Source organism: Mytilus trossulus, chromosome 9 (assembly GCF_036588685.1).
Source record: "Mytilus trossulus isolate FHL-02 chromosome 9, PNRI_Mtr1.1.1.hap1, whole genome shotgun sequence".
Lineage (NCBI taxonomy): Eukaryota > Metazoa > Mollusca > Bivalvia > Mytilida > Mytilidae > Mytilus > Mytilus trossulus.
The window spans coordinates 17,043,464-17,115,552 of NC_086381.1; the positions used below are offsets into that span (position 1 = coordinate 17,043,464).

The 72,089-nt window shown below is 31.8% G+C and overlaps 2 protein-coding genes and 2 long non-coding RNA genes across 4 annotated transcripts; all 4 read right to left on the reverse strand.

Moving 5' to 3' along the window:
* Nucleotides 1-268: 268 nt before the first annotated feature.
* Nucleotides 269-21,861, reverse strand: LOC134684338 (thrombospondin-4-like). The gene is made up of 12 exons (XM_063543627.1): nucleotides 21,854-21,861; nucleotides 20,932-21,017; nucleotides 18,131-18,226; nucleotides 17,287-17,511; nucleotides 16,755-16,945; nucleotides 12,994-13,166; nucleotides 11,859-12,083; nucleotides 10,938-11,137; nucleotides 4,002-4,072; nucleotides 2,159-2,239; nucleotides 1,421-1,621; nucleotides 269-465 (listed from the first exon to the last, which is right to left on the reverse strand). The coding sequence occupies exons 1-12, from the start codon at nucleotides 21,859-21,861 to the stop codon at nucleotides 418-420; spliced, it is 1,605 nt and encodes a 534-aa protein (XP_063399697.1). The 3' UTR covers nucleotides 269-417.
* A 1,073-nt stretch (nucleotides 21,862-22,934) lies between these two features.
* On the reverse strand, nucleotides 22,935-25,361 carry LOC134683642 (uncharacterized). The gene is made up of 3 exons (XR_010101068.1): nucleotides 25,265-25,361; nucleotides 24,110-24,269; nucleotides 22,935-23,106 (listed from the first exon to the last, which is right to left on the reverse strand). It is a non-coding gene; the product is annotated as an uncharacterized LOC134683642 (long non-coding RNA).
* Nucleotides 25,362-26,080: 719 nt separating this feature from the next.
* Nucleotides 26,081-39,912, reverse strand: LOC134684339 (uncharacterized). The gene is made up of 12 exons (XM_063543628.1): nucleotides 39,736-39,912; nucleotides 39,114-39,283; nucleotides 37,893-38,146; nucleotides 37,185-37,307; nucleotides 34,175-34,386; nucleotides 33,681-33,837; nucleotides 33,093-33,256; nucleotides 30,016-30,181; nucleotides 29,085-29,410; nucleotides 28,285-28,536; nucleotides 27,053-27,202; nucleotides 26,081-26,206 (listed from the first exon to the last, which is right to left on the reverse strand). The coding sequence occupies exons 1-12, from the start codon at nucleotides 39,901-39,903 to the stop codon at nucleotides 26,081-26,083; spliced, it is 2,268 nt and encodes a 755-aa protein (XP_063399698.1). The 5' UTR covers nucleotides 39,904-39,912.
* A 1,029-nt stretch (nucleotides 39,913-40,941) lies between these two features.
* Nucleotides 40,942-42,899, reverse strand: LOC134685217 (uncharacterized). The gene is made up of 4 exons (XR_010101273.1): nucleotides 42,812-42,899; nucleotides 42,020-42,192; nucleotides 41,463-41,560; nucleotides 40,942-41,065 (listed from the first exon to the last, which is right to left on the reverse strand). It is a non-coding gene; the product is annotated as an uncharacterized LOC134685217 (long non-coding RNA).
* Nucleotides 42,900-72,089: the final 29,190 nt, after the last annotated feature.

The window sequence follows — 72,089 nt, forward strand, 5'->3', positions numbered from 1 at the left end:
TGCAAGGTATCTTTTTGGTGGTCTGTGCGTTTCCTAAATCCAGCCACTTCTACATAAAACACCTCATTAATCAGTAATTTAATCATATTAGATCCCTTTGAAATGAATTAAAAAGGTCAAGTTATAATAAGAGATAAAGTCATAATTTCATAAAGACGATTTTTATTATAAAATAAATTGCATTTTTATAACATGTTTGTTCTAAATAAAAATGTATAACGATCAACATTATAAAAAACAACCTTAAAAATATAACATCTATCACAGTTTTATTATTATTTTATTCAATATATATATATAATAACAGTTCATCAAACAATGTCAATTGCTGTGGCCCATAGTATCATCTCTCTCAAATATGTTGATATTTTCTTCTGGAACTTCTATCCTTTATATTCATATAAACCAATTTCCTTGCTAATTATCAGGATATTCCAAATTAAATCTGCTATAATCCTGGAGGCTCTGCATGAAGATAAAAAAATACAAGTTGGGTTACACCAGTTATTTATCAGGTTTGTCCCATTGTACATTTCAAAGCAACATACATACTAACATTTGGTGTCCTCAATTCTCTTAAACTTACTTTTTTTTTGCCTTTTGAGCATGTTTTATTCAAGTGTCACAGATGAGTCGTTTGTAGACAAATTTAGGTCTGTTGAAACGTTTTTTTAGCCTTGTATATATGATGAGTTTATGGACCTTGCAGGCCGAGGAGTCATAGTAGTTCTACTACTGTAATCACAAACCAGTCCCAACTGAAATTGTGAGTTTTAATCCCACTCATGAAAGTGCACTTGACTCTTTGACTAGTATTGTCAGTTATCCTTTTGAAGGTCGGTGGTTTCCTTCATTAACAAAAACTGGCTGCTACGAAATAGACCAAAGGTTGCGCTAATAAGTGTACTTAAAACACCAACAATCAATATGATGAGTTTATTCACTACCACTGCTAGTGTATGTTCTCTCCCCCAGAGTGCATCACAGACCCAGAAGTCAGGACTTTTGTACAGCTGAGCATTAAGTAGTGAATGATACTTGCCAGTACAGTAATAGTAGCAAATCCTACAAATACACATTTTATTGCACAACTTCCAATTATACATTGGTTCAGAGTTGTTAGGTTCTTCTATAACAATTGAATGGCAAACTTGTGTCAATCATCCAGACAACTGATGTAGAAAATGCTGTGTAAATAAAAGTGTTTTTTTAACTCAACATGGTTAATCGAGACCAAAATGTTTAAAGATATGTTTTACACAAGAAAATGCCTGTACCAAGTCAAGAGTATGACAGTTGTTATCCATTGGTTTGGTGTTTTTGCCCTTTTGATTTTTTCATTTGATAAGGGTCTTTTCGTTTTTAATTTTCCTCAGAGTATGGTATTTTTGTGATTTTTCTGTTTTCACTTATAACTTACATCTTCAAAAATAGGACTGTCATGTATTTGACCTGGTACCTCAAGTAGTCCCTCATCTTTCAGATACAGGGTACCAGTAGTCTGGTCCATTTTATAGTATAGTTGCCCATATCTGTGGAATGTTGGATATTTTGTGATTGAAGGTAAATGGATGTGATCATTAATCTCTGTTCCCAACAGTGCCACATTATAAAACACAAACTGAAATAAACAAAATTACCTAATAGAATAACAAATCTTATTTTCCCTATCAAAAGTCTTTAAATATTTCCATTCTCCATTTATACTGTGTACCTTAAAACAAAATTTTCTTTTACCAGTGTACATTTTTTATTTGGGGGCAAGGTTATTTGTTCAAGATAATAGTGAGCTTTATGCAATTATTTAACATCTCTCAGCGGTATACTACTATTGCCTTTATTTATTCATCACTATTAATGATTTTGTTTTTGCATTGTGTCTTACATCCAATTTATTTGTTCAGTGTATGTTCACTTGTGGTAATATGTCCTTGATTGAGTTAAGCCATTTCAATCCATATTTTATAGTGTCTTTCTATGTTATGTTGTTACACTATTTTTTCAAGTAAGGAAGAAGGTGGGTAGTTATCAAAATGTTTAAACCCACTGCATTTGTTTGCACCTGTCCTAAGTTAAGAACCTGTTGTTCATTAGATGGGGTCTGTTGATTTCAATAGCTCAGTGAAATTATAATGCAGTTATCTATTCTTTGTCTCACCTCATCAACATAACCTTTATAGAAATTATTTGTGTCTTTCCCGAGGTAAAATAAAGTGTCTTCATCTGTGGTATATTGTGTCTAAAATAAAATTATTTTTAATGTTAAATTCAAGATGGCTACCATAACTTGTTGGTATATGTAATTTTAATAGGGTCATCAAGAAAAAGTATTAAACAAGATATGCCCTTGAAATGAAAATTAAAACTATGACAGCAACTTTATTGATCTATCTTGAATTTGAAAGATGATAATTAATAATAAGTATTATAAATCTATCAAATAGTATTCACCACAGAGGAATTATTTTCTTCTTTAAAGGAGCAGGGCTTCACTTGTGTTTTCTTAAACTAAATTCTTAACATTATTCAAACTTATCTGTACTAATTATTCATTAGATTTTCTAATATCATGCTCATTAGGAAATAAGCGGCAGTTACACAGAGAAGAAATGGATGGCATTACATGTGAATTTTTTTTAAAACTTATTATTTACTGTTCTGAATGTTTGTATTAATTTATTATCATTTTGTTCTTTTTAGTTGTGTGTCTTGTAATCTGCTAAGATGATATCTCAATATTATCAAATTGAGATAATCAAATATTTGGTATTGTTCCAGTCAAACTAAGATTTAACCTCAAACTAATTGCAACAGAAAATGTTTAAGTTCTAATCTATAGTATTATGTCCTTTATATACACAGTCCTAAGTCCAATAAAATCGATCTTGAGAAAGACTCACAATCCGCATTTTAAATTTCCTATGGAAATCAACATTGGGAGGGGAGATAACTTTTGCAAAAATTAGTCTTTTTTGGTCTGTTTTGGGTTGTTTTTCTTGAAATTTATGTATAGTATGATACTTTGATGGGGTTATAAGTTTGTATATGACTAAATTATATAATCTTCTGCTCATGAAATGTACAAAACTGAAGTGTTATGGGTAGTTTTTTTTCGTACATTTTTCATTAAAGAAATTGCAAATTTGAAGCTTTATAACCATTTTGAAAAAATAATGTGAAAATTTGGTATTGTTTATATCTGGATCTTATATTTTTTCAGCAACTTACTTATCTTAAGAAACTTTAAACCACAAAAAGAAGAATACATGCTTAATTCTTTTTATTAAATTTGAGATTCTTAACCTTGACATGTAGAAAAATTCAATAAATGGTCAACTAGTAAATTACGAAATCTAGATTATAGCTTGATCAAATATATGAAAACACCTTTAGAGTTGTTTGTTATACTCTAAAGACCTCTAAAAAATCAAGAATCAATACATTCTGATAAATAGAAGCAGTAAAGTTATAATTATGTATCAATTCTTATTGATATTTCAGCCTTTTTTTCAAGAGTTTTTTCCCATTTCAATGCAATTCTCCATAGGAATTTTAAATGGTGATTTTTTAAGTTTTTCTCAAGTTAGATTTTATGGGACGTTTTTCTGTGTATATTTGGGGTATAATACTAAAGATTAAAACTTAAAAATCTTCTGTTGCAATTGCTTTCAGGTTAGGGTCAAATTTATGCTTGATTGACTGGACTATATCTATTACTTTTGTGAAAGTATCGTTTGATTAGTACCTTTCCTTTCTTTATATGTGTTTAAGAATTAATTTACACATTTTTAAGGTACTTGCGATAAAAAAATCCTTGAAGTTTCTTATCTTTGTAATTTTATTTTTTGTTAGCCCTGATTTATTGTCAAGTTTTGTTGTTAATGTTGGTCTTCTTATATATTTGTGTTAATAGGTTAAGAATTTTAAAATATTTTTGACTTAGTATTCTGCAAACTTATAAACTGAAAACACATGTAAATGTTTAAATTCATTATACATACGAGATCAATAGGTATAACATCACTAGTTACACCAGCTGAGATTCCATTCACATACAAAGTCATTGAGTATTCTACAAACAATCAAAACAATATGTCAATATTAAAATTGTATCATCAAATCATTAGTAGTAAAATAAGCCTGATTTATTCAATTTGAAAAAGGACATTATTGTTTAATATTCTTTTGAAAGTTTTGTTGCATTTAAAAAAACCAAAAACAATATTGATAAGTCTCCTTTTAAATAAAAGGAGATTTGTTATTTACCTTTAAAACTAGAGGCTCCAAAGAGCCTGTGTCGCTCACCTTGGTCTATGTGAATATTAAACAAAGGAAGCAGATGGATTCATGACAAAATTGTGTTTTGGTGATGGTGATGTGTTTGTAAATCTTACTTTACTAGTCTTGCTGCTTACATTTATCTCTATCTATAATGAACTTGGCCTAGTAGTTTCAGTGGAAAATGTTAATAAAAATTTACAAATTTTATGAAAATTGTTAAAAATTGACTATAAAGGACAATAACTCCTTAGGGGGTCAATTGACAATTTCGGTCATGTTGACTTATTTGTAAATCTTACTTTGCTGAACATAATTGCTGTTTACAGTTTATCTCTATCTATAATAAAATTTAAGATAATAACCAAAAACAGCAAAATTTCCTTAAAATTACCGATTCAGGGGCAGCAACCCAACAATGGGTTGTCAGATTCATCTGAAAATTATAAGGCAGATAGATCTTGATCTGATTAATAATTTTATCCCGTGTTGGATTTGCTCTAAATGCTTTGGTTTTTGAGTTATAAGCCAAAAACTGCATTTTACCCCTATGTTCTATTTTTAGCTGTGGCGGCCATCTTGATTTGATAGTCGGGTCACCGGACACATTTTTAAAACAAGATACCCCAAAGATGATGATTGCCAAGTCTGGATTAATTTGGCCCAGTAGTTTCAGAGGAGAAGATTTTTGTAAAAGATAATTAAGATTTACAACTAGAGGCTCTAAAGAGCCTGTGTCGCTCACCTTGGTATATGTGAATTAAACAAAGGAAGCAGACAGTTCATGACAAAATTGTGTTTAGGTGATTGTGATGTGTTTGTACATCTTACTTTACTGAACATTCTTGCTGCTTACAATTATCTCTATCTATAAATGAACTTGTCCATGTAGTTTCAGTGGAAAATGTTAGTAAAATTTACAAATTTTATGAATATTGTTAAAAATTGATTATAAAGGACAATAACTTCTTAGGGGGTCAATTGACCATTTTGGTCATTTTGACTTATTTTTGAGTCTTAAATTGCTGTACATTATTGCTGTTTACAGTTTATCTCTGTCTATAATAATATTCAAGATAATAACCAAAAACAGCAAAATTTCCTTAAAATTACCAATTTAGGGGCAGCAACCTAACAACAGTTGTCTGATTCATCTAAAAATTTCAGGGCAGATAGAAATTGACCTGATTAACAATTTTTCCCCTGTCAGATTTGCTCTAAATGCTTTGGTTTTTGAGTTATAAGCCAAAAACTGCATTTTACCCCTATGTTCTATTTTTAGCCATGGTGGTCACCTTGGTTGGTTGGCTGGGTAAAAAAAAAGCCAGGATTCTTACACAAGGTGTAATTATTATTATAACGTCCCTACATACCCCAGGTATCCACTTTAGGGACTCTATCGTACTACAGATTCACAAGGCGTTGTTTCACTTTCGTTTGTAAATAAAGCCTTGTATAATAACATATGAAAATTGTTAAAAATGCACTATAAAGGACAATAACTCCTTAAGGGGTCAATTGACCATTTTGGTCATGTTAACTTATTTTTGGGTCTTACTTTGCTGTACATTGTTGCTGTTTCAAGTTTATCTCTATCTATAATAATATTCAAGATAATAACAAAAAACGGCGAAATTTCCTTAAAATTACTAATTCAGGGGCAGCAACCTAACAGCAGGTTGTCCGATCCATCTGCAAATTTCATGGCAGATTGATCTTGACCTGATTAACAATTTTACTCCCTGTCAGATTTGCTCTAAATGCTTTGGTTTTTGAGTTTTAGCCAAAAACTGCAATTTACCCCTATGTTCTATTTTTAGCCATGGCGGCCATGTTGGTTGGTTGGCCAGGTCATGCCACACATTTTTTAAACTAGGTACCCCAATAATGATTGCGGCCAAGTTTGTTTTAATTTATCCTGGTAGTTTTAGAGGAGAAGATTTTTGTAAAATATTACTAAGATTTACGTCAAATGGTTAAAAATTGACTGTAAAGAGCAATAACTCATAAAGGGGTCAACTGACCATTTTTATCATGTTGACTTATTTGTAGATCTTACTTTGATGAACATTATTTCTGTTTACAGTTTATCTCTATCTATAATAATATTCAAGATAATAACGAAAAACAGTAAAATTTCCCTAAAATTACCAATTCAGGGGCAGCAACCCAACAACGTGTTGTCCAATTCATCTGAAAATTTCAGGGCAGATAGATCTTGAACTGATAAACAATTTTACTCCCCGTCAGATTTGCTCTAAATGCTTTGGTTTTTGAGTTATAAGCCAAAAACTGCATTTTACCCCTATGTTCTATTTTTAGCCATGGCGGCCATCTTGGTTCATTGGCTGGGTCACGCCACACATTTTTTAAACAAGATACCCCAATGATGATTGTGGCCAAGTTTGTTTTAATTTGGCTTGGTAGTTTCAGAGGAGAAGATTTTTGTAAAAGATTACTAAGATTTACAAACTAGAGGCTCTAAAGAGCCTGTGTCACTCACCTTGGTCTATGTGCATATTAAACAAAGGACACAAATGGATTCATGACAAAATTGTATTTTGGTGATGGTGATGTGTTTGAAGTTCTTACTTTACTGAACGATTTTGCTTCTTATAATTATATCTATCATGAACTTTGCCCATTAGTAACAGAGAACTATATTTGGTAAAAATTTACATAAATTTACCAAATTAATGAAAATTGTTAAAAATTGACTATAAAGGGCAATAACTCCTTAAGGGGTCAATTGAACATTTAGGTCATGTTGACTTATTTGTAGATCTTACTTTGCTGAACATTATTGCTGTTTACAGTTTATCGCTATCTATAATAGTATTCAAGATAACCCAAAACGGCAAAATTTCTTTAAAAATTACCAATTGGAGGGCAGCAACCCAACAACCAGTTGTCCAATTCATCTGAAAAATTCAGGGCAGATAGATATTGACTTGATTAACAATTTAACTTCTTGTCAGATTTGCTCTAGATGCTTTGGTTTCATAGTTATAAGCAAAAAACTGCATTTTACCCCTATGTTCTATTTTTAGCCGTGGCGGCCACCTTGGTTGAATGGCCAGGTCATCGGACACATTTTTCAAACTAGATACCCCAAAGATGATTGTGGCCTAGTAGTTTCAGTGGAGATTTTGTAAAAGATTACTTAGATTTATGAAAAATGGTTAAAGATTGACTATAAAGGACAATAACTCCTAAAGGGGTCAACTGACCATTTTGGTCATGTTGACTTATTTGTAGATCTTACTTTGCTGAACATTATTGCTGTTTACAATTTATCTCTATCTATAATAATATTCAAGATAATAACCAAAAACAGCAAAATTTCCTCAAAATTACCAATTCAGGGGCAGCAACCCAACAACCGATTGACCAATTCATCTGAAAATTTCAGGGCAGATAGATCTTGACCTGATAAACATTTTTATCCCATGTCAGATTTCCTCAAAATGCTTTGGTTTTTGAGTTATAAGCCAAAAACTGCATTTTACCCCTTTGTTCTATTTTTAGCCGTGGCGGCCATCATGGTTGGTTGACAAGGTCACGCCACACATTTTTTAAACTAGATACCCCAAAGATGATTGTGGCCAAGTTTGGATTAATTTGGCCCAGTAGTTTCAGAGGAGAAGATTTTTGTAAAAGATTACTTTAATTAACGAAAAATGGTTAAAAATTGACTATAAAGGGCAATAACTCCTAAACGGGTCAACTGACCTTTTTGGTCATGTTGACTTATTTGTAGATCTTACTTTGCTGAACATTATTGCTGTTTACAGTTTATCTCTAACTATAATAATATTCAAGATAATAACCAAAAACAGCAAAACTTCTTCAAAATTACCAATTCAAGGGCAGCAACCCAACAACCGATTGACCGATTCATCTGAAAATTTCAGGGCAGATAGATCTTGACCTGATAAACATTTTTACCCCATGTCAGATTTGCTCTAAATGCTTTGGTTTTTGAGTTATAAGCCAAAAACTGCATTTTACCCCTATGTTCTATTTTTAGCCATGGCGGCCATCTTGGTTGGTTGACCGGGTCACGCCACACATTTTTTAAACTAGATACCCCAATGATGATTGTGGCCAAGTTTGGTTTGATTTGGCCCAGTAGTTTCAGAGGAGAAGATTTTTGTAAAAGCTAACGCCGGACGACGACGGACGACAGACGACGGACGACGGAAGCCGGACGCAAAGTGATTAGAAAAGCTCACTTGGCCCTTTGGGCCAGGTGAGCTAAAAATGGTTAAAAATTGACTATAAAGGGCAATAACTCCTAAACGGGTCAACTGACCATTTCGGTCATGTTGACTTATTTGTAAATCCTACTTTACTAAACATTATTGCTGTTTACAGTTTATCTCTATCTATAATAATATTCAAGATAATAACCAAAAACTGCAACATTTCCACAAAATTACCAATTCAGGGGCAGCAACCCAACAACGGGTTGACCGATTCATCTCAAAATTTCAGGGCAGATAGATCTTGACCTGATAAACATTTTTACCCCATGTCAGATTTCCTCTAAATGCTTTGGTTTTTGAGTTATAAGCCAAAAACTGCATTTTACCCCTATGTTCTATTTTTTGCCGTGGCGGCCATCTTGGTTGGAAATGGGTCACGCCACACATTTTTTAAACTAGATACCCCAATGATGATTGTGGCCAAGTTTGGTTCAATTTGGCCCAGTAGTTTCAGAGGAGAAGATTTTTGTAAAAGATAACTAAGATTTACGAAAAATGGTTAAAAATTGACTATAAAGGGCAATAACTCCTAAAGGGGTCAACTGACCATTTCGGTCATGTTGACTTATTTGTAAATCCTACTTTACTTAACATTATTGCTGTTTACAGTTTATCTCTATCTATAATAATATTCAAGATAATAACCAAAAACTGCAAAATTTCGACAAAATTACCAATTCAGGGGCAGCAACCCAACAACGGGTTGATCGATTCATCTGAAAATTTCAGGGCAGATAGATCTTGACCTGATAAACATTTTTACCCCATGTCAGATTTCCTCTAAATGCTTTGGTTTTTGAGTTATAAGCCAAAAACTGCAGTTTACCCCTATGTTCTATTTTTAGCCGTGGCGGCCATCTTGGTTGGTTGACCGAGTCACGCCACATATTTTTTAAACTATATACCCCAATGATGATTGTGGCCAAGTTTGGTTCAATTTGGCCCAGTAGTTTCAGAGGAGAAGATTTTTGTAAAAGATAACTAATAAGATTTACGAAAAATGGTTAAAAATTGACTATAAAGGGCAATAACTCCTAAACGGGTCAACTGACCATTTCGGTCATGTTGACTTATTTGTAAATCCTACTTTACTAAACATTATTGCTGTTTACAGTTTATCTATTTCTATAATAATATTCAAGATAATAACCAAAAACTGCAAAATTTCGACAAAATTACCAATTCAGGGGCAGCAACCCAACAACGGGTTGACCGATTCATCTGAAAATTTCAGGGCAGATAGATCTTGACCTAATAAACATTTTTACCCCCTGTCAGATTTCCTCTAAATGCTTTGGTTTTTGAGTTATAAGCCAAAAACTGCAGTTTACCCCTATGTTCTATTTTTAGCCGTGGCGGCCATCTTGGTTGGTTGACCGGGTCACGCCACACATTTTTTAAACTATACACCCCAATGATGATTGTGGCCAAGTTTGGTTCAATTTGGCACAGTAGTTTCAGAGGAGAAGATTTTTGTAAAAGATAACTAAGATTTACGAAAAATGGTTAAAAATTGACTATAAAGGGCAATAACTCCTAAACGGGTCAACTGACCATTTCGGTCATGTTGACTTATTTGTAAATCCTACTTTACTGAACATTATTGCTGTTTACAGTTTATCTCTATCTATAATAATATTCAAGATAATAACCAAAAACTGCAAAATTTCGACAAAATTACCAATTCAGGGGCAGCAACCCAACAACGGGTTGACCGATTCATCTGAAAATTTCAGGGCAGATAGATCTTGACCTGATAAACATTTTTACCCCATGTCAGATTTCCTCTAAATGCTTTGGTTTTTGAGTTATAAGCCAAAAACTGCATTTTATCCCTATGTTCTATTTTTAGCCGTGGCGGCCATCTTGGTTGGTTGACCGGGTCACGCCACACATTTTTTAAACTAGATACCCCAATGATGATTGTGGCCAAGTTTGGTTCAATTTGGCCCAGTAGTTTCAGAGGAGAAGATTTTTGTAAAAGTTAACAACGCCGACGGACGACGGACGCCGGACGCAAAGTGATGGGAAAAGCTCACTTGGCCCTTCGGGCCAGGTGAGCTAAAAAAGCATTTTCCTGTCCCCAATAACCTATAACTTATGATACTTTTGCTGAAATTCTCCAGTCATTCAATATTTTACAAAATTCTTCCAACATCACTTTACATACGTTAAAGTACGCTCTGAATGCCCGCGATTTCGCGGGTGTGTTCTAGTTAGTAAATAAAACAAGGTAGTTAGTCAAGTCTCAAGGTAAAGTGACACAGCTAGCTCAATCAGTTAGTACTAAAATGAAATTATAAAGCATGGGGAACAGGGTGTTTTTACCAGAAACAATCTTCCCTGAAAGTCCTTACTTAATCTCACCTGAAAGTTCTAGTATAATCTCACCTGATTCATCATATATGTATAACAAACTGATCCATTGGTTTGTATTGATAGTGGATGTTGATGTTACTGTGTTATTTCCATAAGATCCCTGTATAAAACCTCCATCTAACCATAGACATATAGTTCTTGTGTCTGTACAAAATAATGGCATATCACCCCCTGCCATGGAGGCTATCTTTATCCACAGTCCAATAGAAAAACTGTTGATAGCAATACAGGTTTTTATATATTATTTTTTAAATAAAGTAGAAAAACATTAACATTTTTATTAGTGCACAGTCAAAAAAGTGCATGGAGTTGATTGACTATTAAAGTTTAAATAATAATTTTAAAAGGACAATAAAACTACTTGTCAGCATCCCCTGTCTGTCATGTGACCTTCGCCATCAGCACTTCATGTTATTTCAATTTTTCAAATAAGGTTTTATATTTTTATCTTTCATTCTTATTTCTACATGCCAATTATAGGAATTGTCATTTTGAAGTTATACTTTTTATGTGTGAAAGAAGTTTCACCAAGTCACAAAATAATCATGATTATGTACAATCTTTTGGGAAAAAAATTATGACAGTTGTTAAACCTCATCAAGAGCTAAATTTTTCAAATGTCAATAACAACATACAGAAGCCAATACTTGTTTTTTGGCACTAAAACTACTATCAACCAACTTATTTTCGTGGATACTTTATTTCGCGTTACACCAATACTACTCCATTTTGCGGCTTTTAATATTCCAGATTTTCTTATTTACTTGAAGTAGATTAATAAAGATTTACTAATTTGCAACGATTTATATTCTCATTATTTTTTTCCTCTGGAAGTCGCGGAAAAAAAAACCTCGCAAAAATATGTTGGTTTTAGTATATGGGCATGAAAATGAAATTCTATAAATTGTATTCATGAATTAATTCTAAACTCACCTTTGATAAATGTCTAAACGAGTGATATTGGTAAGCACAATATAATCATCCACTCCATCCAGATACAAAGCTTTATTGTCTCTGGGGATACACTGGACCTTCAAATCAGACCATAGAACTGATTCCTGGCCAAACTGGTACACTCCAACACGGCCTCCAGTTATACTGGTGTCATAGATGTCACCACTGTCAGCTAATAATGAATCTACATCAAACAATTGGAATCTGAAATGATTATGAAAAATTATAAAGTTTTGCTCTCTTTGGTTCTGCAGGGTTTAGAGCCTGCAGTTGGAAGATTTTACTCAAGTATTTGCGTTTGTTCTAATTTACATTTTAGCTGCGATATAGTCTTTTTGTGCTAATGCGGCGTTAAGCAACCAACAATCAATCAATCTAATTTACATTTCATTTATTTGTACTAAAACGTTCAATTACAACAAAAGTTGCACTTCATTTGTCCACATTAATTAAAGCATAAAGGAAAATTGACTTCTATATCTCCACAATTAAACCAAACTAAGCAGGCAAATGGGATATGTTTATCTATAACTATGACCTCTTTTTTTTGTTGGCTAAAAAGTCATGCTGTAAGTATTAAAGATCATCAATTTCACGGTTCAGTGAAGCTTTAATAAATAAATCCAAATACAGTTTAGGTTAAGAAACGTCCTGTATTCCGGAGCAAATTTATACTCTGTAGAACTGCTCTAACGTATTTAATATATATAACTTAAACTTTATACTTAACTGAACATTTTTCCTTAGATATTCAATAACTAATTTAAGGAATACTTAATTGAAGCTGTAGATTGAGTAAATTGTCAACAGCAAAAGTGCAATAAAACTTTGATTAATTTAAAAAAAAAAAAAAAAAAAAGTTGCAGCCAATATTGTATTCCAAGTATAGTACAACTGTGACATGCATAAAATGAGGTATGAAATATTGTAGGAATAAATTTGTGATATAAATATCTATATATATTTCCATCAAACATTGCTGAAGGTGCTGACATACAATGTAGTCAGTATTGAAATTGGATGAATGCATCTATTCAACAATCACATCTTATCAGTATAAAATTATCTTTGGATGTCTTAGATTCAGTTTTAGATCCATACTTTAGTTATCTACCTGATCTTATTTAAATCAGTATAATGCCATAGGAACCATTTATAAGATGTGTAATTACTCCATCTTGTCATGTTACCATCCTGCCATAATACTGTATCCTGATTCACTGTTGTACTACTGTGCCACAGAGCATAAGCTAATGTTTGTCCAGGACCAGTATTGGAGTTCACTACCTATTTGTAATGAAATATGGACACATTTAAATTAAATGATATGGACAATTTAATACCACATTGCCTCACATTCTCATTAAGAAAAAATTCACACACCTAATTAAATGGGCATTCAAAAAAATCAGAATGTGAATATATATGTTCAAACTCTTTTAGATCATTTTTTAGTAGCAATAAACAAAAAAACTATGTTAATTGGACATGCTTTGATACTATATATGCCCTTGAATTTTTACTAGATAACATTTTTGTTTGCTTTGGGGATTCCGTATATCGTCAGATTATCGGAATTCCAATGGGGACTAACTGTGCACCACTTATTGCGGACCTCTTTTTGTATTGTTATGAGTTACAATTTATGACAAAAATAAGCAAAGACCCATCAAAACAACATCTGATAAACAAATTTAATAATACTTTTAGATATTTGGATGATATTTTGGCTCTCAATAATGACGACTTCAGTATGTATATTAATGAAATTTATCCTGCTGAACTTACTTTAAATAAAGCTAATACTAATAATGACCACTGCCCTTTCCTCGATCTTGATATCTATATCACTAACGGAAAGCTGAATACTAAAATTTATGATAAAAGGGATGATTTTTCATTTCCTATCGTTAATTATCCGTTTTTAGATGGTGACGTTCCCTTGTCACCATCTTACGGTGTTTATATATCTCAACTTGTACGATTCGCTCGTGTTTGTAACAATGTTTTAGATTTTAACGAGAGAAATTTATGTATTACTGAAAAATTATTACACCAGGGTTTTCGATATCACAAACTAGTCAAAACTTTTACTAAATTTTATCATCGGTATAAAGACATCATTCGTAAATATAGCTCAACATGCAGACTATTTATACGTTCAGGTATTTCACATCCAATTTTTTATGGAAATATTCTTTATAAAGCACAAAGGTGTCAGTATTCACCTCAGAAACTTACAAAACCTTTAAATAGACTGATTAAGAAGGGATATAATTACGATACTGTTGTCAAGTCATTAAAGATTGCATATTTGGCGTTAATATTGAGTCACTGATAAGGTCTTTGCGTCGGAACTAAAGACATTTATTCTAAAAACAGTTGTTGGCATGACATGGGTTATGTTCTTCTCATATATGTTATGATGGTATGATACTAAACCCCTAACGGGAAGGATTGTGCCTGATGTTCATATGATGAAATCATAATCTTTCAGTCAGTTTAATTGAAGTCTGGAGCTGGCATGTCAGTTAACTGCTAGTAGTCTGTTGTTATTTATGTATTATTGTCATTTTGTTTATTTTCTTTGGTTACATCTTTTGACATCAGACTCGGACTTCTCTTGAACTGAATTTTAATGTGCGTATTGTTATGCGTTTATTTTTCTACATTGGTTAGAGGTATAGGGGGAGGGTTGAGATCTCACAAACATGTTTAACCCCGCCGCATTTTTGCGCCTGTCCCAAGTCAGGAGCCTCTGGCCTTTGTTAGTCTTGTATTATTTTTATATTAGTTTCTTGTGTACAATTTGGAAATTAGTATGGCGTTCATTATCACTGAACTAGTATATATTTGTTTAGGGGCCAGCTGAAGGACGCCTCCGGGTGCGGGAATTTCTGGCTACATTGAAGACCTGTTGGTGACCTTCTGCTGTTGTTTTTTATTTGGTCGGGTTGTTGTCTCTTTGACACATTCCCCATTTCCATTCTCAATTTTAATTATCATAGTTTCAAAAAGTACTTATTGAATTACAAAAGTCTAATAAATAATAATTGAAAACATATGTTATCCAAAAGTTGAAACCACACATCATAAACTGCAAATCATGCAGATGAAAAATACACAATAATTTGACCCCTGTATATTAAACTGTCTTTTGAACTTAATTATTACAAATGTGTACTTAAACTATAGGCTCTTAAGAGCCTGTGTCGCTCACCTTTGTCTATGTGCATATTAAACAAAGGACACAAATGGATTCATGATAAAATCGTGTTTTGGTGATGGTGATGTGTTTGTACATCTTACTTTACTGAACATTCTTGCTGCTTACAACTATTTCTATCTATAATGAACTTGACCCAGTAGTTTCAGTGGAATGTTAGTTCAAATTTACAAATTTTATGAAAATTGTTAAAAATTGACTATAAAGGACAATAACTCCTTAGGTGGTCAATTGACCATTTCCAAATGTTGACTTATTTGTAGATCTTACTTTGCTGAACATTATTGCTGTTTACGGTTTTCTCTATCTATAATAATATATAAGATAATAACAAAATACAGCAAAATTTCCTTAAAATTACCACTTCAGGGACAGCAACCCAACAACGGGTTGTCCGATTCATCTGAAAATTTCTGAGCAGATAGAACTTGACCTGATAAACAATTTTACCCCATGCCAGATTTGCTCTCAATGCTTTGGTTTTAGAGTTATAAGCCAAAATCTGCATTTTACCCCTATGTTCTATTTCTAGCCATGGCGGCCATCTTTTTTTTTTTTTTATTATTTTTATTTTTATTTTTTTTTATCCAACATATATAATATACAACAGTACAGTTATCAAACAATAAGTTCATATATATATAAATGTAATATAATACAACCTATTAGAAAATGTATAGAACTTGAAAAATAACATTTTGTTTGGATTTTATAATTGTATCTTATTAAAAAGGACATACAAAAAAAATATAGAGAATTAATAAATAAAAGAATTAAAAGATGATTAAAGAAAAAGAAAAAAAACCAAAAAAAGCAACAAAAAACAAAAAAAAACAAAAAACCAATATAAAAAAAACAAAAATCATTTTGATGTCTGCCAATTTTTTTTCATAGTTGCTAATCTACCAAAGTATCCTGTAAAGCCTCTTGGTAAATGCACCAAGCTTGATTAAACTTTTCAAAACATTTATTTTTAACTGATATCTTCTTCTCCAAAATATAATGATGCTTTATTTTTTCAATCAATGCTGTTAAACTTAATTCTCCTTTAAAATATCGTGCATGGCGGCCATCTTGGTTAGTTGGCGAGGTCACCAGACACATTTTTTAAACTAGATACCCCAATGATGATTGTGGCCAAGTTTGGTTTAATTTGGCCCAGTAGTTTCAGAGGAGAAGATTTTTGTAAAAGTTAACGACGACGGACGATGACGACGAAGACGGACGCCAGGTGATGGGAAAAGCTCACTTGGCCCTTCGGGCCAGGTGAGCTAAATATGAAGACTTAATAGTAAGACTCTTCATACAATTACCTGTTCATCACTTATACTGGACTACAAAAACTATTTTTTCTTGGAAACTTTAGGTTTTTAAGACAGAACTATCAATGGACCTTAATTTTGTAACAAACTTCATTCTTATTTCAATATTCATATTTAAAAAAAAGCGATGTACAATTCAAAGAATACAGAAAGACCCTTGTTTAGGAATGAAAACTACCATGCATTGACAAATGGAACCCTGCAGTGCATTGAAAGACAAGAGAAAATATTTTTAATCCAATTCAAAACATTCAAACTTATTAAAATTATCCTGAACTTATAAATAATGCAAATACACAGTTAGCTAAATAGCTTCTACATAATTACCTTTAAATTGAGTCCTTTAACACCGGTCTGAAAAGTTGTAGTTTCAAAGTTGTAATTAGTTGGTTTCCATGACAATAGATAAAACTTCCTATTGTTAACATAACCAAACACTATTCCGATGTAGTTATCTCCCTTATCTGATGGTACATAAACAGTTCCACTGTATTTCACAGATCCATATGTCTGCTCCCCTATTTATAAAATTATATATAACTGTATACAATAAGGTTTTTTGCCAAGAAAGAAAGGAAACATTGGTGACCTAGCTTCTGCTGTTGTCTGTTCTATGGTCTGGTTGTTGTCTCTTTGACACATTCCCAATTTCCATTCTCAATTTTATTCTGAATGTATGATATAAAGTCAAGAGTGGGTTTTAATCAAATATAACTTAATTCAAAACTCATCTATACAGACTTACTTGGAAGACATTTTGAATACATTTCTGTTGTTGTATGTGTGTAAAATGTCACTGATTTCACTTAATTTATTTCACAATTCTAATCTACAGGTACATTGTAACCGACAAACTGACCTATTAACATGACTGGTTTCATAGTATCAGCTAACTGGTATATCTCCCTCCCTGCTGCCTTTACTCTCCATTGAGGATCCAAACTGTAGCCAGGATACAGATCAACGGAGATATAATCAGAGAAGGAAGTTGTAGATATATATTTGTTATATGGACAGGTATCATTACTGTCATCTACACCGTCCCCATCAGAGTCAACTACACAATCGTCACCAACCTGGTCTCCTAAATAATACAATATACCTATATTTCCAGTTTGCAAAAGAATATTTCTACAGTTCAGTTAACAATATGAAATTTCTATTTTAAATACCTTCAAACAATATGAACTCACATTTTATATAAATTAATTGATTGATTGATAATTGCTGAACTTCTAGATGGCATAAACAAAAATACCCTTCTTATGATGTGCCTTACTGCTTCAAGCATATACATACCATTGACATCTGCCTGTAGAGGGTTATGTAGATACGGACAATTATCATCAGAGTTGTTAATACATACCGTTGACATCTGTCTGTAGAGGGTTATGTAGGTACGGACAATTATCATCAGATTTGTTTATACATACCGTTGACATCTGTCTGTAGAGGGTTATGTAGGTACGGACAATTATCATCAGAGTTGTTAATACATATACTGTTGACATCTGTCTGTAGAGGGTTATGTAGGTACGGACAATTATCATCAGAGTTGTTTATACATACCGTTGACATCTGTCTGTAGAGGGTTATGTAGGTATGGACAATTATCATCAGAGTTGTTTATACATACCGTTGATATCTGCCTGTAGAGGGTTATGTAGGTATGGACAATTATCATCAGAGTTGTTTATACATACCGTTGACATCTGTCTGTAGAGGGTTATGTAGGTATGGACAAGTATCATTAGAGTTGTTTATACCATCACCATCTAAATCAGAATCACAAACATCTCCTACAAATATAAACATAATTACAGACATTTAGTAAACAAGAATGTGTCCACAGTACACGGATGCCCCACTCACACTATCATTTTCTATGTTTAGTGGACCGTGAAATTGGAACAAATTCTCTAATTTGGCATCAAAATTAGAATGATGTTATCAAAGGGAACATGTACACTAAGTTTCAAGTTGATTGGACTTCTACTTTATCAAAAACTACCTTGACCAAAAACTTTAACTTGAAATTTGCACTACTATTTTCTATGTTCAGTGAACCGTAAAATTGGGGTCAAAACTCTAATTTGGCATTTAAATTAGAAAGATCATATCATAGGGCACATGTATACTAAGTTTCAAGTTGATTGGACTTCAACTTCATCAAAAACTACCTTGACCAAAAACTTTAACCTGAAGCGGGACAGACGGACGGACGCACAGACGGACGGACGAACAGAGGCACAGACCAGAAAACATAATGCCCCTCTACTATCATAGGTGGGGCATAAAAACATCAGTATCATTAACATCATTAACCAATCAATTTTCATCAAGCTGCTAAGCAGAAACCTGTATTTTGTATTTCAATTAACTTTTCAGCCACTCACATATTTGATTCCACCATATTCTGTATTCGCCTGTCCCAAGTCATGAACCTGTTATTAAATGATTTTTGGCTTATTTATCATATTTTTTTTATAAATCAGGTTGTTAGTTTTCTCACATGCATTTGAATTGTTTTTAAGGAGTAGGTTCAGTAAGACCCTTTTTTGGCCCCAAAATATAGCAGTTTTACAAAATTGTGAAAACGTAGTCTTTTATCTATTTATTGGAAAGTTAAATGCTTTTGCTACATAAATATGGGCTGTTATTGACAATACAATGCACATATATTGGGTACAAGCATAATTAAGTCGTGCTCAATTACTAAAATCTTCACAATTATAGTATTTTAGTTAAATTTTAGATGGTTTCCGTGTAAAATGAAAATGGCCGCATTCGTGTTCATTCATAACATTAAAATATGATTTGTATTTGATGATAATACATAAGATATATAAAAGTTGAGGATGAACACGGATGCGGCCACATTCATTTCTGACAAAAACCATCTGAAAGTTACGTTTTTTGGCATAATTGATAGATTTTTCATGTTTAAGCTTGAATCGGAGCTTTTTTAATGAATAAATCAGTGAAAATCTTTCATATAAACTAATTGAATCAATTGAAACAGACACTTAAATGTTTTGAAAATGTCAAAAATCTTTCGTAAGATGAACCTGAAATTGGAGGCCAATATCAGACCTTACCGGACCTACTCCTTTGCATAACAGACATATCGTAATCTGACATGTAAATGGTACATGGGTATATATGATAATCTGATATGCAGAAATTAAATTGTGTGAATAATATTCATCGTAAATAATAATTTAAGTCGTCAGTTTTATCTTCAAGGGTTAAGGGGGGGGGGTGTTACTAAATTTGAGTTTAACTTAAACTTCCAATGCAATTTAAGATGCATAATGCTGTTTCTATTGAATTTATTGCTTCATACAATCATTACCTCTTGAACAATTGATTCTTTGTGGATATTTTTGTACTTTTAGGGGATTAAATATGAGCTGCCAGCAATGATATGAAACAGATTTTATGCAGACTCCATTTTAATACCTTTATTCAGCAATTATAGTTGGAAGTACAGAGACAGCAAGTTTTGAATTACAGAAAGGAAGAGAAATTTATATATCACACATAATTTTTATATTAGTTAATCAGTTTGTGGGTACATTTTAAGCTGACCATATAGACACTGTTTTTATTCTACCTATACAAACCATGCAGGACATTTTTCTGTTCATGGATAGGATGTTAAAAATGTTATTTATTTGAATATGATCAGATCAATCATATGATGAATCACTATATTTTGTGTTTCTCAGAAGTAGTGATAAGGCCAGCAATAGGGCGTATATGTCAGAGTAGCAATTCCACTGGAACTGTAGTTATTCCACTGGAGTTGCAGCAAAATACCACTGGAATTACATTCGCATTCCACTGGAATAATTTGGCTGGAATTCCACTGGAATACAAGTGAAATAACACTGTAATTTCCACTGGAATTCCAGTGATTATCAGTGGAATAATTTGGCTGGAATCCAGTGAAATAACACTGGAATTTTCACTGTAATTCCAGTGGAAAGCCAATGTAGTTCCAGTGGAATTCCAGCCAAATTATTCCATTGATAATTACTGGAATTCCAGTGGAAATTACAATGGAATATCAGTGGTATTCCAGTGTAATTCCACTGATTTTTTTCTCTAGGGTGTCACTACTGCTTACTATGCTGTATGGGATTTGCTCATTTTCAAAGACCATACTGTGACCTATAATTGCTTACTTCTATATAATTTGGTTTCTGATGAAAAGGAAACTTGTTAGCAGTCATATCACATCTTCTAATGATATTTTGTAAGAAACAGCTAATAAATATTACAAAAAACCATAATATTTTTTAATTTTTTTTCTAAATTGTTTTCCTTGAATATGTTGTGGTAATTTATAAGGATCGTCATGGTTTATGACTAAATTTTTTACTTGTTTTTGTTTTCATTGTGCGATTTTTACAGCATTTATTAACTGGTATAGCTGGCAAACTGTCAACTGTAACATACACAAAATATTTTTTTTTTTATAAAGTACATATGACCTCACCTATACTATCCCCATCTGTATCTATCTGTTCACCATTAGCTGCCTCCTGACAATTGTCACTGATGTCAAGGACACTATCTCCATCTCTGGAATGATGTTAATTTAACATAAAATTATAAACAGCTTCATTAACATTTCTATCAAAACAGAAGTCAAAATATCTCAACTGTTTTATTTCCTACTTACGACGAACTCTTGATTAAATAAGTTTCTATATTAGAGAGTAAATGTTCCCTAAAAATTACGGTCTGCAGATCGGCAGTCGGCACTTATTAGTAAAGTTTACTAAAATACTAAGGTTGGCAGTCGGCACTTATTAGTAAATGTCTACTAAAATACTAAGGTTGGCAGTCGGCACTTATTAGTAAATGTCTACTAAAATACTAAGGTTGGCAGTCGGCACTTATTAGTAAATGTCTACTAAAATACTAAGGTTGGCAGTCGGCACTTATTAGTAAATGTCTACTAAAATACTAAGGTTGGCAGTCGGCACTTATTAGTAAATGTCTACTAAAATACTAAAGTCGGCAGTCGGCACTTATTAGTAAATGTCTACTAAAATACTAAAGTCGGCAGTCGGCACTTATTAGTAAATGTTTACTAAAATACTAAAGTCGGCAGTCGGCACTTATTAGTAAATGTTTACTAAATTACTAAGGTCGGCCGTCGGCACTTATTAGTAAATATTTACTAAAATACTAAGGCCGGCAGTCGGCACTTATTAGTGAGAAAATGTTCCCTAAAAAGTAAGGTCGGCAGGTCGGCAGTCCGCACTTATTTTTCTATGAATGTTTAAAAGTCAGGTCGGCAGGTCGGCAGTTAGCACTTATTCATCTATGTATGCTTAAAAGTAAGGTCGGCAGGTCGGCACTTATTCATCTATGTTTTCTTAAAAGTAACCTGCCGACCTGCCAACTATTACATATACATTGTATACTAATATTTAATAAGTGCTGACCTGCCGACCATTAAATATAAATATTGTATACTAAATTTCAATAAGTGCCGACCTGCCAACCTGCCGACCATTAAATATAAATATTGTATACTAAATTTTAATAAATGCCGACCAGCCGACCAATATATATAACACTAAGTTTTTCACAGTCATAAAAAAGATCCAAAATGTCCTAATTTAATGAACTATTTAATCATCATTCATTCCGATTTACTCAGTAATACCGATTTACTCATTAAATATTCCTTCCGCTGGAACTATGTACCCTTGTACACTACTTGAACCCTATACCCTACAAGGAGATTGAGACTGAGAAACACTCTCTTTTATGAAACCATCTAAATCTTTAACTTGATATTTATATACGTATATATGTGTTCCTACTCAGAAAGCAAAAGAATAAATTTTAATTCAATTAAGTTCATTTGATAAAGCCTCACCAAAAAAAACCGTTGTGGAAAGTTGTCTCATTGGCAATCATACCACATCTTCTTTTTTATACATAATGCAAATTCAAATTATTGCAATTAATTTCCTGTTGCATTTTTGTAATAACAAACACAATAATTTCTGTATTTACAGTTTGTCAAATAGATAAATATAAACAAGTTGTAATAGACAACGTTCGAGTTCGATGCATTACCGTCAAAAACTCTGGTTTAACTGAACATCATTTGTGCGTTTATGGGCGGCGTCACTTCCGTTCCAATGTTGAGCGAGTGGTTGGAAAACTATAATTCTATATTTTACGAATTATTCAGCAAAATAAATTCTCAAAATTGACATTCAGTACTGCTGTCATTAGGGAATTGTCATTAAGTACCTACAGAACAACAATTATTTATAGTTTATCCTGCACAATGACGATCACTAAGACGCTTGATGAACGTTAATAGTGCAGGGATACAGGCGACCCCCTCTATCTGGTAAATGACGTCATAAAGGCGTGTATAATTGACAAGTTTATTCCGGTGACGGATGAACTTGAAAGAGGTCTATTGACAAATAATATGTTATGATTTAATGTGTGCTGATATACCTGTCCTTATTGATAATGGGATCACAGCTATCCCCATATCCATTCTGATCCGTGTCTGTCTGGGCTGTGTTTCCTATACTTATACAATTATCACAAACATCACCAACATTATCACCATCAGAGTCCACTTGTGTTGGATTGGTTGTTAAAGGACAATTATCTGTACCATCTGGTCTACCTTAAATGAAAAACAAATTTTAAATTAAAATCAATTTCTACACTAGCTGTAGTACTAGTGGATCTGACAAAAGAAGTAGCATCATTTTCATTCAAAACGTATCTACTGTGAATATGCTACTCCCCAGAAATAACCATATTTCAATTTTGATGAAAGTTCTTAATCTTAAGTTTTGCCTGTCATCCAAACAAATAATATCATGAAAACGATTCCATTAAATGATAAAAAAAATTGTTGTCCTGCATGAATAAGCACATAAATCTCATTTGTACATGTATAAGACACTGCTATTATATTCCACCAAGCACAAATTGTTGTTTGGACTTCATTTTGTTTATTTCATGTATAGATGTCATTTGATCATGTGATTAAAACCCCACAAATAACCTGTACCAAAGCATATCAGAAACCATGATATTGATCAATCCCAAAGGACAAGATAAGATAAGGCCTGTATTTGAACACCCCCCACTTTTTTCTCATTTTTCGAATTCTGTTTTGGAAAGCTACTTATTATATTAAAACATTCCCTGAGGTTTGAAGTTTGTTTGGATGAACTTCAAAACCACTTGTTTTTGCAAATGTGTTAGGTAAGGAAGGTTAACTTTCTGTTATTATTCAAATATTGTAATTATTATTCATTTCAGTGCCCCAGGAATTTTTTATTCCAATGTCATGAGAACTGTTTTTGCTGTCTAAATGGCCAATTTTTTTTTCTTGGGTCACAGAGGCACAGGCTATTAAATTTTAAGAAACAATGGCCAGAAATCATTATTTTTCCTTTGTTGATGCCCTTTTACCCCCCATAACTTCACCCATTTTCTGAATTAATGGTTTTGAAGTTCATCCAAACAAACTTCAAACCTAAGGAAATATTTTAATGCAATAAATAGCTTTCCAAAACAAAATTTAGAAAATAGAGAGCCAAAAATAGGCCTTATCGTACCTTGTCCTTTAACCCTCAAAAAGTTTAAATTTTACAATATGGAAAGTGTTTATATACCATCATTGTCATCATCTGTATCACAGGCATCACCAACTCCATCTTTATCTGTATCAATCTGATCTGTGTTAGTGACGGACGGACAGTTATCACATATATCACCTACTGTATCAATGTCTGTATCTGTTCTATCCCAACTATGTACATACGGACAGTTATCCTGTAATTAAACAATAGTTAACAGGTACCGGTAAAAGTTTTCACTTGTGATTTTTAAATGCTTATAACAAACAAAAAATGATGATTTGACATGCAATTTCTTATCAATTTGTACAAATACGGGTGGGAAAGAATTGTTAATGCCTTTAGCACTTTTCTAAACACATTTTTGGTTCAGTTTTGAGCAATAAATCATCAATGTAGCCTATTATTTTACCAAGATATAAAAAGGGGGATGGTTCACCTAAAGAAGTAGGTTCAGTAAGACCTCTTGTTGGCCCCAAAATATAGCAGTTTTACAAAACAGTGAAAATGTAATCTTTTATTAGAATGCTTCTGCTTCACAAATATGGGCTGTTTTTGACAATACAATGCACATACATGTATATCAGGTACTAACATCATTAAGTCATGCTAAATTACTGAAATCTTCACAATTTTAGCATTTCTGTTAAATTTTAGATGGTTTCCGTCTTAAATGAGTGGCCGCATTTGTGTTCATTCATAATATTGAAATGTACAGTGTATTTGATGATAAGAAATAACATATATAAAGGTTGAGGATGAACATAGATGGGACATTTTCATTTTTGACAAAATAAATCTGAAAAGTGACAATTTTTGGCATTTTTGATAGATTTTTCATATTCAAGCTTGAATCAGAGCGTTTTTAATTACTTAATCAGTTAAAATCTTTCACATAAAATAATTGAATCAATTGAAATAGACACTAAAGTGTTTTTAAAAAATGTCTAAAATATTTCATAAGATGAACCTGAAATTTTAGGCCAAAATCGGCCCTTACCGGACCTACTCCTTTAGTATAATTTTAAATTTGGTATTCCTGTCGAGCCATAGTTGTTGAATGCTTACAACATTCCATTTTTACTAACCACAGTTACTTATAATACCTACAAAAGTATTAAAGATACAATTGTTATCTAAATCATTATTATAGCCATCAGTTATTCGTTTACCTTCAATAATAAGACTTACTAAAGGATCTATAGTACCATCATTATCAGAGTCGTTATCACAATCATTACCGATTCTGTCTCCATCAGCATCCTCTTGTCCACAATTTGGTTTCATCCGACAATTATCCTGTAATAAACATTTTAGAGTTAGTGTGACACTCATTTTCAATAAACTAGTATACATATTTGTTTAAAAGCTAAATTTAACTTTGGGTGCAAGATTTTCTCACATTATTGAAGACCCATTGCATACCTGTCAACTGACCCGTATTTTGCGGGTGTGACCCGAGATTTTCACAATTCTGATGAATCACCTGTGACACCCGCCGGGTTATTGAAATAACCCGGGCGGTTTCTTCAGTCAGGTTGATGTCTCTTTGACACAATCTCATTTTTATAAACATATGGATTTCATAATTGCAAGTTTGCTTAAGTTTTGAGAAGAAATACCAATTCTTCCTGCTTTCATAAATTGTAATTAGAAATGATATCCAAGGAACAGGGCTATTCTAGTTAGTCCCTCCAAATGATATTGAATATAATTACAATTAATCAGAAAGGGCTATCACAGAAGAAATAAGAAGACAAAAAAATCCTGCTATTAGGTTGAAGTCGACAATAACAGCTCCTCACTTTGTTCCTTTTTATAAATTTTCTTTCATATTTCAAATACACAGACATTTTCACCTGTTCTTGTTGCATGATTTTTTTTTACTTTTGGTAATTCTGTGAAAAAAATAATAGCATAGGCTTAGCATGAAAAAATATAAAAGATTGATTAATTCTTTTGTTCCTCTATAACATTAAATGTAGAATCTTAAGAATATATATAACTTCAGAAACCATTGATACGTACCCGATAACATCCCCAGTCTGTACATGGTAATGTTATGTCTGGGTGGCCATCTAAATCGGAATCTAAGCCACAGTATTTACCAGTACCTGTATATCCAATGTTACACTGTAACAAAATATATATTTTGTAGTCAAAAGCTTATCAAAGCAAACTAGTAGTCAACTGTGTATATGTTTTTCTTCTTATCCTTAACCTTATTTTTTTCTTATGAAAAATGCTTAAGTTTAAATACAAAGCAATGGAATATGAGTGCACATCAATTTAAACAAATTAAAACAAACAGCTGCCACAATTTAAGATTCATTTAAATTTTTGGGTGTTTTGTGAACTTGTTTGGTTTTTTTTCTATCTGCATTGGTAATTGTTACTTTACACAAATGTATTTTCTTTTCAAATTTTATATATAAGTTTTTGTTACAGTTTTAATTTTAAAAGGTATATGTTCTTGGTCTGAGTAAAAACTAAATTTGTCAAAGCTACACGAATGGCCCCTCCCAAAAAGTTGAAAAATCTGCAATTTGAATAACACATGTGGACACAAACATGATGGTAGTCTCACATATCAAAAATCAGCTCAAAATCTGAAGGTGTATAGAAAAAAAGTCTATATAACTGTGATTTTTTAACAATTTATCAAAGTCCAATGGCCGTAATTTCGGCAAAAATTAGCGGAGCAGAATGAAACTTTAACTTGATCTGTAACTTATCATGGTTAACTTACATACCAAAAAAATCAGCCCAATATCTGAAGGCGTTTAGAAAAAAACTCTGTATAATGGTTGGTTTCAAAATAACAGAATAACGGAATTTCGGAATTTCGGAATTTCAGACAAACGTAAAACTATATGGCATAAACAACTTCGTTGCAGGGCCATAAAAAAGTAGCATGCTCAGATAATTCTTAAACAACATCAATTGTTAAAATGAGTGCTAACTCAACACAATACAAACCTCACAAGAATACTCCCCTGGTCCTAGGTAAATACAGGTAGCATACTGTGAACAGGTGTGTTGTCCAGTCTGACAGTAGTTTGAAGAGTAACAGTTAATACTTGGTATACCAGCATACCCTTCTGCACAAAACCCACAGTAGTAACTACCCTGTTAAAATAAATTATCACTGTATAGAGTGGGGTGCTCATTTTCGCCACATCTTTCCATGTTTTCTTCAGTTTATGTTCAGGTCTTTATGTTTTTGAAGTATACTGATATTTCTATATGAAGATAACTTCAAATGCAAAATATTCTTAGCTTGAAAACGTGTTTGTTTTGGGTAAAATCATCTGAAAAGTTGAATTAAAGGGTGTTTGAAATTTCTTAATTTTTTGTCAACGGGGGACACATATTCGCCGCTTTTACATAAAAATTTAAAACCAAATAACTGCAGCTTTAAACAATATTTATCAAATAAATTTCATTATAAACGAATAGCAGACATTCGAAAGGTGTGGAAACTGAAATTTAGGGCAATCAGTCAAAGAATTACTAAGGAATGCTTCTTTGAAATCGTTTTTGTCATTCAGGAAATTTGCTGAAAATCGTTGTCCATTTTTCGGTCCTTTGGCGTAAGTGCCAAAATTTAGTCTCATTTCCAAAAATAATCATATTTGTTATAAAGATAAAATTAAACTGCATATTTCTTCCATTTCAACCATCCTTTGGAGTTTTTACACCTCAAAATCATAAAACAGCGAAATTGTGTCCACGGCGAATATGAGCGCCCCACTCTATCATCTGTCCAAGTGTATGACAATCTAACATAAACAAAACATCAATATGGAAACATACTTTTTCAAACGTAACACAGTTTTTTATTACCTCCTATTTGGTATATCAAATTTCTTTTCTATATTTAAGTATTCCTGTTTGTAGCATATTTTTGATAATCTCTATTTAAAAAAATACATTAATATAATATTACCTTTTATTCATTTAATTTTTTATATGTCATATGTTCATTTATAATAATATGATTGAATCTAAACAACAGAAGAATACAGTTTACTAGTCGATATGAATATTGTAGTGAAATTCAGTCCAGCCATTTTCTACCTGTTATCTAAACTACTTTTATATATGTAATCCTTTGTCAATATCATGATGACTATTATGATTGGTTTCTTTTCAGATATAGGAAATTGTTTGGTGAATGTGAATAACTGAAAATTATATATTTTTCTTACTATAGTATTAACACATGGAGACAATGGATCACATCTCCCGTTATCTGTCAGACACTCATTAATATCAACACAAATCTGTTCCTGTAGGGGAGCTAACTCTTGGTTCATCAGCTCAAACACTTGGACTGTATTATTCCATGCCAGTCCATCTTCATAGGTACCAGTATATCCATATGGGCATGCTAGACACTGGTAACCAGGAACTGTGTTAATACAGGCTGATGTGTTCCAACAAGGATGATGTAATGCACACTACAAAAGATAACAACTACTGTCAGCAAATATTAAAACAAACATTGTTATTTTGCATGAAATGGTAATAATAATAGTAAAGTGTATTTCTGTAATATGGCTTGTAAATTCACAATTAAAAACTGATTGAAAACATATCAATAGCACAAAGAATAACTGTGAAATATTGTGTTACAGGAATCTGGGTTAAAAACTGAGATTTTAATCCGGCCATTGCTCAACTGATACTTTTCTTGGGTATCCATTTTTAAGATATATAAGATTTATCATATGCCTTGGCATGACGGCAGATTGAATTGTAAAATGAAATTTTGTGTTCTACCGGTAGGTTTTTGTGTGATTGATTTTCCATGAGTTATAATGTAAATGCTATCGAAGCCTTAAGTGGTTGAGCAATTAACAATCTAGTAACAGTTCTGTATAATTTCATTCAAAATACCACTATTGAATCTTATCCCTCTGAATGACGTCACAAATACTTCAAAATATCAAAGAAACCAGATATCATATCATACAAACTAAAATCATTGTTTTTAAACTTATGATACCTCATCTATATCAGCACAGGTCACACCATCACCAATAAATCCTGCTGGACAGTCTAGACATTCATAACTCCCTGCTCCTTTGTTGATACACCCTGCTCTATTACCCCCAGCTTCAAAACAGGCTGTATTTCCCATACAAGGGCATTCTGTAGTACTAGTACAGGCAATACATCCTACTTTCCCGTCACCAAGACTATAGGATCCAACGTCACATGCATTATAGCGGTCTTTTGACTTGCTGCTATAGTAACCAGACGGACATTTTTTGCACTCTGATTGGCCCGGCTCATCCTGATATAATCCTTCTGTACATATGGTGCAAAATTCTAAAAAAAATACATATAGATTATTTATATCCAATTGGTGAGTAATGCTTTAAGTTTCAATTTTTCTTCAGCATTGTCAGTATCTTAACCCCTAAAAACAATATAAATACCTAGTGTGCATTTAATAAATGAAGATCCATGGGTTAACTTGTCTTGTGAGATAAACAGATAATTTCAAGTGCTATGATTGGTAGCAAATTCTTAATGATGTCACATAATTGGTAGTTTCAACATTATTGTTCTTTCCTATGATAGCCTTTTATACAAAAAAAATTATACAAAAGTTGAAAATTCCGTCATTAGTGTAGATTTTGTTACTCACTAACAACTGACCATCTGTTTTTTACAACTTAACCTTGGTTGATTTAAACTTCTGATAACAATACATATTCCTCAAATTACTGCATTGTTCCCTGAGTAATTTGACGTAGCAAAGCAAATAATTTTACTTCACATTGTGCCATGTGATGGTTTCCCCAAAATGAGCATGCAGAGATCAACAATGGTAGTTCATTCATAAAGTTTACTTTGGAATGCAATGTATTTTATCCATTTATGACTATTGAACAATGGTAAACTATTGTTTCCTCTATGTATACCCTTACCATCACTGCCCTTAGAAAAGGTCCCTGGAAGACAAACATATCTCTGTCCACCTCTACAGGCATATCCAGGCTCACAAAGTGTACATGTGTCAGGGCAATATGTATCATTACATCCCAATACATATGTATAATTAGCACATGGTGTGGCATAACCATCCTTACATATCTACAAAATATAAAATGTGTGTATTCCCAATTAAGACATATATGTATAATTAGAAAATGGTGAGGCATAACTATCTTTACCCATCTATGTGAACTCCCAAGGCATATGTTTAATTATCATATGCACTGGAATTGGTCCGAGACCACAATTAATTTGTAGTGCATTTCTTTTAGAACATACATGTAAATAAAAATTAAAAAAATCCCACCTGCGCTTTCTCAATGAAATTTTTACAGTGTGTTGTACTACTTTTGGGACAAATTATATCAAAATTATAGAAAACTTCATCGCCTCTAAATCAAAATATGGAAAATTTTGTGTTTAGGGTGTCTTGAAATCTTTTGACTGCTTCCAAAGTGCTAATTTTTAACCTCTTTCAGCTGGACCAAATCACTACATTCCTGTAAAATTCTGGACCCAAATTTTTTTACAGTGTAATTTCACCCCCCCCCCTACTCACAATTTGAGGCATTAAACTTGAGAAATAAATTTGGAAAGGGGTATAAAAATTAATGGCATGTAACCCACTGTTAACAATAGGGACTATATTCATGAACAACGAAAATCAAGGGATGACAATTGTGGTCTCGGACCTAATAGGATAGAAAGAGTTGACAAACTTAAAAAAATTGGTATGACCAAAGGTAAATAACAATAGGATATATATTATAGACAAAATGTTAAATTCTATACTCATCTTTGCGTGTTAAATTTTGACGTTAAAATTGAAAAATTTCAATTATCAACATTTTGAAATTAAAACATTGCAAAAAAATACTTTTTAAATGCCTTCATATATAATGTATTGTGTACTAAAAGCAATAGAGTACTCATTTGATATATCAGACTTAGCATAATTATTTAAAAGTCAAATTTATATGAGCCTGGGCTTAAAAATTGAGGTTTTTCATGAAAAGGGGCCTGACATGAAGATGTAATATTTTCCAGCAATTTTAAATTTGTGAAGCTTTTTGGTTATAAATAATCCTTACATATGTATTGAATGTACTTTAAATGGAAAGAAAAGTTACAAATAACATATCATAATAGTTTAAAAGGGTCTTAAGCAAAGTAAGACTGGAAAAAAATTAGGGTCAATTTAGGCTGTGCCATATATTTACATTAAAAAATGCATATTGAGGCTATAAGAAATAAAAAATTGTGTCTTTTGTTATCATTTCTATACTCATGTGACATGATACAACAAATCTGAGTACAAAAAGGCTCTTGCAATTAACTTTTCTTGCACACAGTATGGTCTGATACACAGATTTTTGCCTTTTTAGTGAAAAACTTGAATGCAATTTTAGTTTCAACAGGCTTATATTTAAACCACTTGCTATCCTACAGAAGAAAAGAAAGGTATTATGTGAAAAAGAACAGGTACAATAGACATTGTAAAGTGCTTTTTATACAAATTTAGTGAGGTCTTTATTATGGACTTCAAATTTTATGTACCAAGCTCCCCACTTTTGACTTCATCCAAACAGATCTAGAGCGTTAGACAAGGGTCATTTATACAAAACATTTTGCACATATTGTCTGAGATAATCTTGTTTTCTGTAGTTTCATAGTTCATAAACAAGTTAAAGAACTAGATAAAGGCACAGAAACACAAGTATTGACACATGAAACCCTGTCAATTAGAAAGTCAGGATGCCATGTATGCATCAATAATGAAAAAGCCTTAAATTGTCTATTTTGACCATAAAATGCCAAAATTGGTCATTTTTGAAGAAATTCTATAAAATAAAAGTTTAAATCCTTTAGTTTCATTCTATTTGACAAATTGACACCACCAAATAACTTAGGGAAGTTGCCAAAGTACAGATTCTATATTTACAGACTTCACCTCTTAGGTCTGAGACCACAATTAATTTGTAGTGCATTTCTTTTAGAACCTAAATGAAAATTAAAAAAATCCCACCTGCGCTTTCTCAATGAAATTTTTACAGTGTGTTGTACTGTACTACTTTTGGGACAAAATATATCAAAATTATAGAAAACTTCATTGCCTCTAACTCAAAATATGGACAATTTTGTGTTTAGGGTGTCTTGAAATCTTTTGACAGCTTCCGAAGTGCTAATTTTAACCTTTTTCAGCTGGACCAAATCACTACTTTCCTGTAAAATTCTGGACCCAAATTTTTTTACAGTGTAATTTCACCCCCCCCCCCCTACTCACAATTTGAGGCATGAAACATGGAGAAATAAATTTGGAAGGGGTATAAAAATTAATGGCAAGTAACCCACTGTTAACACTAGGGACTATCTTCGTAACAACGAAAATCAAGGGACGACAATTGTGGTCTCGGACCTCTTTACATATCTACAAATTATAACATAAATATGGCATACCATCTAATGAAATGTTATAATTTTAACTTGATATCTAATAAACATCCTTACATATCTGTAGAATAAAGTATATGTACATGCATATGTAATCCATAGACATAATATGCATAACAATCACATATTGTATATGTAGTATAAGCCTCCTTACAAAGTATGTTGTATATTTATCTTCCCATCCCAATTCTTAAAGAACTCATGTTAAATTACATCTCTAGTTGTCTATGTTCTGTTATTGGCTCATTGCTACATTAACATTTACAGCATATCTCCAATTTACTAAATTACATAAAGATGTTTTTGTTCACTAACTTAAAGAGCATACAAGATTTTTATTACATTCCTGACAGAGCTAAAATATTAACAAGTTGTTCTATATATCTTTTAGAATTCAAGTTGTTTGGTTGCTGTTTCATTGTTATATGAACCCTCATTTAAACCACATCATATTTTATCCATATAATTAGAATTCAAGTTGTTTGGTTGCTGTTTCATTGTTGTATGAACCCTCATTTAAACCACATCATATTTTATCCATATAATAAGTAACACCTACCCAACCATCCAGACAAGGTGAACATTCTGACTGTGCACCAAATGAATGTTCTGTAGGACTTCTATCACACGGGTCTGTGCCATTCTCACATCGTCCACACATATGTGTTTCTCCATCTCCCAGGCAATAAGTGGAGGTATAACACCTCTCACAGCTGGTATCATCTGTAAATATTTTGGGGAAAATCAGAGAGGATAAAAGTTGGTAAATGCTTGTTAAAATCAAATACACAATTATTTTACTTCTTAAAAAAATCTAAAACCTAAAATACCAAAAGGCTGATGTTGGCTTTTGTCATATCTTTAATGAATTGTTTACTGAATTTATACTAAAACTAAACACATGCAAATTAACAAAAAAATGTAATTTAATTCTATTTGATTTACATAAAAAAGAGTTTAAAATAATCTCTCCGCTTTATGAATTGTTGTCTCATTTGCATGTATACCACATCTATATACGTTTTACTCATCCTGAAAGAAATATGCTGTAATACAGTATTAAACTGGTCTTTAGAATAAATAAAATTTAATGATCACATATTTCATAGCAAGTTGTTTAACCACTTAGAACACATTTCCAGCTTACAATGATACTGTAGTGCTAGGGGACATCCAGATAACTCCATCCTCAATCCTATGTTGTTTGTCCAGTTTCTAGGGTTAATTCTGATATACTGAGACACAATGGGTGGAACAAGGTCTGTAGTCCTTATAGATTTCTGGTCATCATTACCTAGAAATATCTTAAATTAGAAATTAATTATTTGTTCTATTGACAAGGTTTAAAGCATGACAGGATTAAAACTTATAGTCATCCCTATCAAGACAATTCTATTATAGATTAGTTTTCAAATATGCACTTACATTTGAGTTATTAATTTTTTCGTTGGAAGAGAGCATTTCTATATGATTCACAGCTTTCATAGCACACAGAAAATATTTGTAAAACATAAGATTTTAATATACTTATCTGAAAATGGAATGTGCATTGTTAACCTAACAATACTTGAATTTTGAATTTTGAATTACAATATTTGTCTAAGCTGGTACTACATAATAAAAAAACCTTTTCAAACTTACAAATTCCCCGCCATCATTTTTGTAAAGTGTCCAGTGTCCTGCTGTATTATCAAAATAATAAACTCTGAATGATGTAACCCAATTAGCTTCATCTTGTTGGCCTTGTAAATGTATCTGTTTAATCTGATAGAATTCTTCCATGTTGACCTCTATGTACTGGTCAAGGTCATTGGTACCTGCTACCCATCCTCCAGTAAGGGGACCAAACACAGCTGTAATATATAACAATGCCAGTGGACTCTATTGTAAGAAAGTGTGTCTACTGACGAAGGACATATGTATTATTTAGATCAATCGATTGATGATTTTAAAAGTCTGGTGGTAAATATTACATGCATACAGGACTAGAATATACTTGATATGATTATGAACCTTGCTTTTTAATAAATCATCACACTAATCTAGATTATTAACTTGATAGTTTTACAAGGCAGCAGCTATAAGCAGAAAGATAAATCACCTTGGGCCACACATTATGATAAACCCTCCTCGTCACATTTGTTTTCTAAAATAATATCTTTATTGCACTTTTCTTTGCTGTTTTGACAAATTACTCGACCTATAGCAGTTGGCCAAGTATCCCTGTGAATTAGTCACTGGATAACCAGGGAATTTATTCAGTGGATTCATATCTAAATGTAGTTTGTTAATTTTACAATTCATAGGTAATACATACATATGAGGTATACATTTTACCAAAAAAAATATATTGTTTCATGATTATGGAAAATGTACAGTTTTGTCCGGTTTTGTTTCTAAAGATTAAAACTTTGTGATGATTGACCTTAACCTTTTGTTGAAAGCTGTTAAAGCTAATTGATCAGTTATCCTGATTGATTTATGTGTTTTATTGAATCTCACGTACAACTTTTAAAAACTTTAGTCAAAATTTGTATATGGTAAGTCTCGACAATTTAATTTAACCCTTTTTTTAATTGATTATGCATAAATGAGTTTGGAGACAAAATTCTGTACATTCTTTTATAGTAAGCATGCTGTTTTGGTTTATTGCCAAGTGTTCAGATACATTATCAACTTTTGCTAAAATTGTCTATACATGAAAGTATTTTAGATTTAGCTTTTCATGATCATATTTATCTTTTTACATCATTTAAAAGTTTGCTATTTTTAGCATTAATATATTTGTTAATTTCGTATATGTTTAAAAATTTATTTCTGAAAAGTGCATAAGAGTCTATGCTTTTTTGTTCATAATTTGGTATATGAGTACTTTTATGTAAGAATATATTACGATAGTTTGGAAGAGATTTATATCGTGATACATAGGATCATGAATTTTATAGCCCAGTGCTAAAGTTCTTAAATCAAATATATGTGACCCGATCTTGATTTTGCTTACAAGTACATATACTTTCTTCCAAAATGCATGTAAGAATTGACATTTAAGAAAAAAATGTTCGTAATCTTCAGTCAGGTTACACAAGTCACACATACTTGAGTTTTGTATGTGCCATTGTAATAGTAATTGTTTACATGGAGGATATAATGGAGTAATTTCCATCTTAACATTTTATATTTGTTATAAATTACATAATTAAATGTAAATTGTAACATATTATTTATTGGATTAATCGGTTATAGTTCAAAGATTATTTTTCAATTTGGAGAAACCTATTGGTCTCTCCACATTTATGTAATTTAAATGATTGTATATGTCTTAAGATGACATATTTTCAATTAGCTCTGTTTTTTTGTTAACAATCAAAGACAAGTTTAAATTTGTTTTTACAAAAGTTTTCAACAATTTGTCAGATTTAAATGTATTAACCAATGGTTTTGGAATAGAGTTTTTCAAGTTTAACAGTTCAGAGATCCAATTAGGTTTCGATGTTAATTTCCCTAATTTTACTTTTTGTGAAAAATCTCATTTTGATCTAAAATGTCATTAATGAAAATAATACCGACTTTTATCCAATTTAGGTAAACTAAACATTTTCCTTTAAATTTTATATTTTTATAACCCCACAACATTTGATGGCTTATATTTCTGTAGTTAATAATTGATGTGTTTTTTGTTGATGTTGATGTATTGTTTGATATATACAAGCTCTTTAATATGTTGAAGTGAAAAGAGAGTAGTGTATTACTTAAGTTAGGTACTGAGTTTATGTTATCTGGCATCATATGAAATATAAGGTTGTTTTTACCAAATTTGTTGAAAAAATATGTTGGAATGACTTTCCAATTGGCAAATTCCTTTGTCGGTAATCGTTTAACCTATGAAATTTTTAATGCATATAAGAAATTATCAATGTCTGTCATTTTCAGACCTCCATTTTTATAATCTTTGGTAAGTGTTGAACGTTTACCTTTTCTTGTTTGTTATTCCATATCAAATTGTATATAAGTTTTTTTTAAATCTTTTATGTAGATTTGGGGGTATCGAAACCACCGAAGCTAAAAAAAAGTAAGTTGGGTAAAATAAGTGCCTTACCAATTGTTATTCGACCTATCATTGTTAAATTTCTTTTTTCCCAATCAAGTTTTCTTTTTTTTACTGTTTCATTGTTTTTTTCAATATTTAATTTATCACATTTATTTTTATTTAATCCAAGGTAGACACCTAAACTTTAATTAGTTCTTTATTCCAGTGTATATTTTCATTTTTTTAAGTCTGCTGAACCATATACCTTCTGTTTTAGATTTATTCAGTTTTAAACAAGAAAGCGTTCCAAATAATACTATTAGGTTCAATGCTTGGTGAATTTCATTTTTAGAATTGAAAAAGAGGGTTGTATCATCATCCAATTTAGACTATGTCCTGACCTTCAAATACCAACTTGTAAATCTTTGGATTGACCTTGACAGGAACTAAATCTGAAACCTCTGGCACTTGCTCTGAACATGCTACTTACAGCCTAAGTGTTGTAATATGCAACAATTTCTGCAATTCCTTTTTTATGTATTATTCATTAACTCAAATTAACACTGAATTTCGAATTAAAATCAACATCGTATAGTAACTTCATTGTATACGTGGAAGACTTACGATCGGACGCATTATTTCCCAATCTAGCTCTGACAGGTAGGGTCAGCTTACTCCTGGATGAAGAAGCTGACATCTGATAATCTCTTATCAACCCATTATATATACCAATATAATCTGAGCAGGCTAAAAGTAGATGTATTTGTATTAAATTATAAATAACCCATCATATATACCAAAATAATCCGAGCAGGCTAAAAATAGATAAATGGTAATAAATAACTGAAATGGTTGTTTTTAAGACATGTGATCAAAATAAAAAAATACATTACATACATGAAAAGTTTAAAAGGTTTAATTTTGGAACTCGAGTTCTGATTTCCATATGCCAAAACAATATCTTGATCAAAGTTTCAATATTATTATCACTGGTGAGACCTGAAAAAACTGAGGTCATAAAATGTATGTTGAGATAATTCTAGCAAACATTATATATTATGGAAAAATCTTTTGATAAAAGTGACTGGCAATTTTTTACAAGGCTTTGAAATATGACTTCCCTTTCTTATGTCACATTAAAACTTCCTTATAAGTGTACCAAAGGATAATCACAAGGAAATGACATGTGGAGTTTTTCACCTTTCAAATATAACTTATTAGCAATGTGAAAAGCAAGTTTCTGGTATTTTTTTTCAAATTTCAGATTTTTTTTATTCTATTTGCAATATGGGTGTGAAAAAATAATGATAGAACTTGTGGAGTAAAACTTACTATCATTAATAATCCAGTAGCCTGGTATTCTGAGGTAGACATCACCAGACGATTGGTTGACTGTGAATAACATATTAGTTCTATCTAACCACTCATCTATTAGACACGTATTACTGATATTGACTGTAACGTTGACAGCACTACCCCTTGGTGGTGTCCCCTGATCTATTCCAATTATCTCTAACGTTAGTTCTGTGCTTCCATTGTACACCTGACTTCTGATATCAGATATGTTAGTGTAATCTACTGGTGGACTGAAAACAATATAATCTGGATAATTTTACTTCTTACAACTTTTATTGCATATCAACCTTCGAATCATTTCTTTTTAAGCACATGAAGCTGAGAACACAGTGATACTTTATACGTATCATTGGTATGTTGTATTTTTAAACACTTCCTCAACAAGGCAATGGTACGAAAACTGTCAAATAATCTCATTAAAGATACCAGGATTGAAATTTTGTATTTACACTAGACGAACTTTTTGTCTTCAAAGGACTCGTCAATGATGCTTGAATAAAAAAAGTTAAAAGGTTAAAAACAAAGTTGAAGAGACTTGAGGACCACACTTACTAAAATTTTTGGCAAATACAGCTAAGGTAAACTACATATATTTCTGATGTAGGAAAGCCTTGATATGTAAAAATTTCTAAGTTTTGTAAACAGCTTATTTATAACTATGACTATATAAATGATATTCTCTAGTGTATAATGGCATTGCTTAAACGTTTAGAATAAATATGCTAGGGTAAGAGTATGATTTCCATATATGATGAGCTAAATTGAGGAAAAGAAAAGGTTCGAATGAGAGCATTAGAATATAGTATTGAAGAAAGATTCATTAGCAGTTCAAATTTATAAAACACCACAGTATTTACATTATTTTAAGATACTATCAACAGTACTGTATAACAGAAATTATCGTTGAGGTTTGAACTTCATTTATTTCGTTGAAAGAATATCTCCATGAAATTAAACCTCCCAAGTAAATTTTACCTACATATAATAACACTTAAATTTTATGGAAACAACGAAATTAAATCCCCATGAAATCTTTCATAGACACAAAACCACGAAATTTTAACCCCACGAAAATTAATGTTTCTACCATATCTATTATTTTCTATTTACTAATCAGTTAATACCAATTTTCCAATCAATATTGACATCTCATATCATCTCCTCAGAGGTGTACATCCTTAAAATAATTGATCTAACCTTTCATACATTACAGGTGATATGTAGACCTGTGTCTCAGCGTTGATCCCGCTGTCAGAATCCATTGACTGTACATTAAACAGAGGATCTAACTGTAGGATAGGTCGTGGTGTGATGTACGATATACTGGTCAAACTTGGACAGTTGTCATTCACATCTTGTACACTAACCTGTACAGATAAGGTTCTTTTATATTAGTTATAATCACTATATCAGGTAAATAGATTAAAAGTTAGAACAATATTTTCAGCTCATACACCTAAAAAAAACTTAGAAGAAATAATTTTAATATTTTGGACCCCTTTTGTCATATAGTTTAAAATACAAGAAAACTCAAGTCAATTGCTTGGTATTAATAGTTCAATATATGAAACTCATCCATATCGTAAATAAATGAATTGCTTCTGTCTTGTTTCATTTTTAAACGTGACTGTGAAATACTGTCTTTGAACCTGAAGATGCAGGCATAATTGGCCAAACATGTTGACCACTTAAAGTTGTAAATTAAGTGTTGTTGTCAATATTGCAGTCTATTTAAGTGTATGATTCTGAAGTTCTTACCATTATGACAAGGACGCCTGTCAAGGCTGAGCATGTATCTGCTACTCTCAATTAAACTTACCCTTATGATAAGGGAACCAGTCAACCCTGAGCCTGTATCTGCTACTCTCAAAGTAAGAGTGTAAGTTTGTTCCACTTCATAGTCTAATTCTGTCACCAAGGTCAACAATACTTTACTGGTATTTATAGTAAACATTTCTGATCCAGGTGTACTTGGTTCAGGAATCATTACTTTGGAAGCACATTCTAAAATAAATTCTTTTTCTTATCATTTCAGTAAAAAATCAATGACTTTCATATAATTGGTCTTATGATAAGAAATGCAAATTCATAGTCTAATAAAAGATAACAAAACTTCTGTGAGGTTTTTTTTAGAGCAAAAAGAATGCGCTGCTGCCTCCACTCTACTTGTCTATAAAAATAATTAATTTCAATTTTCTTTCTTTTAACATGCAGAACAGGGAACACAATTATGTATGCACATCCTCATTTAGTGTTGAACAAATGTTTACATTACTTAACGACAGAGACAGAGAGACAGGCAGACAGACACCATAAAAAAAAACTTTGTTTGAAGGAATACTCAGAGAATGGAATGTCTTTTACTGAGTGAACCATAAAAATTAAAGAATTACTCTTTTTTTAAGAGAGTAAAATGCTTACCAACGTATGACACATTTGTGCCTGTGACAAATACATATTTGTAAGTAGGTGGAGTTACTGTTGTTGCAGCATTTCTGTTAGCTATTGTGTCTTCCTTTAAAGTAAAATGTCGTGCTTCATTTCCTAAAAAAATAAATATCATGAAATTATGAAATGAGACTTGATGTCTTTTTAAATGTAAAAATATACTGTAAAGACTTTTTAACAATCGGTTGGGTTTATTAAATACATCGTTTTACTTTTAATGAAATGTACAAAAATAAATAATTGATTGTGTAATAAACTTTCTGCAATTATTAATATTTGTGATTTCTTGGCAAAAGTTATTATTTTAGAATTGTATCAGAAACAAGAAAAAAATTTCCTTTGACTTGTTTGTTAAATATTTCAACTTTAAGTTTTTAAGTTTAACAATTAAGCATTGACAATCTATCAAACCATCAAAATTTCTTATGTTTCTATAGTGAAAACAGTCTTAGAACTTCTTATATAGAAAAATTACCTGATATTAATTCAACTTGAAATGATGGACCTGTAGCAAAAATATCCCATATATTAAAAATTCCCACAATTCCATTGACATGAAGATCTTCCCTGGGAGTAAGATGATAATTAAATGGCAATGATCCATTCTCTAATAGATCTACATTCTCAAACTGTATAAACAACTCTGATGTACAAGGATGTCTCTCTGTATGGAAAATTTCAAATGGGTATGTGTCTCCTATCTGTAATATGATAGCATGGCAAAGGTTAAAATGTTGTTTGTCCATGGAACTAATGACATAAATGTTGTTACTCTTACAACAATAAAAGTACAGTTTACTTTTCGTTATTTCTCACCCAGAGCAACGGACATTGTGAAGTCAAACCTAATAAACCAAGCTTCGTTATTCAAAAGTTTCATTCTGTGTGTGAATTGTCCTCTGGGGACGCCTCAAAACAACCAGTATTTTACTAAAGTTACAGTCACGTGAATTGTTATTGTCAAATTGGTACTTTATTTGATATTTATTGACAACCATGGTATCCCCTTCATGAGTATATAACCAAAAGTATACAAAAACAGTGTTCATATACTAGATGAAGTTATATTCAGAGTATATATTTGCATACATCACTTACCACTAGTTCAACATATACAGTTGCACTTGCAAGGGGAGATAACCCAACACAATCTCCATTTATTAAAACACCTTCTTCTGGTATAACATAGCCTCCTCCTATAATTAACCAGAATAATTTATGATATATGTATAGTTAATGAGCTTTAAAGTTTTAACCATGGTAAATTCTTTTTGTTTAAACTGAACTGCTATGCATATGGAAAACAAATATGTATAAAATTTCCATTTTTCAATAAAACCACAAAAAAAAACCACCGAAAACTAATAACTAAGGGAGGATTATTACTTAAAGTTGACAATTTAATTTAGTATCATATTTTCCAAAAAAAAAGAACATAATAAACTTAACTTTGACATGTAATCATATCTGAAAATAATATCTAATCTTGGTCTCTTAAATATAGTTTCTCAGTTATTTTTAAAACAGCATTAATTTTTTCCTTGTAGAACTTGATTCATTTTGAAGTAATTTTATTAATATCATCTGTATAAGTGGTGTGTTACTTGATGTGATAGAACCTTGTAAGCATTGGCTTTGTTAAAATATGCATTTACCTATTGCTGCTGACAAATCAATTTTCTGGCAAGGTACATCAGAAGTTGTCCTATTTTTCACAATTTCAACGACCAGTATCTTGTTTATAAATAACCATAGTTCTTCTCCACCACCCAAGGTTATGACCTCTGACCCACTGAAGGTTATACCACATCGTAAGGCTGATGTGAAGCTACAACGAATGTTGAATCAAATACAAAAATTGTAAAACAAGACAGTATAATCCAACATCAATAACATCATTAAAAATTATGAATAGCTGGGCCATATCTACATATTTTGTCTGACATCTCTTATGTTTATTAGTATAGTCCTCACACTCTATAAAGGTGAAAGTTATCCATAAATTGAAAATAATTGAGCTTGTGAAATCTAGACTGTCATTAACATGATGGGAATTTAGAGAAAAAAGTGTTTGTGCAATACACTTCATCAACAGTCTATGCATTTATACATTTCTTTTAAATGCATCATTTTAACTAAAACTCTTAACGTATGAACAGGAAATAAAAAAAAACAATTTCAAATTCTAGATTGTGTGTTAAATTTAGGGAATATTCAAAGAAAATATGTCAGTATTCATGATTTGAATTGTCACTAAAGTCATAAAAAACAATTTGCAACTATAAGAAAACACAGTATTAAGTCAATTTTACTTATATAGCTTAAAGCTGATAAATTACTTTCATTTCATTTTGAACCAGTGATTATGCCATATCACTACATTAAAAACTTGAATTGATCTGTGTTCGATAAAAGGACTTAAAAATTCTGTTTCAATGACAACTCACGCAAAGTTATGAAGTGTTCCACCACAATCTGTTTGACCTTCTGCTCCATAACCAGAGTTATCCACAGGAAAGAAGGAGCTAGTGTAATATCTAATAAAAGAAAATTATATATTCTGCTATATCAGCATTAATTCTGATACTTTAAAGAACTATCCCCAAAAAAATGAACACCCAAATGGTTCACTATGTCAGATAGGTAAACAATTTTTAAAATCTTTGAGTATTATGCTACCATGGAGACAAGCTGTAACAGTTTTTGCACACACACACACATAGACGCACACACACACATCAAATTCAAATAATGAAAACATAAACAGATTATGATAACACATTACTTTATCGTTCTGCATTTCTTTTTCTACTGGACAAAACTTTGAAAACATAAAAACTAATTAAAAAAGGTTGAATCTTAATTTTCAACAACTGAGATAGATCTATCCATAGATAGAAAAAGACCTAAGGCAAATGCATATCTTATTGCAGTTTCAATTTTTTTATGAAAAGTCTGTGAACCCTATAAAACAGACCAAAATTCATCTTCTATTTTCGATTTGAAAATTCTCAAATATGTTAAAGTCTGATACATGTATATGTGCCATTGCATTAGGTAGAATTCTTTCTGACGCACCTGAAATGTGAATCTAAAGGTGAAATACAAGCAGAAATAAAAAAATGGTGTACACGAATTTTAAAGTTTGTGTATCTCTTACCTTCTAACATCTGAAGTAATAATACTGTCATCGTAAGATAGAGTTATTACCCCTTCAACTACAACATTAGATGATGCTGATCTAAACCATTCAGAGAATGTATCTACAGTTGGATCACTGGAAATAGACAGCCAGGAACCAAGTGGACTGGTCACTTGGAATGGACTAACGGACAATATTCCGCTTGTAGAGCTGAAATCATCATATCCTGCACTAAAATCGTAAAATGTCATGTCCATGTTGATGTCCTTTGTGTTTGTTGTAACGTTGTTTTCTGTTGTTTCATTTCCTATCAAAATAAGTTGGTAAAATAAATCTATCATATCATTTTATATGCTTTTTCAACATATATAGGTAGATGTTATATTTGTCAGCATTTCATACCTTGCTTACGATTGGTATAATAATATTGACGGGTAAAGCATACCAATTTTAAATAAGCGTAGAGCTTGACATGAAAGATTTCTTGTTTAGATCTGATTTTCCTATATACAGTTTAGATAAAAACAAAATTGTACATTTTTCGTGTTTGTCGAACACAAAAGGGCACAAAGATTTTAAAGTCATATGAAACGAGAGACCAAGGAAAATAATGAAAATCCAATTCTTAAACCAATGCATACATATATCAAAAACTTGGTCTTCTGTGCACGAATTTATCATTTTTTTAACATAAATTTCGTATAATCGTCAATTTTGTTGTGAAATATTGCAGGTATTTAAAGTTCGTGTTTTAAAGCAGAAATTGTAAACAATCCACAAAGATGCATGGATATTGCGCACGTGTTTAACATGTACAATCCAATAATAGCTTTTTTTTCAAATTCATATGTATTGCGATCACTGGATTTTTATGAGAGGGTCACGCTAAGGTCACTTAACATACGGAAAATATGTCGTCGAACTGTTCCCTGGAAGCAAGAAATTATAAAAAGGAACATTCTTTTGAATATTGAAAAAAAATCTTTAAAAAATGTATATGTACATATGTTAAAAAATGAAAACTATCCATTTTGTTATAAAAAAAATATATGCTTCTTTTTTTTAATTTGAGGTTTAATGTTCAATATGACTTTAATCACAGAGAATAATTATAACAACCTATAACAGAAATTATTGTTTGTTTTTTTATAAAAATATTAATGAGACTGAGTTGGTATTAATATTAAGAACTTGATTATGCAAAAAATAATGCATATATCTGTACATTTTTCTGCAAAAGAAATAATTGATCTTGTATTTTTTGTCCATCCTTGTGAGTCTTATGTAGACGAAACGCGCGTCTGGCGAACTACATTATAATCCTGGTACCTTGGAAAACTATCAACACCACTGGGTCGATGCCACTGCTGGTGGACGTTTCGTAATGTTTTAATAATAAATACACGCAATATTTATTTAAAATTTACAATAATTGTGTTAGTGACTTACTAGTTCCTGCAATGACAGCGGCTTGGGTAAATATCAGTGTAGGTACACTCTTAGCACTGGTATAGTTGTCTACTGTCAACTGAATAACACATTCATATAAAGTCAGAGGGCGTAACCAATCCTCATCACTAAACGACACAGATGTAGTATGATCAGTTGATTTTATACAATTTGGGTCAATAGTGCTACATTTAGTTATATGGTTATAAGTGGTATCAGCAGCTGTTGAGGTATAAGTGGTATCAGCAGCTGTTGAGGTATAAGTGGTATCAGCAGCTGTTGAGGTATAAGTGGTATCAGCAGCTGTTGAGGTATAAGTGGTATCAGCAGATATTGAGGTACTTGATGTGACTGGTGTGGTGTCTGCAGTTGTATTGCAGGGTGTATCAATAATGCATTCTGAGAAATCTAATACAATTGTCTGTATTTTTGTGAGAGTTGCAGCAGTGTTACTGGTACATGTCACTAAATATTCCCTAAAACACAAATTTTATAGTAAAAATACATTACTGAAATAAGTTTTTCTAAAGAACTCTTTACACTTCTATAACATTTGAGCTAACAAATCGAAGAAATCGATTGTTAGGTATATTTGGAAGGGGAACTGATATTTATGCTGGTATTGAAAAAATGCTTGCTTTCATGACATTCTATAATTTATTATTACTTCTTTTAAATACGATTTTAATTGCTATATGCATGTCTTGAACAACAATTTTCTCTCGTTAAAACAAGAAATTACGTCTTTTAAAGTTTAAAGAAAATTTTAGAATTGCCTGCTGAATCTTCACCCCTACTTTAAAACTTTATTCTATCATTATATAATTTGCAAATTTAAGATTCAAAACTTTAACCAGGTCAATAACATAAATCCTATTTAATTTTACTAACCATGTTTCAATATTGTTCGTCACTTTTTCCGCTGCTACAATTACATCATTACTAGTATTAAATAGATAATACAAGTATGATGGTCTGGACCATGTTATAGTTATATTTGTACTTGATACTACTGTGCCTTTAATATTTTCACCACCTGAAAATAAAGTAAAATAGTTATCAAAGATATTTTTTAAAAACATGACAAACCTATAGTATTTTCTAGATAAATTTTTAAAAAATACACAAGTAGGCAAATAGCTCCTGCAGTCATATTTTCAACAGACACTTCAACTTCAATTGTGATTATTAAACTGTTGAAAGTAATAAACATTTTCAAAATAGTATAACCTATCGCCTTTTTTTAAAGATCCTGACTCATGTCAATAGAAAATTATTTAGAAAAAAAAACCTAGAAAATAGCCCTTTTACATAGTTGAGGAAAAGTCAAAATAAAAACTTTGAACTATACGTGTCATTTAATTTGTTAATCTGTTCAAATTTGTTCTAATAATAACTTCCATGAAATGAATTGACTTACTACACTGGAACAATGCCACATCTTTCTTAGTGAAGTGGTCAGGACTGTTGGATTGTGATGAGGCAAATAGAACCCCTTGTAATGCTGTAGGACTGTAACACATGGTATTGGCAGATAGGCCATCCTTTACATTGTACAAACTTTCCACTGTTGAACACTCACAACCAAGGAAATTATTGTCTAAATTCCTATAGGAAATATTTAACATATAAACTTTTTGATAAATGAATAAAAAATTTAGTTTCTTCCTTCTTAGTTGTCCTATGAGTTCATTGATAGAAATTGTATATATAGAACCAGATTGGTCAAAGAGACTTGATTTCATTATTCGCCTAGACCACTTGAAATTTAATTGATATTTCCAAAGATAATAATAAAAAGTGTTCCTGATGGGACAATATGAGTAGATGATGACAACATAAGTTAACCTGGTCATGCGCATCTGGTGCAAGATAATTAGTACCGTTAATTTTATTTAACCAGGTCATGTGTTTTTCAAACTGTTTATCATATATAAACAACAAATCTATTAGATGTGTATTGATTGTTACTTAAGTCTTGGGTATAAACTAAAACAGTTTGTACACTTATACTTATACATTTATCAAGTGTGCACACTTATACCAACACATTTGTCAATCAATATGCACAATAATACGTACACACTTCCTCCCAGATTGAGGACTCCTAATGCCTCAATCCTATTATCTGCCAAGTCAAGGGTTCTGATGGCTGGTAGTATGACAGATGGGAAGTATGGTATGACATTTTGTCCTAAATCTAATGTCTGTAAAGAAGTCAGTCCAGTAAATGATCCTTCTTCTATATATTGGATCTGGTTCTCATGGAAATCACTGAAAATTTAGTTCACCACAATTACAAATTTCTAAGCAAAACTTTAAAGAACACTGTAATATTCGTTTTGATTGGATATGCGATAAATTTCAGGAAGATCAAATTCCTGATGTACGGTATGCAATCTAAAAAGTCCTTCAACTTGTATTCAAATTCAGATAAAAAAATATACGTCGGTGGTACTGTTCATCCAGCCATTTCTCAGGTACAGTTCATGCAGTTACTGCCCTACACGCCAATGGCGTACAAGGGCAGTAAGTATTTCAATAAGTTCATGCTTGCCAACTTACTGAAATCCGGCTCCATGCATAATTTAAAGCACATTCAATAGGACCTAATGCATAACTGTGCATGTCATTAGTGTACATAATTAGAACATCAATGTTTTAATTGCAACTTAATACAGTACATTTTAAGAAAAATGGTGGTTTAACCTTGTTTTGTGGCTAGGCAAATTTCGCGCATTTATTACAACGTTTAATATATCACTAAAATAACATTATTACTTGACAGGAATAATGAACAAATAAACCAGTAATAATTTATGTACACTGTTTAAGTTGATTCTTGTTAAGATGCTTTTCCGATATCTTTACTTTGTTGTTGCATTTCATATACTCTGCTGTTTCGTGTGATTCTGTTTAATCTCTGAATTCGAAGCTATAATGTTAAAGGGTTCTCGGTAGTAATTTTAAAACATTGTATCTGTATTTCTCTTATTTGGGGATATTTTGGTAATAGATTTTTGATATACGAAATATTTTTCAGTTTAATATATTTCAGATTAGTTTCACTGGGGTAAAGCTGATGTCCGTAACTGCATTCACGGTCATCCCAAGATGTCGGATGAAAAATTAGGTCATTTTTTTATTGTCTGTTAAGGTGTTTCTACATCATTTTCTTTACAAAGCATACTTTGATACGATGTAAATTTATAAAAGATTCACACGGAAGTCACAAATCTCTACCGAGGAACGTGTATAAAACGGGAATTTGGATTTGAAAATTCGCTAGGATGACCGTAAATCGTAATCGAGATGACCGTAACAAGATAAGCGATTCATAACAAGGCTGACCGTAATTGGTTAAAAGATGACCGCAAATTGTTAAGGTTGACCGTAACTTTTAAAGGATGACCGTCAATTCTAAGAAATATTCGTATTTGTATTCATTAGTTACTGTTTGTCGAGTTTGTCTCAATAGGGGTTCGTTTAGTGGTTATAAATATGTTTTATCAATTTCATTTCAACTATTTGCCGTATTTAGAGTTTATGACAATGATAGTAAATTGCATATTTCTAGTAAATAATTAAATATTTAAGGAATGACTGTAATATTTTTTCTGTCTATGAAGAAATAACATAAAAAATTTAGTGCACACTGAATAACGAGCATAGCGGGTTATTTAACAGTGTGCATCACATTTTTTATGTTATTTCGAATAGACAGAAAAAATATTACAGTCATTCCTTAAATATTTACAGTCCATTGTCAAAACCGGATCCGATGGAACTGCAAAATTTATTCGGCATTCAGTTGGTTTGACTGAGATTAAACATTCCGTAACAAATGAAAAGCAATATGTTTAGTAAATATTCCATTAGATAAGGATTTCAATACGGAAATTAAGTCTTCGTATCGCCCTATCTCTTTAAGTTTTGCTTCAATATTTGGCAATAGTTCATAAATATAAAAAAGATGTGGTATAATTGCTAATTAGACAACTCTCCAAAAGACAATTCTCCACTGAAGACCAAAATGACACAAAAATCAACAACTATAGGTCACCGGACGGTCTTCAACAATGAGCAGAGTACATACCTCATAGTCAATATAGTATAAAAGGCCCCCTAAATAACATTGTAAAAGAAATTCAAAAGAGAAAACTAACGACCTAATTAAGCTCATTTTTAATGCCGTTGAACACTTCTTGGACATAATTGCCACTGACTTTAAAATTGGAGGAACATCTTTTGAATGCTATAGTTAGTTCTTTTAAATTTATAATTTGGTTTTCACTTGTATAATTTACATTTTTTACAGGTGCCCTCCAATAATATATATGCAACACTATCGTGCAAAGCAGGTGCAACATATATACACCTGTTTCCTTGGGTTATGAGCAGTTACAGGCAGGTTAAAATGTTTACATAGTAAGCACATTGTCTACAAGATAGCTCATGTTCAAAGCTAGCAAGATTCCTCTTTCATTCGGATACGATTTAATACAGTTGGTGAACTATATGTATTTGAAGCAAGTCTTATTTTCTTCCATCTATAGGATAATGCAGTCTTATAAATGCCCTTATAAATACGTTTTATACCAACACAATTAATTATTTGATATAAAAAAGGTAATACAAATACGGATATCTGTTAGAATCGATGGTCATCCTTTATAAATTACGGTCATCCTTTACAAATTACGGTCATCTTTTTACCAATCACGGTCATCCTTGTTTTATGTTACGGTCATCTTGAAAATATTTTACTTACGATTTACGGTCATCTTAGCAATTTTTTCAAATCCAATTTCCTGTTTCATACACATTTCTCGGTAGTAATATGTAATTTTCGTGTGATTCTTTTATACATTTACATCGTTTTAATGTATGCTTTGTAAAGAAAATGCTTTAGAAACACTTAAACAGACAATACAAATACTGACCTAATTTTTCATCCGACATCTTGGTATGACCGTGAATGCAGTAACGGTCATCAGCTTTACCCCAGTGAGTTTGGCGCATTGGACATGCAAGTTTTCAACAACAAACATCAACAAACTATTTATTTTACAAATTATTGCTCATTATTCATTGAGAAAAATTATCCGGTATTCTAATACATGTATAAATATCTTTCACTGACTGTTATAACACAATAAAATAGGGAATAAACAAAGATTTTAAAATTTGGACATATTGTGCATATCGTTTATTGTCTCGTGTAAATTGTTTCGAGTAAGTCAATAGAAATTGTAACTGAAATTAAATTATATTTTTGAATGTGACAATAACAATCAAAACCAAGGAGTAAAACAAAGGACATTTACATCAATAGTTATAAATAATAATTAAGAAACAACACGAATTCCACTAAAAACCGGGAGTGAAATCAGGTGCACCGGAAGGGTAAGCATTTCTTTCGCCTTATATGGCACCCGTCGTGTTACGAAGTAATTAAAATGGTACATGTACCAGAGTGAGAACACCATGTGATATAAGTTTAACAATTCTTTCATAGTGGTATGCTAAACGAACACGATATATTTGGAGTCGGTTAATTCCAATTTTGTGAAAGCGAATTTAAGCTCGAATCCCAAATTGAATTTTACTAACCCCATTTGTTAGCTACACTAGTAGCCTATCACAGTGATCAAAAGTATACCACTTCTAACCGTGAAAAGAAATAAACCGCGTCTTCTAACCCCATATGACTAATACTTAGTCTCCATGCTTTTAACCAATTATATTTCTAGAAATGTATTTGAAGTAAGATAACAGTACTTACATGGTTCTCAAATTAGTAGCTGGAGGTAAGAGACCAGATGATATTTGTTCAACATTGTTGTTAAACAAATATAAATGTTGTAATCTAGTCTGACTAACAAATGATCCTTTAGGTATTACACTGATCTCATTATTGTTCAAATATCTGCAAAATAAAAAAAAAATATCAGTTGTACTTTCCAGAAATTCTTATTTCTTGTCGTGCTTACCAGCGTGTAACGTTTGGTCAACTTTGTCCTATAATTGCGTGACATAAATCAACGTTTGCGCGACAAAACGCATGACGTTAGAGCGAAAAATTACTACATTTTCGCGGATCTATTCAAGTACATAAAAAAATAAACATAACTTCTAAAATAAAAAACACAACAAAAATACTGTTGAAATGAACCGAAATCAATTTACTTAATTAAACGAAAATTGAATTAGTTAATTAATTTGAACTGTTTTATCGGTCATATTTCATACATATGTGTATGATTGAGCTGTACACACCAATAAGTGTCAACCCATAAACAAGTTTAAAACGTCATACCAAGATGGACTTCATTATCTCTTAGTCAAAAAAAGATTAACGATAATCTTAAATAACAAGAATACAAGTACTAGACGAGGAGGGATCAATAATAGATGATTTCCTTGTTGATATCATCTGCATGCATGTACTTACATTTGAAGTGGAGTAATTTCATTCAAGGCTATGGGATAGACGGTCAGTCCATTGTTTTGTAGGTAAATGTAATCCACATCAACATTACGAAATCCATCAGACGTAATACTGGTTAATCCGTTGTTGTATATTTTCAGGTATTTTACATAGGATGTTCCACCAAAGATAGAAGAGGATATGGTGTTTAGTTGATTATTATAGAGATACCTGAAATTGAAATTTAGATTTCTTAGTACCAACACATTTATTCAATTAAAAGATTTGTAATTATTTACATGTTCATAATTTATTCCTTTTCAACTTATTTTTTCAAGAAAAAAAATTTCAACAAATAAATGAAACCATGATTTTGAGAATCTGAGAACATTTTTGTTTTAATCAGATTTCTTCTTTTATATCTACCGTTTGGGACACATTTCAAAATTGAAGTGTGAAAATCAAAACATATTTTTTTCAATTCTTTAACATGTGTACATGGTGTATGTCTTTCAGATGAAAATGATATGGAAAAATGATTAAAAACAATAATGTGTCCATAGAACACGGATGCCCCACTTGCACTATCATTTTGAATGTTCAGTGGACCGTGAAATTCAGGTCAATACTTTAATTTGCCATAAAAAGATTTAAAAAATCATATCATAGAGAAGATGTGAACTAAGTTTCAAGTGTAGTGGACTTCAACTTCATTAGCAACTACCTTGACCAAAAACTTTAACCTGAGTTTCGCACTATCCTTTTCTTTTTTCAGTGTACAATAATATTGGGGCCAATACTTAAATCTCGCACTTAAATTAGAAAGATCATATCATCTAGAACATGTGTACAAAGTTTCAAGTTGAACCTTAAAATTTGGGTCAAAACTTTAGTTTAAAAACTGCGATTTAAAATGGATTTGTTTAAAAGATTGAATATATAATCTATCACTTACAAGTTATAATTAACTCTGAAGTTGTAAAATGCATGTTTTTTAATGTCAGTTATTGAGCTTGACTGCAGGTCAACTCTACCGCAGGTAAAATCTGTAAAAGCATAAGATGGTATGACTCCCAGATTCATGTTCTGCATATAGAAATAACTACAGGATGTCCCATTGAATGCATGAGACTGAATTTCTCTAACCAGATTTCCAGTGAATGAAAATGTATCTGCATGCACAGTAGTAAAGGCATTTGATTCTATAACTCTTAGTTTGTTGTTGTAAAAATTCAACGTATTTGCTCTGACATCTTGGAAGGCTCCGGATTCAATACGTGTGATTCTGTTATCTTGTAAATAACTGAAACAAAACAAAACAAACTTTGAAAGAGCTATTTTTCAGTATTTTCAATCCAATTTTAAAACAAAGTGTAACCTCCATGAGAGATAATCAATCAAATAATTTGGTATGCAAGAGGTAAAATATTTGGGGGAAAAATATAACAAATGAGAGCAAAATAGATATAAAATAGATATAAAAGATAAATTGTGAGTACACTAACATACCCCATACTCTAACAATGATCGTGTGATAGTGGAAGAATAAAACCTCCTAAGTTCAAAGACTAATAACTCCCCCAAAAGTCAACTTATAATCTTTTCTTGTCAATATGCGCATCTCCTCTTATGATGACTCTCTATAAAGTTTTATGAATATTGCGATTTACATTTTTGTTTTTATATTTTTGTTACCTTTTACAAAATTCTTCTCCTCTAAAACTACTAGGACAAATTTTATCAAACTTGGTAACACTCATTATAAGGGTATCTTTTTTATACATGTGTCTAATGACCTCACTTGCCATCCAACATGACCTATATGTCTATAAAAAAAGATTGTAAGTGTCAAATTTAGTGTTTGTCTTTAATCTCTGAACCAAAATTGAGAGCAAATCTGACCGGGGTTTAAAATAGTTCATCAGGTTAAGATCTAAATATCCAGACAATTCCAGACAAATCAGACAACCCGTCGTAAGTTGCTGCACTGAATTGTTTATTTAAAGAAAATTTTGCCTTTTACGATTTTTAATTTTAGATAGAAATAGATTGCAAACAGCAATAATGTTCAGCAAAGGAAGATCTACAATAAGTCAACATGACCAAAATCGAATATTGACTTGCAATAGGAGTTATTGTCCTTTAGATTAAGTTCCGAAATTTTTAAGTAATTTTTGTAATTTTTCCAAATATATTCTGTTTCTATTTTATCCATTGGGACCATGAAACTAAACTTTGCATCAGTCAGTTCTTAGGTTTTTTTCCTCAAAAACCACAGTAGATGCAGAGGAGTGACAGGCTGATGAGAGCCTATTTTTAATTAAAATATTGTTGGAATGATTTGGACCAATAAAGGTTTGCTAAAGTTGATTTTCTTTGTTTAAAGTCATGTTAATTGATTGTTGATAAAATTCAAAATCTGTTTGTCCCAAGTTAATAAAAGAAAACCTCTACATGGACAACTTGAATGTAGTGTTAAGGACTATTTGATGAAAAAAACGCAAGTTCCCGAATATTAGTTTATTTGGGAGATATAAACGATTTACAGTGCCGCTGAAACGCGGCTACAAAGAAAGGAAAATTTCACCAATGGGAAGCTGAAACCATCTCTTATGTCAAAATATTTTAATTCTGATCAGGCTTCATTATCAAAGTTTAAATATAAGTCAAGATATATATCGCAACTGTGCATGTCAAAGTTTATAAACTAATAACCCTACAACACTATAGTGCTATCGATATCATTTTGCTGAACAGACAATCCAAACCAGTAAAAGTCTGAAATGGCCTTTATTAGAACTTCATTGTATAGTTTTGTAATCGACCAGTTTGAATTGGTCTAATATCTACTTGATAATACTCGACTGTAGTCTGAACTATACTTAACAGTCTAACTTGTCCTCGACCTTAATTCGACCGATATCTAATCAATTCATTCGCGTCTGAACAATACTTGACCTATTCTGAACTATTATCTACCTCGTCTGAACCTATATTTGGTATCTTTTTATTGTATTTTATCAATTTGAGAACTGTTTTTAATAACAACTATCTCCTTTGGCTACATTTTTTGCAACAATTCGAAATTAAAAAATGTAGCATTAAAACAAAAACTTCACAATAAGCATAATGTAACTATATAACGCCATATTCATAAATCATTTAAGGAACTAATAAACATTCTCCTCTGTTTATTGGTTACGTATAACGTTATACCTCTTGCTTGTCAAACTCATTCAATTGGCCCTTAGGGCCAGGTGATCAAAAAGGACAATCTCAGATTGTTACCTGTACCTACAAAATACTTACAGTACATTACAGCTAAATGTTTTAAATGTGTTTGGTAGTATGGCAGATAGTCTGTTGTTGTGTAGGTATAATCCACTTGACAATGACAAGTCATGGAAGGTTCCAATTAGAGGCAACTTGTACAATCTGTTGTACGAGAAATCACTGGGGGAAAAAAGACACAATGAATGTTAAAAGTATTAATTACATTGGTTTCAATGAAATACATTGATTTCCTAGTGAATTAAAAACCGATGATTTCACATGTGACATAAACGTGGTTATTTCCTTCCTCTGACGTCATACAATAATAGGCGTTGTCAAGACGTTGACAACGTCGAATGAAAACAAATTGTGAATGCGTAGAAAAAGATATAGTTCCTTACATTTTCTACTTCAAATTCATAAAAAAAAACATTTGCTAATGTAATAAAAAGAATAATTAATCAAAGAATTCAAATATCGACAAATATTCAACTCGTGACCTAACAGCACTAATAATTAACTCATGCGCTCTGCGCATTCGTGAATAAATGTGTTGGTCGGTCACTTGTTTAATATTTGTCTCTATTTGAATTCTTCGATTCTTAAAAAAAATTATTAGTGAAAGATTAACGTTAAAAGGGTCATGTCATGTCATGGTATGATACTTAACCCCTAGCGGGAAGGATTGTGCCGGATATTCATATGATGAAAACATAATCTTTCAATCAGTTTAATTGAAATATGGAGCTGGCATGGCAGGTAACTGCTAGTAGCCTGTTGTTATTTATGTATTATTGTCATTTTGTTTATTTTCTTTTGTTACATCTGTTGACATCAGACACGGACTTCTCTTGAACTGAATTTATATGTGCGTATTGTTATGCGTTTACTACATTGGCTAGAGGTATAGAGGGAAGGTTTAAACATGTTTTACCCGCCGTATTGTTGCGCATGTCCAAAGTTAGGAGCCTCTGGCTTTTGTTAGTCTTGTAAAATTTTCATTTTTCAGTTTTAGTTTCTTGTGTATAATTTGGAGTTTAGAACGGTAATATTTATCACTGAACTAGTATATATATTGCATATTGGTTTAGGATCCAACTGAAAGACGCATCCGGTTCCGAAAATTTCTCGCTGCATTGAAGACCTGTTAGTGACCTTCTAATATTGTCTGCTATGTGGTTGGATTTTTGTCTCTTTGACTCATTCACCATTTCCATTCGCAATTTTATGTCATGCTACTATTTGTTTGAAAAAGATAAAGATTTATTAATTTAAAGACTTCAAATCCAACACTTTTTAAAGATCATTTTAAATTTAGACACACTGAAACCCAACTTCTTGTTGGTTAAAAACAAGAATGTTTCCATAGTACACGGATGTGCCACTCGCACTAACATTTTACACGTTCCGTGAACAGTGAAATTTGGGTCAATACTTTAATTTGGCATTACAATTAGAACTAGAGGCTCCGAAGAGCCTGTGTCGCTCATCTTAGTCTATGTGAATATTAACCAAGGACACAGATGGATTTATGACAAATTTGTGTTTTGGTGATGGGAATGTGTTTGTAGATCTTACTTTTCTAAACATTCTTGCTGCTTACAATTATCTCTTTCTATAATGAACTTGGCCCAATAGCTTCAGTGGAAAATGTAAGTGAAAATTTACAAATTTTATGAAAATTGTTTAAAATTTACTAAAAAGGGCAATAACTCCTTAGGGGGTCAATTGACTATTTTGCTCAGTTGAATTATTTGTAGATCTTACTTTGCTGAACATTGTTGCCGTTTACAGGTTATCTCTATCTATAATGATATTCAAGATAATAACCCAAAACAGCCAAATTTTCTTAAAATTACCAATTCAAGGGCAGCAATCTACCATTTGGTTGTCCGATTCATCTGAAAGTTTAACAGCAGATAGATCATGACCTAATAAACAAATTAAGCCCTTTGTCAGATTTGCTCTAAATGCTTTGGTTTTTGAGTTATAAGCCAAAAACTGCATGTTACCCCTATGTTCTATTTTTAGCCGTGGCCTCCCTCTTGGTTGGTATGCCGGGTCACTGGACACAATTTTAAAACTAAATACCCCAATGAGGATTGTGGCCAAGTTTGGTTTAATTTATCCCAGTAGTTTTTTTCTAAAAGATTACTAAGATTTACGTAAAAAAAAATTAAAAATTGACTATAAAGGGCAAAAACTCCTTAGGGGTCAATTGACCATTTTGGTCATGTTAAATTATTTGTAGGTCTTACTTTGCTAAATATTTTTGCAGTTTACAGTTTATGTCTATCTATAATAATAATCAAGATAATAACCAAAAACAGCAAAATTTCCTTAAAATTACCAATTCAAGGGCAGCAACCTAACAAAGGGTTGTCTGATTCATCTGAAAATTTCAAGACCGATAGATTTGCTCGAAATGCTTTGGTTTTTAAGTTATAAGCTAAAAACTGCATTTTACCCCTACATGTAAGTTCTATTTTTAGACGTGGCGGCCATCTTGGTTGGTATGCCGGGTCACCGGACACAATTTATAAACTAAATCCCAAAATGATGATTGTGGCCAAGTTTGGTTTAATTTGCCCTAGTAGTTTCAGAGGAGAAGATTTTTCTAAAACATTACTAAGATTTACGAAAAATGGTTAAACATTGACTATAAAGGGCAATAACTCCTTAGAGGGTCAATTGACCATTTTGGTCATCATAACTTATTTGTAGATCTAACTTTGCTGAACATTTTTGCTTTTTACAGGTTATCTCTATGTATAATAAGATTCAAGATAATAACCAAAAACAGCAAAATTTCCTTAAAATTACCAATTCAGGAGCAGCAACCTAACAACGGCTTGTCTGATTCATCTGAAAATATCAGTGAAGATAGATCGTGACCTGAGAAACAATTTCACTCTGTCAGATTTGCTCTAAATTCTTTGGCTTTTGAGTTATAAGCCAAAAACTGCATTTTACCCCTATGTTCTATTTTTTGCCGTGGCGGCCATCGTGGTTGGTATGCCGGGTCACCGGAAACATTTTTTAAACTAGAAACCCCAATGATGATTGTGGCAAAGTTTGGTTAAATTTGGCCCAGTTGTTTCAGAGGAGAAGATTTTTGTAAAAGTTTACGGACGACGGACGCAGGACGACGACGGACGCCAAGTGATGAGAAAAGCTCACTTGGCCATTGGGCCAGGTGAGCTAAAAATCATATCATACGGAACATGTGTACTAAGCTTCAAGTTGATTAAACTTCATCTTCATAAAAAACTACCTTGACCAAAAACTTTGACCTTAAGCTCGGCGAATGGACAAACAGACTCGCCGACCAGAAAACATAATGCCTTTCTTCTATCGTAGATGGGGCATAACCAGAAAACATAATTTTCCTCTGCTATCATAGGTTGGGCATAGAATCTGTAAAAAGTTCATCCAATTGAAGATGTCTTGTGTCACTTTAGACAATTCACTTATATAGTGAAAACAAGCAAGCAAAATTGCTGTCACTACAGTCTTTATAAGTTGCGGAAGCATAAAATGATAGGAAATGAGATTACTATCCAAAACAGTTCAAATACCATATATTTAAGAGAATGTGAAATCGGTCAAACAATGACAAAACCCCGTAATGGCAGCCAAAAATTTGAATTAGATACATCGTTATCTCAATATATGACAATTCTAAACAACTGTATCAGGCAGCAACCACCAACACACTTTGTATTACAGGCTAATGATCTAGGAGCGGTATATAGGATAAAAAGCTGCACTATGAGCGCATGGTACGCTGGTTAGGTTTTAAAGGAATACATTTTAATAACTTCTAAATGTTATATCTGCAATTTATAAAACTAAAAAATAAAGATGAGGTTAATTTAATTTCAATATAAATCAGTCAACAAATTTAAAATGAAAACACCTCTAAGCACTTTATTGAAATTCTATCCGTAAACTGGAAAATTCACCCTCTTTTAATGACAAAACCCCATTCGAAGTAATTGTTAAACCCTGAAATTTATTAAAATCGAAAAGCTTACATCCATACATACAAACAATTCACCAAAGTCTTCAAAAAAAGTCTCATAAAAACTGCTTTATGCATTTTAGAGTTATTGTCCGAAAACTAAAATCACCCTTTTTTAATGCTTGAAACCGCTTAATTTTTAAACGTACACTCTGAAATTTATAAAAATCGAAAGGGAACTTAAGTAAATAGATATAAACAATTTCCCAAAGTAAAAGATTTGAGCATTTTTAACTTTTGTCCAAAAACTGAAAAATCACCATTTTTGTATTGAATAAAACCTTATAACTCTCTTATAAATGTTTTTTCAAAGTGTACTCACAATGTATCAGAAGATGTGACATGATTTGCAGATCCATCTTCTATCCATCCAATTACATTGTTAGACAGAAACAGACCAGATTTAAAGGGACAATCTCAAGGTGCACTTACAATGTATCAGAAGTTGTGGCCTGATTTAAAGTTCCATTTTCTATCCATCCAATCTCATTGTTAGACAGATACAGACCAGATGTAAAGGGACAATCTCAAGGTGCACTTACAATGTATCAGAAGTTGTGGCCTGATTTAAAGTTCCATTTTCTATCCATCCAATCTCATTGTTAGACAGATACAGACCAAATGTAAAGGGACAATCTCAAGGTGCACTTACAATGTATCAGAAGTTGTGGCCTGATTTAAAGTTCCATTTTCTATCCATCCAATCTCATTGTTAGACAGATATAAACCAGATATCAAGGGACAATCTCGATGTGTACTTACAATGTATCAGAATTTGAGGCCTGATTTAAAGTTTCGTCTTCTATCCATCTAATATCATTGTTAGACAGATACAGACCAGATGTCAAGAGACAATCTCAAGGTGTACTTACAATGTCTCACAAGTTGTGACATGATTTAAAGTTCCATCTTCTATCCATCCAATCTCATTGTTAGACAGACACCGACCAGATGTCAAGGAATTATATCAAAGTGTACTTACAGTGTTCCAGAAGATGTGACATGATTCAAAGATCCATCTTCTATCCATCCAATTTCATTGCTAGATAAATACAAACCAGATGTCAAGGGACAGTTCTTGAAGTGTACTTTCTTTATCTGTGTAATCTTGTTGCTTGAGAGTTGTCTGCAAATAAATGTTTATATTTTGCTAAGCCCAATTTATATGATATGTTTTTAAATATAAATTACAGTTTACCCCATAACATCACTAAGAAATAATAAATAGCATTTTTTCAGTCTTTTGTACCTGGGACCTTGACTTTTTTTCTTTAAACAAAAACCAATACGGTATTCGTCCCGTACTTTTTACCTTCTATAATCTATCATACAATTTTTATTCAAAGCCTATAACAATTTAAGTTCTTTTCGACAAATGTTTGAAGAAATTTATTTCCGTATAAAATGCATCTGTTTTTGTCATATTTCTATAAAAGCCTGTTATGATACTTGCATTTTGGTACATATCTCAGTTTTGCATATTTTCAAAACAAAATTAGGGGGCAAGGAGGGTGCGAAGTCTGTAAAGGAATATATAATGTATGAATGTCATGAGTTTGGGGTTTTTGTCACATAAAGGTACGGGGAAAATCAAAATTCAGAAAATTTGTTCTAATAAAATTAACGGTACTAATTGTTTTGCACCAGATGCGCATTTCGACAATACATGTCTCGTCAGTGATGCTCGTGGCCAAAATATTTGAAATCTAAGGCTTATAAAAAAGATGAAGAGCTATCATCCAAAAGGTCCAAAAAGTATAGCCAAATCCGTGAAAGGAATCAGAGCTTTTCATGAGAGAGATACATTCCTTAATGTATAACAATTTCTTATATTTTGTAACAGCAAATTTTAATAACACAAAAAATTCGTATTTTCATGCCAGTACCGAAGTACTGGCTACTGGGCTGGTGATACCCTCGAGGACTAATAGTCCACCAGCAGAGGCATCGACCCAGTGGTCGTAATAAAATTAACGGTACCAATTTTTTTGCACCAGACCAGATTCTTACATATGCTTGACCTCAATATTTTTCTTCTTCATCAAAATGGGGATCAGAATATTTGTTGAGGAAAAAAATATACCATTGAGGTCAAATTGTTTTCCCCTTAGTGTATTTTTGTATCTTCACGTCCACGTCCACTTTGTGTCTTTTTGTATCTACATGCTTGCGTCCATGTCCACTAAATTTCTTTTTGTATCTACGCGTCCGCGTTGTATTTTTATGACAATTTGCCTGCCCCAAGTCAGAAGTTTGTAGTTTAGTGTGTGTCGTTGGTTCATGTCCTTCATATTTGTTTTTATCTTATGTTTGGTCATTGATTTGTCCGTTAGTTTTCTGATATAAATGTGTTCATATTATTCATGTCAAGGCCCTTTTTTAGCCGACCCCTTGGTACGGTTTTTTTCATTCATGTTAGTGACCGCTAGGCCTGCTTATAACATTGAGAAAGGAAATGGGGAATGTGTCAAAGCAACAACAACCCGACCATAGAGCAGACAACAGCCGAAGGGGGTTTAAACATGTTTGTGAGATCTCAACCCTCCCATTATACCTCTAGCCAATGCATGTATGTTTCTTTTCTACATTTGCTAGAAGTAAAGGAGGAGGCTGAAGGGCGTCTCCGGGTTAGGGTATTTCTCGCTACATTTAAGACCTATTTGTGACCTTCTGCTGTTGTTTTTTTCTGTGGTCGGATTGTTGTCTCTTTGACACATTTCTCATTTCCATTCTCAAATTTATTACATCCACCTCATTTTAACTTTAGTGAGGAGTTGTCTCATTGTTTTACCACATCTTAGTAATTTTATACATGAACACATTTCAAAGATTCTACAGAAAAAAATAATATTTCCTTTAAAATTACAATAATTGATAGACTGACATTTAAACCATTAGTAATACGCTTTTTTGATGTGATATTAAAGTTTGTTATCTATACCTGCTTTCAGCCACATCATGTTTGTATTCTTGTCTTTATTTTTTCTAGTGTGCTGTACCCTTATTTTTGACATTTTATCTATCATGTTTGTTTGTTTTGGACATACATCGTTGTCATATCTATAAAACTGGATTAAAACCTTCGTTTTCTACATAAGAAAGTGCATGTACAAAGTCAGTAATATGACAGTTGTTATCCATTCATTTGATGCATTTCAGCTTTTGGTTTACACATTTGATTAGGGCCTTTACGTTTTCAACTTTACTCAGAGTTCAATTTTTTGTGACTTTACTATTCATGTGGTCTCTGATTGGCATTCGCTACAAATGTTTTCATTTTTATTTTAGTTTTACTATACAAGAGAATTATAATTTAACTTACAGATATGCTAAGCTGGTAGCATTGATAAATGCATCATCTGGAATGTAGTCTACGGCATTGTTGCCTAAATATAACGACCTCAGTTGAGACAAGTATGAGAACGGATGCTCATGTATAAATCTGAAATCATTATTCCTCATGTATCTGTAAAGCAAAACTTATTATCTTCATCAGAAATTAGTTATTTTCATATGAAAAATGCCTTCCGAAGAAAATACAAAAAAAACATATGTTTGCTTAAACCAAGTGATGCTCAAAATAAATAATCGTACAGAAATTGTTTTTATTCTAGCAAACATTAACATTTATACTGTTCAACATGGTCAAACTGAAAGTATATCATTTGTTCAAACACATTATTGAAAGATCTAGCAAAATGATGCATTTTAATCAAGAATTGAAAGATTCTATTTGTAACTTTATTGGGGTGTAAAAACGTTGACCGAAGAGCATTTGTATGAAGCGCGGAACGCTTTATTCTAAAAACGCTTGTACAACCCTATGAAGTTACATAAAGAAGCATTGAATACTTATAATTCCATTTTTAGCTAGGATCATGAAAACACGATTTTTATCAAGTTTTTATTTAATTTACCGGTGCACTTTATTGTGGGGCCTTGTGTCATCATGAATGATAATGCAATTGCTTAAGGAATAACGTGATACTGCTGTCGAGACAATCAGAATAACGTATTATAATGAAATATACATCTAATGTAATTAGTGTGTAAAGTTAATGTTAAATGACAGGAAAAAATCATTGTCAATTCCATTCTTTAAAATTGAATCCTCTAATGTTACTGCTAACCTCTGTGATTAATTGTATAATGACTCATTCCAACTTTTTCAAAATTAACCATCACACAAATAAAACAGAGTTACTCTTACATTGTATTTACTTGATAAGGGAAAGCACCATCTTCTACAGCTACTATTCTATTGTTATCAAGGTACCTAAAAGTAACATCTTCAAAGTTTATAAAAGCACATTGCATACATAACATTCTAAAAATAAGTAAATTTCTTGGTATGTGTTTTTGTTGTTGCTTTGGCATTATAATTAAAGTCAAATGAAACGTGTAACTAGTTAAAAAATGTCTATCCAATTATTGAACCAATGCATAGATGTATATATCATAAACTTAATATTCTGTGCACGATTTTATCATTTCTACGCCAATATATCGCATTAAAGTAAATTTTGTTTCTCTATGTTTGTTATGATTTGAAAATATGGCAGCTTATCATTTGTCGTTTTGAAGCGGTCATTTACCGATTATCAACCTATAGTAAACAATAAACAAAGAAGCATGAATATTGAGCTCGTGTATAACATGTACAATTAGATAATAGTTTTTCAATGACAGATCAATGCGTATTGCAATCTTTTTTACGAGAGGGTCACGCTAAGGTCACTTGCATACAGAAAATCTGTCGGCGAATTGATTCCAGGAAGCAAGCAATTAAAAATCAGTAACATTCTACTAAATGTGGACAAATCAAAGATTTTTATTCAGAAAAATTAATATGTACATATTTTGTGCAAGGAAAAACACAAATTACTCCTTTTTATATATGATTTACAGTTTGGATTACATAAATGCAGAAATCAGATAATAGTAAACTGAAGCAATGCAAGGTTCTGCCTACTACCTTCAAGTGCAATTTTCTAGATTAAACATATTTATGACTGATCTACTTCTTATGGATTTTTTCTTCTTCACAGAATCAATAGGACAAATTAAAAAAAAAAATTCAAACGATAACAGCTAGATGGCTCGATAAGAAAAAAACGAAGAAACTTTGCGACGAATCAAAATCAAGAGAATAATAATAACAATGGCGGATTGTTGCTTGGTTAACATTCAACGGCAATCATAGCATGCATATTCAAGAGAAAAACAAACGAACAAAACTCAATATAAATTATCGGATGGTACTAGTAATTATGAAAAATACACAAAATTAGTAAATAAGAAGCTGATAAAAGAATTTAAGGAAATATTATAAGGGAGGCGTAATAAGGAACATTCAAAAAGTAAAATTGAACTCCGAAGAAACGAACAGTCTGTAATCAAATCAAAAAACCAAAAGCTCAGATAGGCTTTTGTTATGAGGAATAAGTGGTTTTGATGTATGAATAGCCTTTTTACATGCATACAAACATTTCAATATTTGAATAAATGAAGAAATGTATATTTTTGATAGATGAGAAAGTGTATTTCCAAAATGGAGGTAATGACATCATTTGATAAAGTCATAAATGCATGCCTTCAACAGGACATAAAGTGTCAATAGAGATTTTTAAACTATTGTGTCTGTTAGTTTTGTGCATACATCGTTGTCAATATAATGGAATAATATGGCAATGTTTCTTCGCATTTCTATAAGACGTGTCACGGAACTTTCCTATCCTAAATTCATGTATTTAGTTTTGATGCTGTATTTGTTATTCCCATAGGATTTTGTCTAATGCTTAGTTCGTTTCTGTGTGTGTTACAAATTTTAATGTTTTGTTGTTGTTCTCTTTTATCTAATGCGTTTTCCTCAGGTTTAGTTTGTAACCTGATTTTTTTTCTGTCGATTTATGAGTTTCGATCAGCGGTATACAACTGTTACCTTTATTCATACAATTGAAAGGTTGAGCTATCAAGAAAATCAGTTTAATCCCTCGTTTTCTGCTTTAGAAATTGCCTGTACAAGTCCGAAATGACATTTGTTGACCATTCGTTTCATGTGTTTGTTTGAACATGTGATTTTCCAATTGATAATGCGAGAAATATATTTTTTTGGATAGATGCGAAAGTGTAATTCAATGAAGGAGGTAATGTACTCCTTTGTTGTAGTCATAAAGACATGCCTTCAAAAGGACATACAGTGTAAATAGAAAGCTACTTTTAAATGAAAGTTAAATGACAATCTTTAAATAAATGTACATTTCTTGTATTATAAATATACAATAGAATATGCATAAAAGGAGATACCTATCAAATATCACTGAGACAGTAGCACAAAAAAAAAGAGATGTAGTAAAAGATGTTTTTTTTTCTTTCAAACTCAAGTATTTAGAGAAGCATACTGTTTCAAGTTCTTACAGTATTTTGAGTTGTGCAGGAAATGTGTTGTTTTCAACAGCTATGATCTGATTATTCTGAAGATATCTACAAAATAAAAATCAGTTCATTATTTCCATTTTAAAATTAGGCACATTGTTTTCAAATCTTAAAACTAGTAAATTAATTTCATCTTTTATCTTATGCATATCTTAAAAGTCTAAGCAGTGAGTGTTTTAGTTAAGTTCAGTCTTTCGGTCAATCCTAAGACTTATGGATTGCAGTATAAGTAGTATTGGTGATTAAGTCTGTACTGTTTTCAGACAATCCAGTATGCTGTTTTTGTACAGAGGTATATGAAATCTACTGAACAGTTTAAATCGATCGTTTTTTATTGTAAGCAAGGTGTCTGAACTGATTATAAAGAAGTAGGAGAGTATGAAAATTGACTGAAAGACTGAAAATAACTTTTAATTTTTTTCTGTCTATTCAGATGTACTAATAAAGCGATAATGTAAGATCAGAATTAATATAGAAAATGACAGAACTTTCAAAAATAAAGGATGATTATTAATAATTAAGACTCATTAATGGTGGTATTACAGTTTATCTAAAAAAAAGCATGCAAAGCAACCTTTAATAAACTTGCCTGCTATGTTTGTTTGGATGTTTGTAAACAACAGTTAACTAGTCTGTTTATGTCTGTTTACGATATACTATACTGCGATTGAAGTAGAAGGTAGACAGACAGATTTGAATCACGCAGTATATTTTCAAATAAACCATTATAAAATATATATAATTGTTACAACCTGTCATGGACAAAAAGATCCAAAGTCCTTTTCATGGCAACATAAAGCCCACAGCAATTTAACAGCTACATATAAAATGTGTTGAGTTATGAATCATTCTAAAACCTCTATAAACTTACAAATTTATAAGGGTAGAAACATTAGTAAAAGTCTCTGATGGTAGGATGGATATAATGTTATTTTCTAAGCGTAGTGTATGAATGGAAGGTAATCTCTCGTGTGTTGTCAGAGCAACTGGTACATGCTGCATATTGTGATTGTTTCGAAGGTCTCTGGAAAAAATGAAAAAAATATGTTTGTTAAGGCATGGTTAGAAAATGCAATACATATGCATAAATGTGTGCAACTATTGTATTATAATATGTACATTAATATGTGTAACATCTGTATCATAGTATGGGCATAAAAGTGTGTACCAGAATTAAGTAATGCAAATAGATTCTGTAATATAAAAACCAAGTAAAGGCAACTGCAATCATTAATCGATTAGACGAAAACAAAATCCGGGTGACAAATTCAAATCGAGAGAATACGTCATTAATTAAAGAACAGAATCACAGAAACACTGAGTTACTACAAAAACAAACGCAAACATCCATAGAACCGGACTATTTCAAAGAAAATGCATGTGTCTCTCATTTGTTAACCCGACTAATTAGGAGAAAAAGAATAACACAAACATATTGAAATAAACATCGTGGTGCAATAATAATGTACATGGTATATTTACAAAATGAAATGTAAATGTTCTACAAAACATTCCATACAAGCCAATACACAACTTCAACAAATGAGCAATTGTCATATAATTTTTTCTGGAATTTGGAATTGAAAACTGTAGGGAGAATTGATGAAAAAATGCGTGTACCGTCTCTCATAAATTTGCCGGAAAAGTTTTTTGGTCTGGGAAAAAAAGAAATAAATCCTATATTAATTCTTTAATACCAGGTGCACAGTAAATTTACAACCACTGGTCGATGTCACTGCTGGCGGAGTTTTAACTCCCTGGGGATATCACCAGCCGAGTAGTCAGCTCTTTGTGCTGACATGAATTATCATTGATATGGTCATATTTATAAATAAGCTGAAACCAAAACATTTGATTTTTTGGATACTAAGGCTTTTCTATCTAAAAAATAAATTACCTTAGTTGTATTTGGCATTACTTTTAGGAATTTTGGTCCTAAATGCTCTTTAACTTTTTTTTAATCGAGCGTCAATAATGAGTCTTTTGTAGACGAAACGTGCGTCTTTAGTAAATATTTTTTTGTATCCTGGTATATATGATGAGTTTAGTTACAACCGATAGATCGATGCCACTGCTGGTTGAGTTTTAATTCCCCAAGTGAATCACCACAACAGTAGTCAAAACTTCTGTGCTGACATCCATTATCATTGATTTGGTCATATCGATAAAGTAACTGTTTACAAAACTTTTATGATTTTTGAAATACTCAAGGTTTTTCTACTTCAGGAATACATTACCTTAGCTGTATTTGGCAAAGTTTAGGGAATTTTGTTTCTCAATGATCTTCAAATTCGTATTTTATTAAGTCTTTTGTAACTTTCTTGGATTCGAGCGTAACTAATGGGACTTTGGTAGACGAAACGCGCGTCTGACGTAAATAAAAATGTAAATCCTGGTATTTATGATGATTTTTTTCACAACAACTTCGTCGATGTCACTGCTGGTTGAGTTTTAATATGCCGAAGGTATCACATGCCCAGTAGTCAGCACTTTTGTGCTGACAAGAATAATCTTTGATATGGTCATATTTATAAAAAAAAAAAACTGTTTACAAAACTTTTCAATTTCTAATCCTGGTATCTATGATGAGTTTATTTTGAGCATATATTTAATTTTTCTGTGAGGGTTTAGTGATCTGATATGAAAACGTTAAGAGTTTATTAAACAATTACTAAGATTAGGTAAAAAAATGTTTCTGCCTGCATAAGGCCTAAAATCATCATACCTAATTTGTACATTAGGCCATTAAACATGTTTTAAAATTGTGTATAATTAATTTTAAATTGTCTCCTTTGAGTATTGACCTCTACAAAATCCTTTCATTTTCTGTCATTCAATAGGATCTGACAGAAAGCTTAAAATTTCATTTTTGGGAGGAAGGCGATTAAGGTAGCAACTTTCTTAAATGTCTAACAAAAATGATTTGAAAAAAAATTATATAACACCTTGGTTGTAATTGTATAAATATCATTTTGTGACTTGGATGTCGGAGCATATATTTCATTGAAAAGTTTCATAAATGTTCATGGATAGGATGTATAGAATGTATCGATGCACTATAATTTAAAATTGAGAATGAAAATGAGGAATGTGACAAAGAGACAACAACCTAACCACAGAGCAGACAACAGCAGAAGGTCACCAACAGGTCTTTAATGCAGCGAGAAATTCCCACACCCGGAGTTGTTCTTCAGCTGACCCCTAAACAAATAGATATACTAGTTCAGTGATAATGAACGCCATACTAAACTCCAAATTGTACACAAGAAACTAAAAGTAAACATAATACAAGACTAACAAAGGCCAGAGGCTCCTGACTTGGGACAGGCGCAAACAATGCGGCCGGTTTAAACTTGTTTATGAGATCTCATTCCTACCCCTATACCTTTAATTAGTACAGAAAATAAAATGCATAAGAAAAGGCACATTAATATTCAGTTCAAGAGAAGTCTGAGTCTGATGTCAGAAGATGTAACCAAAGAAAATAAACACAACGACAATAATACAATAATAACATCAGACAACTAGCAGTTTACTGACATGCAAGCTCCAGACTTCAATTAAACTGATTGAAAGATTATGTCTTCATCATACAAATATCAGGCACAATCATTCCCGAGAGGGGTTTAGTAACATAACATATATGAAAAGAACATAACCCGTGTCATTTGTATATCTCAAACCTAGTTATAAGCATTGGGATATTAGATATCAAGTCAGTAACAATAAGGTTTTGTTGCATATCATGCAATCTTAACGAAATAACTCACAATTCCTTCATAACAGGTAAACATTTAAATCCTTCTTCCTGAATATGCGTCTCATTCAATACATTGCTTTGTAGATTCAACAACTCTAAACCCTGTAGTCCACAGAAATCTGTATTGTTTACCATCTCTATCAAATTGTTTTGTAAATACCTGTAAGGAAAATTATGTTTATTTAAAAAAAAACATAGTTATATAACAGAGAGGTATAAAAATTGAATACATTTATCAAACCTTATCAATCTATTAATGTAAGTTCATTGTTAATATGTTAAATGCAAAAAAGTAATCCTTTTGCTTTTTAACTTAGTAGTAAGATTGGGTCTGTTTTCCCTGACAAAATTAAGACATTAATACATATATTTTACATTTACAGAAAAGGGGAAGGAAAGTATTCAAATGAAATCTTTTAAAGGAAAGTTATTTTTTATTTTCTGTCTTCAGAGTGAAATATCTATAAGGTTAGTGGCATGTTGTTGTTTTAGGATTTTTAAGACTTATATAACATATTTTTTATAACAATGAAAATACAATACTAATTAATATAACATTTTGGTAGAAATTAGATACATAAATAAAGGCAACAGTAGTATACCGCTGTTCAAAACTCATAAATCCATGGACAAAAAACAAAATCGGGGCAACAAACCAAAACCGAGGGAAACGCATTAAATATAAGAGAACAACGACACAACACCGAAACGCAACAGCGCACAAAAACGGACCAAGCAACAGACAATACACCACGAGAATAACAAATATAACATCAAAACCAAATACATGAATATGGGATAGACAAGTACCGTGCCACGTCTTATCTCAAAAATAAGAGAAAACAGAAACGACTCAACGTTAAAATGCAACACACACACAGAAACGAACAATATTATAAAACTGGCTATTTGTATTATCTATCTTTGTCAGTGTTATATATTATTCTCATTATTTTGTATAATGCTGAGTCCGTTTCTGTGGGTGTTACATTTTAATGTTGTGTTGTTGTTCTCCTCTTATATTTGATGCGTTTTCCTCAGTTTTAGTTTGTTACCCCAATTTTGTTTTTTGTCCATAGATTTGCGAATTTTGAACAGCGGTATACTACTGTTGCCTTTATTTTTCCTCAGAATCAAACTGTAGACCAAATATATCGTGTAAATTTCGTTGATCCAAAATAAAATCTAATAAATGAACTGGATGATTAATTATCTCTACCATATAACACACGGATACATCAGAAAAATAAGATTTACATCTTCGAAAGTTAAAACATTTGAAAACATCCGACGAGAATATCAAATATAACATCAAAACTAAATACATGAATACATGGAGTGAAAAGTATCGTGACACGTTTTATAGCAATGCGAATTCACACTCAGCAAAACAGTCACAATCGGGAATAAGTCACGTTCGGTCATGATAAGATCAGACGACGTAATGACAAACCACAATCTAACACGTGGTAAAAATGTCCTTAGTATTTTGGGCAACGAGACATCGTATGAATCAAACAATTCGTGATGGTGTCGGTAAAATTTACGGAGTGTCAATTTTTATTCTGTCCTCCTCATAACTTTGTTGGAGCAGTTATTTTTGTTAGGAGCACACTTCTGTATATTAAATATATAATCGACGTTTGCAATTGATGAAACACTTTTGACATCTGACTATATCTTTCTAAAATCGTAGAAGGAAGAAAGGTAATTTAAAAACAAACAAAATTCAATAAATACATTTAAATTTTGTTTTACATTGTATCGTTGTCCTTGCACATACACTTAAGAAAAATATTTGATACATATGTGTCACATTTCAAGTATTTCGAAGACGTGGGGAAAGACTTAGGAGGTATCTATTATGTGAGGGATATAAGCCGATAACAGTCCATTCTGTAAAATATTGGACAGAATGGATTGTTAGAGGCTTATATCTTACTTAAAACATTGTTTAACACGTCGATAAAAGGTAAAAGAAAAGAAAAAGCAAGCAAAGATTCATTTTCATCAAGTATGAAAATTGTTTTGTGAATAAACTTTCTTTACATTAAAATATATCCTACATGTTGGCCCTTTTAAACAATAACTAAACTTAAAACAAATAGACAAAAAGAAAGTACAGCTGAAGGTAAACAACATTTATTGCTACATGAAGAATTAGACACAGGGTATGCGTATCATGATTTTTACGTGCGCAAGGACTACTCACATTTTTTGCTCATAATTTCCGTGAATATCATTACATCGGTTTGTGTTTCAAAATGGATAAAGTGATGAAAGTATATTTTAAATGCAAAAACGAAGAAAAAGATGTTGTTGCATGTATTAGTGATTGTGTTGTTTCAAACTTTGGATTAACATCAAATGTGTATTCAGAATCTATTGAGATACAGTATTCAGTGTGGATTACAAAGAGGATTACGTCAAAGCAACATCTACTAATAGAGGTCGGTCATTTAAAGACGTATCAACCGTATCATATACGTTGACGTATCCGCATCTGCAGATTTACAAAAAAATAGTATATCATGATCCCGAGCTTTGATTTTATGTACTTTCAATAATTCAAATGGGCGACTGATTAATATCTGATGCAGAAATTTACAAAACAATTAGGAAATATCGAGTTTTTGTATTTGAATATGTTACCCTACTTTTAAAGATATTCCGGATAGTTGGAACAGTTAACAGGTATGATAAGAGTGAATACGGTAAAATCGTTTGTTTGGGCCGGTATGAACTTGTGCTCACGTAGAACCAAATTGTTAATTGACAAATAAAGTGATACTCAGTACGTTCTATTACCTTTAATGATAAAATATCGAATGAACAATATTCAAAGTTCCTTACATTTACATAAGTAATACATTTGATTTTTTTGTGTTTATTTATTTACGATCTTGAAATATTTTTTAACTAGATTAATAAAGGATATTCGTGTACCAGCCCTACATTGGCTCCTTTTTAAGGGCATGTAAAAGTAGTTTTAGAACCTCTTATTTTTGTTTTACAAAACACCACCATTACAAATATTAAAAGTGTATGTTTGATCGTTTCGAAAATATTCGAATTATTTTTTTTAAATGAAGTATGGTCTTATTAATAAGCTCGGGATCACATAATATTTTTTGATATATCTGCAGATGCGGATACGTCAACGTATACGATACGGCTGATACATTTGTAAATGACCGACCTCTATTGGCAAG

What these genes read in the sequence shown, in the direction of transcription:
- LOC134684339 (XM_063543628.1), bottom strand. Translation starts at nt 39,903, where the DNA reads ATGATTCCTGAACCAAGTACACCTGGATCAGAAATGTTTACTATAAAT. An exon ending in TCACCTGTAATGTATGAAAG is followed by an intron (nt 38,147 to 39,113) that starts GTTAGATCAATT and finishes TATTGTTTTCAG; the next exon opens with TCCACCAGTAGATTACACTA. An exon ending in CCTAGCACTACAGTATCATT is followed by an intron (nt 33,257 to 33,680) that starts GTAAGCTGGAAA and finishes AAATATTTACAG; the next exon opens with ATGATACCAGCTGTGAGAGG.
- LOC134684338 (XM_063543627.1), bottom strand. An exon ending in ATGTTATACCTATTGATCTC is followed by an intron (nt 2,240 to 4,001) that starts GTATGTATAATG and finishes ATTTTATTTTAG; the next exon opens with ACACAATATACCACAGATGA. An exon ending in ACAGTCCTATTTTTGAAGAT is followed by an intron (nt 466 to 1,420) that starts GTAAGTTATAAG and finishes ATCTTCATGCAG; the next exon opens with AGCCTCCAGGATTATAGCAG.